General features: G+C 37.3%; 1 protein-coding gene across 1 annotated transcript; it reads right to left on the minus strand.

Moving 5' to 3' along the window:
* Window positions 1-11,492: 11,492 nt before the first annotated feature.
* LOC113250099 (KH domain-containing protein 3-like) lies at window positions 11,493-52,400 on the minus strand. The gene is made up of 2 exons (XM_048218425.1): window positions 52,357-52,400; window positions 11,493-11,922 (listed from the first exon to the last, which is right to left on the minus strand). Exons 1-2 carry the CDS (start codon window positions 52,398-52,400, stop codon window positions 11,493-11,495), a joined length of 474 nt encoding a protein of 157 aa, XP_048074382.1.
* Window positions 52,401-72,089: the final 19,689 nt, after the last annotated feature.

Consider the following 72,089-nt stretch of genomic DNA (forward strand, 5'->3'; position numbering starts at 1 on the left):
GAGTAAAATGAAGCCTTGAAATAGGTATTGAAGTCAGCTAGTCTCAAACTTTCTTGGGCCCATACTATATGTCAGGAACCTGTCCTCAAGGATCTCAGAATCTTACTCTTCAATACTGACTCCAAATAACCCATTGCTAAGTGTGATGATACAGGTATGCAGTAAGGCAAATGTTGTTTTATGGAGTTTGCAAATTTCTCCTAAAAGAAGCTACCTTTCCCCAAAGAGGCAACTTTGTCTTTAATGATAGGCATTGATTGGCTGCACAGAGGAGCAAGAAGAAAATTTTAGGCAGAGATAATTATATGTAGGGAGGTATGGAAGCATAGAGTATTCTGACATATTGAGTGAACAGAAAATAGCTAGTATGTTTGAATTATGGTATAGCTTGGATGGTGAAGAAGGGAGAATTTTTGATGAGGACAGAAAGGTTAGAATGATAGCTTTGAAGGGTCTTAAATATGATTCAAAGTAGTTTGAAATATATTCTATAATTACTTAGGAGTGCTTAAAATGGTAAAACAGAGACTGAAAAGTATTGAGGTTTTACAGGGTGATGGTAGTAACACCGTGAAGTAACTCCTGTATTATTTTAATAACCTACGTAAGAAATGATGAAGGTCTGGGGCACCTTGGGTGGCTCAGTCAGTTAAGCATCTGTCTTCTGCTTAGGTCATGATCCTAGGGTCCTGGGATTGAGCCCCTTGTCTGGCTCCCTGCTCAGCAGGGAACCTGCTTCTTCCCTCTCTTCCAGCTCTTGCTCTCTGTTGCTATCTTTGTCTCTGTATCTCTCTCTCAAATAAATAAATAAAAATCTTTTAAAAAATAAATAAATAAATTCTTAAAAAAAAAAAAAAAGAAAGAAAAAGAAATGATGGAATTCTGACCTAAAGCCATGGAGGGTAATGAAGAAGAGGTTCAGATTAACTTGTCAGGTAGAATTGTGAACTTTGGTAACAGAGGTTGTACAAAGGATGACACAAGACAAAAGCACAATCTCTAACCAAATACTGTCTGAAAAATAAGCAACACCAACCCAAAGGCAACTCCTAAGGATTCAAGTTTTAAAAAGTTACACAAATTCATGTTAGACTAGAAGAGAATATCAGCACCCAAGCCTGTGTACCTCCCTGGAAACACAGCAGAGTTAGCATCCAGGTATTAGTCCCTGACTGAAGGTGAGACACAAATGAAAATCTTTGCACTGCGGTAGCAGCTTCTAAGCCACACACGTCTCCTAGTAAAGGATAAAATTCTACCTGGCCTAGGAGACTTAAGCAAAACCATTGAGTGATAAGTGGCTTATGATGTCCCAATGGTAGCCAAATGGCAAGATTAGAAACAAGGAAAAAAAATATCTCAGCAGGGACATCAGAGGCAACACACTGCAGGGGCAATAAACTTCTGAGTTCATTCAGCCAAGGAACTAGACAAATCAAATAACTACAACCAAACAACTACGACCAACCAATCAAATAATTACAAGAGCATCAACATTGGAGAGAAGAGAGATCAGTTACCAGAGTCACTGCAATACATTATAAAAAGTGTCCAGTTTTAATCAAAACTAATGTGACATTGGAAGAAACACAGTTATGTCCCATACATGAAATAAAAGGTCAATAGAAATTGCTTTTGTGGAGACTCAGATGTTGCACTTAGCAGACGAAACCTTTGAAGTAGCTATTATAATTATTTTCTGAGAACTAAAGGAAAGCATGCCTAGAGAAGTAGAGGACAGTATGAAAATATCAAGTAGAGGGTATCAAAAAAGATAGAAATTATTTTTTAAAAATGGAGATTCTGTTGTTGCAAAGTACAATAACTCAAATGTAGAACCCACCGGAGGAACTCACCAGTCAATGTGAGCCATCAGAAGAAAGAACCAGTGAATTTGAAGATATATCTGTAGCAGTGATGCAATCTCAAGAACAAATAGTACAATAGAAAATGAGGAAAAATTACAAAGCATTAGGAGAACGAGTGACACCATTAAATACACCAATATATATGTCATAGGATGTAAATTTTGACTTCTAGATTGGACCATTAATCTCATCAAGATATTATAAATTCAAATAGGGAGTTCAGGAAGAATAACAGGTTTGGGAAGTTAGGTAACTAATTTAGTTTTTACATATTGGACTTGAGATGTCTTCAAGATACCCAGGGAATGGTTCAGTAGGAAGTTGAAAATAAAAATTTGCAGCTCAGAAATGAGCAGAAAGGAGAAAATGATATTACTGAGAGTAAGTTTAAACAGTAACTACCACCTTGAAGACCGAATGAGCAAGAGGAAGAGGCATTACCCAGAACCCATAAATGCTGCTGGGACAGTATCACCATTTCTGATGTTGGAACCTCTATCCTATTACTGAATAAGAAGATAAGAGCCCATGCACTTGATGAAGCTTTAGGAGCCTTGAACCCTTCAACATTGCTGATGCTGCTGAGCCCCCCAAAATAATTCTGGAATCCACAGTTGCCCAATACTGCTGCTGCCTGATCCCAAAGCAGAGGAATACAAAGGCTTTCCTCTCTTCCTGCCATCCAGTATCACATTAGTGTCTTCCACTGATAGAACCTGATAGGCATATGACTGCAAGGGAGTTCAGGAAATGTAATTTTCAGAACTGTAGCTATCTCCTCTAGAGAGAGGACTATAGGAGAGCTAATATGGGGCTGAGAGTCAAAAGAGAAATATTCAGAATCATCTTCCCATTTGGTTGCTCAGCATCCATGCACATCACTCCACCTTTATTTAAATTTCCAATCAATGACAGTTGCTTCAGCATAAAGACTCATCTGTCCTGCCTACAAATTAAGATATTGTCCTTTTTTTTCTCCAAAAGGAAAGCTAAACATTCTCATAGATTACTATATTCATCTCAGGTTAGTGTTGGGATTTCCTCTAGTTTAGTTATAATCCCACAGGAATATTCTGTAACTTAGAGACTAAGTGGTAAAGTTAATCACCAACATCTCCTTGGTGAGGAAAAATAAAAGAAAGTGAATTTGAAAATTCTTAATAAATATCATAAATACACAATTTTACCATAGTACACAATTCAGGAGGAAAATATTCTTAGTTAATATAATCATCATTTTCCTACCAATGAGTCACGAGACCCAGTTATCCACTGTTGTCTTCTTTTACTGCAAGTCCAGTGCAAACACGATGGCTCATGATCGTTTTGTAATGGAGGGGTTTGCATACGGCACTGAATCTATCACTTGCCATGGCTACAAGCAACATCATCTCACTTCCACCTAAAGGGTGAAGAAAGAACATCTGGATCATGGAGCCTTCATAGGAGATAGCCTTATATTCACTAATTAGGTCACAGATCATTTTAGGAGTAGCAAAGGAGGTCAGGGTCATATCAATAAAGGAGAGGTTGACCAGTAAGAAGTACATGGGAGAGTGTAAGTGAGGGTCCAGTTTTACTCCAAAGGTAATAATGAGTTTACCTAATACAGTGACTATGTAGATAATTGAAAAAAAATAAGAAAAAGCAAATCTGTAACTCATGAAACTCTGTGACTCCCAGGAAAATAAACTCAGACTCCATGGAGTGATTTTATTTCTCCATTTGTTTGAATATTGGCATATGTTACCTAAAACAAAACAAAACAAATTAGAATAAAGTCTGTGAATTAAAGTTGAGAGATGCAATACATATTCACTTGACTTTCCTCCTAAAATCCACTGAAATGTGCAAAAAGAATCAACAGTGTTGAACAATATTGAATTAAAATTTTTTGAATGAAAAATGGACACTATTTCTTAGCAAAGGTTATGAGGGATTTCTGTCAAAAACTGAGACATTTGAACAAGATTGATGCTGACAATACCTAAGTCATATCTGCACTAACCTTGAGAAAAGTGGTACATGAGTTGGTGAAAGAATTTAGAAATTCCTTGCCCCTTTTTTTAGAGAATAAAAAAGATTTTTATAGATCTATCAGTCCATGGGAAAAGAAGAGGTTTCATCTTGAAATCTATTTCTACACTGCAAAATAGTGAGGGGCATAGCAGTGGAGGAGAGGCCAAATGGTTTTCTAACTAAAAAGCAGGACCAAGAAAAATGAAATTAAGTAGATGAAATATAGAACATGCAGAATGTAGGAGTCAGCTGGAAGTCAGCTGAGCAGCAATAATAAACACTGTATTTTAGACAGTTGAATCTATTGTTGGCCAAATTAAGGTCGCTTCTCACCTTTTTCCATAAGGTGGAAAAAAGACTCAGCTGTTTGGGTCTTTTCCCATGGGCTCTGACTTTACCTCCAGGCCTATGAATTTAGTAGATGGGAAGGTACAGTGCGCAGGGATGGCACAAATGGAAGCTTGTTGCTAGCTTACTACTGCCTTGTTTAAGTTACTTGCTTTGTCGAGTGGTTAAATATCCTAATGGATTTGGTATAACATCCAGATTATTTATAAGAGAGTATGATTGTAGAGTTCTTTTTTTTAGATGGTTATTTATCTTCTTTAAATTTTTTTTTATTTTAGTGTTTTTTTTTTATTATATTATGTTAGTCACCATACAGTACATCCCTGGTTTCTGATGTAAAGTTCGATGATTCATTAGTTGCATGTAACACCCAGTGCACCATGCAATACGTGCCCTCCTTACTACCCATCATCAGTCTATCCCAACCCCCACCCCCCTCCCCTCTGAAGCCCTCAGTTTGTTTCTCTGAGTCCATAGTCTCCCATGCTTCACTCCCCCTTCTGATTACCCCCCTTTCTTTATCCCTTTCTTCCCTTACCCATCTTCCTAGTTCTTATGTTCCATAGATGAGAGAAATCATATGATAATTGTCTTTCTCTGCTTGACTTATTTCACTTAGCATTATCTCCTCCAGTGCCGTCCATGTTGCAGCAAATGTTGAGAACTCATTCTTTCTGTTACCTGAGTAATATGCCATTGTATATATGGACCACAGCTTCTTAATCCAGTCGTCTGTTGAAGGGCATCTTTGTTCCTTCCGCGATTTAGCTATTGTGGATAATGCTGCTATGAACATTGGGGTGCATATGGCCCTTCTCTTCACTACGTCTGTATCTTTGGGGTAAACACCCAGTAGTGCAATGGCTGGGTCAAAGGGTAGCTAAATTTTTAACTTTTTAAGGGACCTCCACACTGTTTTCCAGAGTGGCTGTACCAACTTGCATTCCCACCAACAATGTAGGAGGGATCCCCTTTCTCCACATCCTCTCCAGCAATTGCTGTTTCTTACCTTGTCAATTTTTGCCATTCTAACTGGCGTAAGGTGGTATCTCAGTGTGGTTTTGATTTTAATTTCCCTGATGGCTAAGGATTTTGAACATTTTTTCGTGTGTCTGTTAGCCGTTTGTATGTCCTCATTAGAAAAGTGTCTGTTCATATCTTCTGCCCATTTTATGATTTATTTGTTTCTCACGTATTGAGTTTGAGAAGTTCTTTGTAGATCTTGGATACCAGTCTTTTATCTGTAGCATCATTTGCAAATATATTCTCCCATTCCGTGGGCTGCCTCTTAGTTCTTTTGACTGTTTCCTTGGCTGTGCAGAAGCTTTTTATCTTGATGAAGTCCCACAAGTTCATTTTATCTTTTGTTTCTCTTGCCTTTGGAGATGTGTCATGAAAAAGGTTGCTTTGGCCAATGTCGTAGAGGTTGCTACCTATGTTTTCCTCCAGGATTTTGATGGATTCCTGTCTCACATCGAGGTCTTTCATCCATTTGGAGTTTATCTTTGTGTATGGTGCGAGAGAGTGGTCAAGGTTCATTCTTTTGCATGTAGCTGTCCAATTTTCCCAGCACCATTTATTGACATTTATTGAATATGTCATCTGCAAAAGCAATTTATCTTTTTTTTCTGATTTGATCCCTTTTATTTATTTTTTTGACTGATTGCTCTGGATAGGACTTTCAGTACTATGTTGAATAGAAATGGTAAGCATGGACACCCTGACCTTGCTTCTGACTTTAGCAGAAAAGCTTTTGACCTTTTACCATTGAGTATGATGTTTGCTGTGGGCTTGTCATATATGGCTTTTATTATGTTGAGGTATGTTTCTTCTCCACTCACATTTTATGAGTTTTTTTTTTTTTAATCATGAAAGGGTGTTGTATTTTGCCAAATGCTTTTTCTACATCTATTGAGATTATCATATGGTTTTTATCCCTCGTTTTTTAAATATAGTGTCTCACATATATTGATTTACATATGTTGAACTTTTCTTGTATTCTAGGGGTGATTCCCACTTGATCATGACATATGATCCTTTTAATTTGTTGTTGAATTTGCTTCCTAATATTTTGTTGAAAATGTTTGCATGTATATTCATCAGGAATATTGGCAGTAGTTTTCTTTTCATGTAGTGTCTTTTTTTTTTTTTTTAAGATTTTACTTATTTTAGAGGGTGAGGAAGAGAGGAGAGGGAGGGACACAGGGGAAAGGAGAAGGACAAACAGACTCCACACTGAACGCAGAGCTCAACACATAGCTCTATCCCAAGACCCTGAGATCATGCCTGAGCCAAAACCAAGAGTTGGACACTCATCAGACTGAGCCACCCAGGTGCTCCTTGTGGTGTGTTTTTTGGCTTTGGTAATGCTGGCCTCGTATCCCCCCTAGTAACAATACTTTGGCAGCCAACCATGGACAAAAGTGCCTTTGTGGGAGCTTTGGGATCTAGTTAAGAGATTGTGAAAATCCCAGTGTAACCCATGATCAATGAGGGCCATTTTGAGTAGGCAGACCCATGCCCAGGTGGCAGACTCACTGATCTAGTGTCTGGGTACAGATTCAGAAACAACTGCAGTCTCCCTGTGGACTTGGCTAAACCATATTTGGTCTTGGTCTCCCCACCAACACCATCTATCCACCAGGACCACTAGGAGTCACACTCACCTGTGCCACAGGTAGCAGTCCTGCGAACCTCAGAACTTGAAGTGGCCTGTGACCCAATTCTGGTCCCTTTTAGCCACTAGTTGTGTATGCCAAGGGACCGGGTGGTAGACACATCTGTCCGTGTTCCTGAGGCAGGCCCTCTGAGCTTGGTCCAACTGTAGATCCTGATACGGCCCTTTAATTCAGTCACAGGCTGGGAACACTCCTGCTGCCAAGCATCAAAAAGTAAAAGTACTTAGGAATAAATTGAATCAAGGAGGTGAAAGATCTGTACACTGAAAACTGTAGGACATTGATGAAAGAACTTGAAGACACAAATAAATGGAAAGATATCTTGTTCCTGGATTAGGAGAATTAATATTATTACAATGTCCATACTACCAAAAGTCATCTATAAATCTAATGCAATTCCTGTCAAAATTCCAATGGCATTTTTCACAGAAGTAGATAAAACAAACTTGAACTTTGTATGAAACCACAAAAGACCCAAATAGCCAAAACTATGGAATACCGTTCAGCCATAAGAAAGAAGGAAATTCTATTTGTGACAACAGGAATGAAACTGGAGGACATTATGCTAAGTGAAATAAGCCAAACACAGAAAGAGAAATATTGTGTGATTTCACTTACATGTGGAATCTAAAAAAGTTGAATTCATCAAACCAGACAGTAACATGGTGACTGCCAGGGGCTGGTGGCCAAGGATGGGGGTGGTGGTGGAATGGGGAGATGTTGGTAAGATGATAAGTTCTGGGGCTATAATATGTAGCATGGTGACTATAATTAATAGTATTGTATTGCATACTTGAAATATGCCAAGAGAATAGATCCTAAGTGTTCTCACCACACAAAAAGTGTAATTGTGAAAGGCGATAAATGTGTTAATCAACTTGAGGTGGTACTCATTTCCTCACAATGTATACATATATTAAGGCATCATTAACTTGTATAACTTCAAAAAACTCACTGTACAACTTAAATACATATAATTATTGTCGATCATACCTCAATAAAGCAGGAAGAAGAATGAAGGAGAAATATATACTTTCTCATAAAAACAAAACCGAGGGAATTCACTGCCAGGTAGACTTGCACTATGAATAATGTTTAATGTTTTCAGGCAGAAGTAGTGTGATACCAGACCGACACATGGACCATCCACCAAAGAAATGAAAAGCATTGGGAATGGAATAAAAGAAATATGTATGGTAGCAAAAGTAGAATTTATGGCAAAAAAAAAAAAATCACCCAAAGGATGAGAGTGAGGAATTGGGGATATACTGGTGTAAATCTCTTTTACAACACATCAGGTAGTGATATTATTTGAAGTTAGACTTCGATTAAATGTTTTTAATCCTAGAACAACAATTTAAAATATTTTAAAAAGATATAAATAATAGGGAAATGATGAAGTTAAATGGATTCATAAAAACTAACACAAAAGGGGGCAGAAAAAGAACTGATTAGATAGAATAAATAGAATACAATTAGCAAAATGGTAATTTTAATTTAACCATATCAGAAATTAGATTCAATATAAATTATCTAAAGAAACCAAGAGACTGGGATGATAAATTAGAAATAAAAGGAAGACCCAACAATATGCTGTCTACTTAAAAAAAAAAAGACTAAAAGTAAAATAAAATCTAAAAAATAATTTAAAAAGTAAAATACATACTATTCAAACATTAAACAAAAGAAAGTTGGAGAAGCTACATTATATTAGACAAAATAGACTTCAGAATGAGGAACATTACCGGAGAGAAGGACATCTCATGATTCAAAAGGGGTCGTTTCTTTTCTTTCTTTCTTTCTTTTTTTTTTTTTTTTTTTCAAAAGGGGTCATTTCTTGCGGAAGATATAACAGTTCCAAAGGTGGGAGGTACCCAACAGAGCTTCAAAATACATAAGCAAAATCTGATCAAGGTGAAATTAATTCAAAGAGTGAATTTTACTGTATATAAAGTAAAAAGAAATACATTTAAAATAGAATATATTAAAGATGATTCCACTTATATAAGTTTTAAAACAGGTAAATCTATTTTTTAGTGGATGAATAAAAAGTATAAAGCAAAGAAGTTTACAAGTGAAGTTAGGGGGAGAATTAGGGGTGATAAAAACAAAGGGACTTCCAGAGTTCTTGCGATGCCCTGCTTGTCTTTGGTAGTGGCTATTGGATGTTTGCTTTATATTTATTATACTTTTCATATATGTTTTGTGCATTTTATGCTGCATATTGTATTTTATAGGAAAGTTGTAAAATAATTTTTAAAATAAAACCATGGGGAACCCAACTGAATCAATTCTTTTCCAAGTATCATGCTATGTAAAATTTTGCTTCTCTGATTTATATTGTCTCATTATACAACTAGAACACTATAATTTATTTAGCTTCCTTTCTTGCTTTGGATTCTGGGATGCTCAAAGATGTTTATTCTGAAATTGAAGTTTTATTTACTGATCTGTTGTTTCTCACAATATTATGTTTCTTATGTATGATGAGTGTGCTGGTGTATCATATATTTTATTAAGCTTTTTTGTACTTTATTTGGGTGTGTATTTATACCTACTATATCTTCTGACAGACGTCTGACAGCATTCTTTTTTTAAGACATCCATTTTTTTAGAGCAGTTTCAGGTTTACAACAAAATTGAGAGGAAGGCACAGAGATTTTCCCATATATCCCCTGCGTGAGTGCGCAGACACACACACACACACACTCCTCCATTGCCTCCCCCATTACTGACCACTCACCAGAATGGTACATTGTTACCAAAGATGAGTGGATATTGACATCATCATAAGCACCCAAAGTCCACAGTTTACCTTAAAGTTCACTCTTGGAGTACATTCCATGGTTTTGGACAAATATATAATGACCCAGCCATCCTTATAATAGCATACAGGGTATTCTCACTGCCCTAAAAATCCTGTGTCCTCTGTTAATCTTTCCTCCACCTCCACCCCTGGCAAGCGTTACTTTTTTGTTCCTGGGTCTTCTTAATACAGTTGGAAAAAGTAGACTCTCCAGGGCTGCCAATCACAGTGCCTTAGTAACAAACAAGGAAGCAGCACAGCTGCCTGCGGGCCTCCCTAGCACCAAGAGCACGTGCACGACTGTTGCAAGCTAACTGGCTGCAGGTGGGAGCGCGCGCGCTCCCCAAAGGCTTCTGGGCAGGAGCCAATAAGGCGCATGCTCAGGCACAGACTTCCCCGCCCCCTCCTGGCTCTGGAGTCCGCTTTGGCATGGGGAATGGCCTCCGGTCCTGCAGCACTGAGCCGGTCTCCTGAGCCCCAAGTAAATCTCCAGGGAGAGACTCAGTCAGCCCAAGGTAAGGAGGCATGGCCAGCCACATCAACTCACTGTTTGAATTTTTAATCTTGCTGTTTGAACACTTTTAAGGTTTCCTTCTTGTCCCTGACATTCTCCCGCCGAAAGTATCAGACCTAAGCGGTAAAGTTTGAATCTTGGGAAACACGGTGGAAATGCTTCTGTGTGGGTCGTTTTTTACCTCTTACCCTGTATAAATCTTTTTATTGTCTCCATAGTTTTGCTCTTTCCAGAATGTCATAGTTGGAATCATATAGTTTGTAGCCTTTCCAGACTGGTTTATTCCACTTAGTAATAGCATTTAAGGTTCCTCCATGTTTTTTCATTGTTTGATAGCTCATTTCTTTCTCTTTTTTAAGGTTTTTATTTAAATTTCAGTTAACATATAGTGTAATATTAGTTTCAGGTGTAGAATTTAGTGATTCAACACTTAATTCAACACCTGGTGCTCATCACGTGTCCCCCTTAATCCCCATCACCTATTTTTTTTTTTAAGGGAAATTCGATTCTTTATTAGAACTCTTTAGATCAGTGTTTGCAAACATTTACCTGGGGAAGGGGACCGAGAACTACCCACACCATTTTTTTTTTTAAAGATTTTATTTATTTATTCGACAGGACAGAGACAGCCAGCGAGAGAGGGAACACAAGCAGGGGGAGTGGGAGAGGAAGAAGCAGGCTCATAGCGGAGGAGCCTGACTTGGGGCTTGATCCCATAACGCCGGGATCACGCCCTGAGCTGAAGACAGAGGCTTAACCGCTGTGCCAACCAGGCACCCCTACACACCATTCTTTCCCCAGCTTCTTCCTGAAGAAGCGGGACTTAGATGAATAGAGCAGCAGCAAGGTCTTCCACTTTATCTTTGCCTGGCTCCTGCTCCCGGGCCTGAAGTGCTTTTATGACCTGGTAACCAGGTCCTGCGTAGCGTTGGGGGACCTCTGGGTCGCCGCCTCCGGGCTGCTGCGGGGTAGCTCCGGGTGGCCGCCTGGCGGGCAGCGCGTGGGGGGGGGGGAGCTCCGGGTAGCCTCCTGGCGGGCAGCGCGGGGTGGGAGGGGATAGCTCCGGGTGGCCGCCTCGCAGGCAGCGCCGGATGGGGGGAAGGGAGAGCTCCGGGTGGCCGCCTCGCCTCGTGGGCTGAGGGGGTTGGGGAGCTCCCGGTAGCCTCCTGGCAGGCTGCTGGGGGCGGGGGGGGGGGGAAGTCCGGGTAGCCTCCTGGCGGGCAGTGCGGGGTGGGAGGGGGTAGCTCCGGGTGGCTGCCTCAAGGGCAGCCTTCAGGGGACCGCCGGGTAGCAGCCTCGGGGGCAGCCTCGGGGGACCGCTGGGTGGATGCGTCCTGGGCAGGGACCTCGTCTGAGCTTTGTGCCCGGAGTTGGCGGTGATAGTCAGCTAAATTCATGATCATCTTGGCTACATCTTTCTGGTAATAAGGCCGACCAAATATCAAGATATAAGCTTCGCCCTTGGGGTCCCACTGATTAACATGAAGTAGGATCTGTGACATACACTCCACGTGCGGGATGTGCTCTCCTCCGGCATAAGATCGCTTCCACCAGCCAGCCTCGAGGTGAACTGCCTTCGGACTCTTCAGATACTCCGAGTGGAACCAGTAGAGCCGCTTGCTGAGGTTACCGAGCATCGTGAATAGCGTCCCTTCTCGCTGCTCCAGCTGCAGGAGCATCGGAAACCGCCTTTAAGAGAAGCGAACTGGTATGTGCGGAGACACACGTGCTTTCCCATGGTTTTAATGGGACCAGCATTCCTGAGGGGTTGGAATGACTTTTTCATGGAAAGCCTATATATAGGACCTGGAAGCCTCCCAGTTCAGTAATATGATTTTGTTAGATCAGTGTTCACGTTGATATTATTATGACCTTGTAAATAGTATCTGTAGCTGCAGAGTTTGCTACAATTTCTTGCATAGTTTTGTTTTTCTTGATGTCATTAATTGCTCTTTTGCTCAAATGCTTCTTTTTCTTTTAAAATGCTTATTTTTCTACCTCCTCCTTTATCTCCACACTCCCCAGCTGTGTAAATTTCTTCTCTGGACCTTCACGCACAGCAGGAACTTTATCATTTCATCTTGAGAGTACTGCTCCTTCAGTCTTAACTGCTCCAGTCTGGGTTAGCTGCTTTCAGGCCCACAGTCCTGTGGGTTACTCTACCCTTTCCTGGTGTTAGATCCTGGGCTCTCTGGATCCCGTGACTTCCTTTCTTTTGTGTGCATGCACATTTGGTTTTGTTGTTGTTGTTTGTGAAGCAGATTTTACAGTAGTAGCAAGAGCACCCTGGCAACAATTCCTGAGTTGCTCTGTGATCATCTCCAAGAGGACCCTCGTGGTTTTTACTATAGTTCTCTTTCCCACTTTATTTCTGCTTAGCTTCCAGGAAGCTGAGGATGAGGTAGCTGAATTCCAGGAGGGAAGCAGAAAATGAGAGACAGAGTTGTGGGCACAATTAGTTTAGGCTGAATGAAGAAATAGAGACTTGCAGGCTGGTAAGGAGACTGAAGCTTGAAGTGGAAGCTTTGAAGCTAGTGGTAGCAGTGGGTGCCGATGCCTAATGTGCTAGGTTTATCAAAATGAGAAATATACTTTTTCAGGTGGAACTGAAGAGCGGTCATCAACAGCAACAACAACAACAGAATAAGCGTCAAGTGAATTTTTGAAATAAAATGTTTTATTTCATGAAACCAAGGGAAAGTGGTTTAGAGTTTAGAAGTTCACTTAGAAACTTCATAGCTGTCAGTTTTCTAGCTATAATATTCCTATAATTTTCAAAGGCTGATTGTTTTGACAGAGTGCTTCCTTCTACAGGACTTTATTTTTTTATTTTTATTTTTATTTTTTTAATGTTTTTTTTTATTACATTATGTTAGTCACCATACAGTACATCCCTAGTTTCTGATGCGAGGTTCGATGTTTCATTAGTTGAGTATAACACCCAGTGCACCATGCAATATGTGCCCTCCTTACTACCCATCACCAGTCTATCCCATTCCCCCAACCCCCTCCCCTCTGAAGCCCTCAGTTTGTTTCTCTGAGTCCATAGTCTCCCATGCTTCACTCCCCCTTCTGATTACCCCCCTTTCTTTATCCCTTTCTTCCCCTACCCATCTTCCTAGTTCTTAATGTTCCATAGATAAGAGAAATCATATAATTGTCTTTCTCTGCTTGACTTATTTCACTTAGCATTATCTCCTCCAGTGCCGTCTATGTTGCAGCAAATGTTGAGAACTCGTTCTTTCTGATAGCTGAGTAATATTCCATTGTATATATGGACCACAGCTTCTTAATCAAGTCATCTGTTGAAGGGCATCTTTGTTCCTTCCGCGATTTAGCTATTGTGGATAATGCTGCTATGAACATTGGGGTGCATATGGCCCTTCTCTTCACTACGTCTGTATCTTTGGGGTAAATACCCAGTAGTGCAATGGCTGGGTCATAGGGTAGCTCAATTTTTAACTTTTTAAGGGACCTCCACACTGTTTTCCAGAGTGGCTGTACCAACTTGCATTCCCACCAACAATGTAGGAGGGATCCCCTTTCTCCACATCCTCTCCAGCAATTGCTGTTTCCTGCCTTGTTGATTTTTGCCATTCTAACTGGTGAAGGTGGTATCTTAGTGTGGTTTTGATTTGAATTTCCTTGATGGCTAATGATTTTGAACATTTTTTCATGTGTCTGTTAGCCATTTGTATGTCGTCATTAGAAAAGTGTCTGTTCATATCTTCTGCCCATTTTATGATTTATTTGTTTCTCACGTATTGAGTTTGAGAAGTTCTTTGTAGATCTTTGATACCAGTCTTTTTTTTTTAATGATTTTTTATTATATTATGTTAGTCACCATACAGTACATCCCTGGTTTCCGATATAAAGTTCGATGATTCATTAGTTGCGTATAACACCCAGTGCACCATGCAATACGTGCCCTCCTTACTACCCATCACCGGTCTATCCCATTCCCCCACCCCCCTCCCCTCTGAGGCCCTCAGTTTGTTTCTTATAGTACATAGTCTCTCATGTTTCATTCCTCCTTCTGCTTACACTCCCTTTCTTTATCCCTTTCTTCCCCTACCGATCATCCTATCGCTTATTTTCCATAGATGAGAGAAATCATATGATATTTGTCTTTCTCTGCTTGACTTATTTCATTTAGCATTATCTCCTCCAGTGCTGTCCATGTTGCAGCAAATGTTGAGAACTCGTTCTTTCTGATAGCTGCGTAATATTCTATTGTATATATGGACCACAGCTTCTTAATCCAGTCGTCTGTTGAAGGGCATCTCGGCTCCTTCCATGATTTAGCTATTGTGGACAATGCTGCTATGAACATTAGGGTGCATATGGCCCTTCTCTTCACTACGTCTGTATCTTTGGGGTAAAGACCTAGTAGTGCAATGGCTGGGTCATAGGGTAGCTCAATTTTTTAATCATGACATTTGCTTACCATCATATTGTTTCACTCATTACTTAGTAACACTAAATATAATTTTAAATTTAATGTGTTACAGGTTGAATTGTGTCCTCTCCAAAAGATATGTTCTGGTCCTCACCCCTGATGTCTCAGAATATAGCCTTATTTGGAGATGGGGTCTTTACAGAGGCAATCAAGTTAAAATGAGATCGTTAGGGCTGTCCCTAATCCAGTACGATGATGTCCTTTTAAAAAGGGAAAATTCAGACCTAGAGACAAACATGTGTAGGAAAAAGAAAAAATTAAGACCTAGGGAGAAAACAACTGTCTATAAGCCAAAAAGAAAGGCCTGGATCAATTATTTCCCTCATGACATTCAGAAGGAACCAAACCTGCCAACATCTTTATCTTGACTTCTAGCCTCCAGAAATATGAGACAATTTCTGTTGGCTAACCCACTCAGTTTGCAGTAATCTGTTACAACAGCCTTAGGAAAGTAATACAAGTATATTCGTTTCAATTTTATATGAAAACTTTCCATTCTAAAATCCAATATTTTATATTATCTTAATTTTTAATTCTTTAAAATATCAGTTCATAATAATTAGTGGTTTAGTACTGTATAAACATTGTTTAAACATATTTATAGACATGAAATTTTTCCTTGCCTTTCTTCCATGATATTTGCCTTTACCTGTTATAATTCTTCCTCTCTGCCCATTTATTTCCTAAATCTTTTACTGACTTCTTTACTAAACAATTCATGTGAGAATTCCTGTCTTGTCCATCTCCTCTTTCCCTTAGGCCATCTTGTATATATATCAACTACGTCCATATAGCTGTGTAGGTATATAGTCAAGTTATTAGTAGGTCACCTAGGCAACCCCAAATACTGACTCATTTAATGGTGTGACAGAGCAGCAGGGCCAAAGATTTCATCGAAATGTGAATGTACCCCGAGTGACTCAGTACCAGAAGCATATGAAGATTGGAGGAGAAATAAATTTTGAAATGTACATAACTGAAAATTCTTCTAATGTTCAATGAATAACATGCAATTAGAGAATTTGGTTCTCAAGTAATAGAAGTTCTTTCTTTTTGGGTATATGCAAAGATAAGCACACTATTTTTTAGTGGCAATTACACAAAATAGAATTTATCAGAATTCCTGTGTTTGTAGGGTACAAACCTGTGAAGTCAGTGAGTATGAAAGTAACAACTCGTGTGAAGGAAACTTGAGATTTTTCCCAAATTTGAAAACAATCCTTAAAGTTATATGATATTCCATTAACAAGTTATAATGCTAAAAATATTTTTTTAAACAACCAATGTTTTAAAAAATCAACCATGCTAGTGGAAAAGTAGAATTTTCTTTTTACTATTTGTATAGAAAATTATACTGAGGCACCAAGGTGGCTTAGTTGGTTAAGTGTCTGATTTTTTATCTCAGCTCAGATCTTGATCTCAGGGTCATGAGTTCAAGGCTCGTGTTGTGCTCTAGCTAGGCTGGAGTCTAGAAGGGAGGGAAGGAAGGAAAGAAGGAAGAAAGGGGAAGGGGCAAGGGAAAGGGAAAGGAAGGAAAAAGGGAAGGAAGGAAGGAAGGAAGGAAGGAAGGAAATTATATCACCAAAGCACTGGAATTTGAAGAGGAGGTCAAAGAGTACCCAGCCAAAAATATCAGAAAAGAAGTGTTACAGAAGTACGTCAGAAATAAATAGCATAAAAATACGTTATTTCTCTGGACTTTGTGATGTTTAAGGTATTAGTTTTTTAAAATTTGTAATTTATTATTTTTCTCATTCTAAGTAAATATCCCTGTCTGTATGTAATTCTGCATTTATGTTTTTTTTTTTATTTTGCGAACTATATAATATCATCCTTTAAAAACCAAACTAAATGTATCCCAACTTAACTTTTCAAGCCAGATTTCAAATATGCCTTTTTCAACATCACCTGACATGAGGAGGGTAGAGTAGAAAAGGTCAGAGTTAAAAAAATATAGTACTTTTACCATGGTTAAAATATCTTATTTTGTGAATTTCACACACACACAAAATCTGATTGTGTGAATCCATTGCTAGCAGCTCTCCCAGAGCTGTAGAAGGGGCTTGGACAATTGAAACTCCCCAATAAATCTTCTTGTGCCCCCCACTGAGTATCAGCCCATCCTTTCTCCATAATTCCATGGCCATAGGTTCAGTCATTCATTGAATAAGTTTCGGCAGGGCATTTAGTACATATGAGGCTCTGTTCTAGATGTGGGTGTAGAAACAGCGAATAACAATCCATGTTCCCACAGAGCTTTTTTGTCAGGTGGGGAGGGGGGAACAACCAATTAGCAAGTAAATACATAAGTAACCAAGACTATTTTAGATAGTCATATAAGCAATGCAGGAAATAAAATAGGAATTGATAAAGATGACTGGGGTAATGAGCAACCTGAGATAGTACTAGAAGGTGATTCTAAGAAGAAAATATTCTGAGACATAATAATAAACATAAACCATTGCTATAAATATTTTAGGAGAAATAATTTTAGAGAGAGAGAGTGAGCACACATGTGAGTGGGGAGGAGAGGCCGAGGCAGAGGGAGAGAAAAAATAAGCTGACTCTCTGCTTAGCTGGGAGCCCTATGTGGGACTGGATCCCAGGATCCTGAGATCATGACCGGAGCTGAAATCTAGAGTCGGACACTCAACAGACTGAGCCACCCAGGCACCTTAGAAATTATTTTTTTTAATAATTTGTTATTTATTTGAGAGAGAGCAAGCACGAGCAGCAGGGTGGAGAAACAGAGGAAAAGAAGCATGCTCCCCGCTGAGCAGGAAGCCTGACGTGGGGCTTGATCCCAGGACCTCAAATTCATGACCCGAGCTGAAGGCAGATACTTAACCGACTGAGCCACTCTATTATTTTAAATAGAGTAAATAATAAATGCAAAAGCTCTGGGCAGAAAACTGTTGCATGTTCAAGGAATCTAAAGAATGTAGTGTTGGCTAGAGCAGGAAAGCAGAGAACGGGAGGAAATGAGGAAGGGGTGAGAGCATGATGTTAGACTTTCAAGGCAGGACTGTTGGACTAATTGCAAAAGGCTATTCCTTCCTGAATGTTCCAAAGGCACTTCAGATTTAACATATTTAAAACCAAATTCACCACCTTTCTTCCACCAGCATGTTTATGCTTCTACCTTGCCCATCTCATTTAATGACATCATCTCCCCTCAGTTGCCCGACCTAAAAGAATCTCCTACTCTGCCCTGTAATTCTTCCCTGATTCCAAATCTAGTTTATTAACAAATCTTATTTGCTGATTCTTCCTCACAAATCTCTCTCGTCCTGCGCCCCTTTCCAGGTCACTGCTCCTGTTCCAGTTTACCCCTTCACCATCTCCCCTGCAGTTTCACCTCACTTCCCTCTTAGAGACCCACTGCTTTTCCTTTTATTTCCCTGAGTTAGTCTTTACACAGCAGCTGTCATGAGCTTTGCAAACAATGATCGGTTATGTCGCTCTGTTGTTAAAACGCCTCCTAATGGTCCATCACCGCACAAATAAGAATGTCTACACCATTAGACATGGAATCCAAGATCCTTTAGGTCTGACTATTGCCTATGACTCCAGTCTCCATCACACAGATTAATTCTCCAACAAAACCAAACTACTTTCAATTTCCTTTATGTTCCCACTGCTTCAAACCTTTATTCTTTGCACATGTTGTTTTTGACATTTGGAAAGACTATTCCCATTACGTCCCCTGCTGTGTCCCTGCAAAATTCACCCTGAAAAGCCTAGGTTTAGTGTCCATATTTTTTGGTAACACTTCTCTTGAAGCTTTCTCTCCCCACTACACACCACCACCAGGACTTGACCTCTCATTACCTCTGTTTGTGCTGCTTTTTGCACATAGAATCATTTTAGAAGTCTGGTTTCCCCCTGTTGATACCTATTAGAATGATTTGATGCCTGTACTTCATGCAATGTGATGAGGAGCCTACAGAGCTTGTCCCTGAACAGTACAGCTATCGATCACAAAAATAAAACGTTAGACCTACAGGGAATTTTTATCATTAAGGTGATCCCTTCATCATACAAATGAAGGAACTGATAACCAGAAAGGTTAAGCAGCCAACAGCACCCTAACTAGTTTTTTATGGAGCCCATAGTAACTTCGTATCTCCTGCCTCCAGAGCTTTAGCCTCGGGCTTTGTGTGCCATTGGGGATTTCTCCCCTCCTCTGCCTTATTTACGTTCACGGATGTTATCTTCAATGGAAAGCTGATGGGTAGCTATGGATGCATTTACTTTATATTAAGCACTCTACCAACATTCCTGAAGGGATGAAATAAAAGGCTTGAGTTTGTAATGATCTAATTGATACTGTCAATGGAGTGAGACTATGCTTAGGAAGCCTATTGCTTCATTCCTTAATTCTTTTGTCAAACATTCACTAATCACCTTTAATATGCAAAATGCCATACTTTGTGTTGAGAATGAAAAGGCAAACAGAAAATGTGCTCTTTGCACACCAGAAAGTCACAGAGAAATAAAACACATGATCATAATACTAAAGCAAAGTTAGAAAAGCCATACTGAAAGTGTGAATAAATCAAGAAGTGCATGATTCTGGAAATCTTTTAGGAAAGAGTCACCAAGTTTTTTAGAGAAGATTATATTTGAGCTATACATTCCTTCATTTATTCATTCATTATTATTCATTTATTTACTATTAACAAGCACTTAGCTTGTTAATAACAATTTTTTTAAGAAGACGAAACTAAAGGATGAATCATGAAATAACTGCTCAATCAGTGTTATTTTTAGGGACAGCTTGACTTAATCTCATTGACAGTGCTGCTTTATTCATCACACCATGAAACTAGATTCAAGTCAGTGATATTCATATGCCTATAAAATTCAGAATTATTTCAACTTTTATTTTATTTTTGTTTTTATTTTTTTTTAAGATTTTATTTATTTATTTGAAAGAGATAGAGACATTCAGCAAGAGAGGGAACACAAGCTGGGGGAGTGGGAGAGGAAGAAGAAGGTTCATAGCGGAGGAGCCTGATGTGGGGCTCGATCCCATAACTCTGGGATCACGCCCTGAGCCGAAGGCAGACGCTTAACTGCTGTGCCACCCAGGCGCCCCTATTTCAATTTTTAAAATCGTATGTTTTATTAGTTTAGTCTTGAGTGTTTCACCTTTAAAGTTTAATTTTAATTTTCTCTCTGTGGTCTCTGAAACTGGAGTAAGTCCAGAATTCTTTTGTGATTAACCCTCTACCGATATGAACAACATGCTCATTTCGCTTGCCACAAGAATGCTGCTACGATGAATTCTACAAAGAATAGTTTGGGAAATTGAAATAAAGTAAAAATCTTCTGCTCTTATAATGAGACTATCTCCTATTTCACAGTATAACAAATTTGACAAACGGCTATTTCATTCGGCTTTTCATATTTGTTTGCTTGGTCTGTGTCTAAAGGTAAATATGTACATGTGCAAACCTATTCTTACTGTGTCTCTTAGTCATCCAAACCCTGGATTTCTGGAAGGCTAAAAAAGAAGCAATCATTCGATGTTGCCAGTTTGATTTCCAAACATAAAAGTTTATAAGGTTTTTCAAAAACATCCCAAAGCTCTAGCTATGCATTTTAATTTATTTTGTTTACGGTAAAAATTCTCTGATAGCTTTTCAACATTTTTCAACAGTCATTTTAAAATTTTGAACAAATCTGCCTCTTGTTATTACTCTTGGAAGAGAAGATCCTATAGGACTTTTCTTCCTTTGATATGAAGAGTATTTCATAATATTATAAAATATTATCAAATCTAAAAATTAAATTTTTTATAAGTACATGTATACTTGTGTTTAACATGGAAATAGGAAAGTATAGCCATCATTAGTTATGTAAATAACTCCTGTCTATACATATAGATGTATGGATATAAAGATATCTTACAATTTTTAAAATAAGGTATCATGGACTTGCTTCGTTATTTTTATGATTGTTGAATACATGCCTCACTGTACCCTCACAAGTCAGTTATTTATATGCGCACACTGAAACTAAATGACTCACCCAAGATCACACAGCTAGATTACTTACTAAACTGGGTTGCAATAAAGCAACGTTTAGGCCATGTGATAGATTATTTTTTTGTATGTAAATTTACTCCTTAGGCATGATCTTTTGTTTTGTGATTAAATTTCCAAAGGGCATTTTTGACATTCACATTACCTTATTTCAAGTGGAAATTAATTTCCCCTTGACAAGTGTTGTGAGTTTCAAAATATCCCTGTGCACACGTTTGCTGAAAAGGTTATTTATATTACAAATGTTTGCATCAAAGATATCTAAGCTTTTATTATGCACACATATCTTTATATACATAGTACTCATTATAAGTTTATGAGATTAGTTTTCTGTAGTGACTTTTGGAAACTAGTCTACCGCTTTATGATTATGCTGTGTGTTTCGCATCCTATTTAAATGTTATTTTGGGCTTTAATTTTTAACCTTGTAAGTTTCATTACCGTGTCATAGAATTTCATCTGAATAACCACGCCCCCCCCCAAAAAATTAGAGCTCTTCAGCTCTAAATTCATGTAACTGAAAGTAGCTCTCCTCGTCTTTGTTATTATGATCAGCACATTGAAACTCGAGGCAAGGTTGTTGATGGGCAGAGATCCTGAGGGCGGGAACTGCAGGCAGCTCCGTGGCAGGAGGAAAGCATTTGAATGCAGGCACTGGCACTTCTGCAGAGCAAGTTTCTTCATTCCGCATCTGTGGAATAGACCAAAAACCCGAAGCATCTGGCAGGATATGTGGCAGCTGGAAAATCCCCTAACCACATATTTTAAAGCCCGTAAGATGCTTGTGGTTTAGCACGTATATGTCGTTATTCTAACATTCACTAAAATAAAATGCAATTACACATTACTGAATACTATTGATTTTCTCTTATATCAGGATAATTTCGGCTGTCTTAATTCCCTCAAATAATATCTTAGAACTCGTGTGCTAAATGGAAACCCAGAGAATAATTTACATTTTTCTTTTTAGTGAAGATATAAATGAATTAAAACTTTAGAAAGAATAACCCAAGGCCCTCAAGAACTGATTATCCCTCTTGCTTTAACCTGAATTCTCCTTTTATTAAGAAAGATTCACTATTCAAGGAACATTTTATCTTCATAAAATGGAGTCTTTCATTTCTGGGGACTCATGACAAATGAACAAATGAAGGGACAGATGAAGACTCATTAAGGGACTTGTTTGAATTTAAATGGGGGAAAAGATTTCAAATAGGTAAATTAAATATGCAGATATATGTGCATATATGTATATGCATATACATATACTTGCCTGTGGTTTTCTTCAGTAAGTTAATTTATAGCTTTTTTTTTTTTTTTTTTTTTTTTTTTTTTTACTTTAAGGAATAAGAAATGGGTGTGTATATGAATGGGTTTTAATCTTTGCAGCAGTTCCACGATGTCTCCATTGCTTTTCACTTAAGAAAACATATCCAGCCTTTGCCCACCTAAATCAGGATATTTCCATTAGAAGAAGAAGGAGGAGGGGAAGAAGAAGGAGGAGGAAGAGGGGGAGGAGAACCACCTCACCAGGTTCAGTGTGATGCCTTGTTTTACATTAGGTGTTATAGAAATCTGTACAAATGTGTGCAGCTGTTTCCGTTCAGTCAATGATAGTATTTATTCGGAGACCTCCTGCAATTTCATGGCCGATGACTCCTGTTGCCATAAACCATTCAGAGGGAAAGGAAAACCCAATGAGTAATCACTGTGCACTGAAAATGTTGTTGTAAAAGTAAGGTGGCAGAGACAAGGCCTCTAGAGTTGAATTCTGAAGACCCAAACCAACTCTAATCAATCTGTTAGATCTTGTTACTCAAACTTGGTAGCATTTTTATGCTGCGTGAGCCATTTAATATTATTTTAAACTGAATGCCTTTACTTTAACATGAAATACTAATTAACCATTGTTAATTCCATAAGATATTTTTTTTATCCCCTTTCCCTTCCATTGGCTATATAACAGTGATTATAGTTCTGTAAAATGCCTTGTTTTCTTCATTTTTTTATTAGAAAAACTAAATTAATAAACTTGAAACCTTTCATTAAAAGAAGTTCTTCAAAATTTAGTATCTTAATGTTCAAAATAAGTAACTAAAGGGTAGCATAAGAAAATTTTTAAAAAAGGGATATTCCTTGATATATAATGTGTGTGCATATATACACAAAAATGATAGATAGATGATAGATAGTCATAACATTATTAAAGCAACATTTTCTAGCCTGGGATATATTTTCAAAAGAAAATAGAAACATACGCACCTAATTTTATTTATATGGTAATTTTTCACTTTTTTATATTAGGGGAAAAGGTAATAGGTTTTTTTGTAGAGTTTTTTCAAAAGAAATAGTTAAGGGGCACCTGGGTGGCTCAGTTGGTTAAGCGTCTGCTTTAAGCTCAGGTCATGATCCTGGAGTCCCAGGATTGAGCCCTGCATCAGTCTCTCTGCTCATCAGGGAGTCTGCTTCACCCTCTCCCACTCCGGCTGCTCATGTTCTCTCTTTCTCTCTCTCTCTCACTCTCAAATAAATAAAATCTTTTAAAAAAATAAAAATAAAGTAAAAAAAAAAAAGTAGTTAAAACCCATGTTAAGAAATCCCCTTTCTTTTAATATGAAAGTGACTTTTTATTTTATTCTATTTTAATTCAATATAGTTAACATACGGTGTTATATTAGTTTCAGGTGTACAATATAGTGATTCAACAATTCCATACATTACTCAGTGCTCATTGTGATAAATGTACTCTTAATCCTTGTCACCTATTTCACCCATCCCCCCACCCAACTCCCTTCTGATAACCATCAGTTTGTTCCCTGTAGTTAAGAGTCTGTTTTTGGTTAGTTACTTTTTTCCTTTGTTTTGTTTCTTAAATTCCACATATGAGTGAAATCATATGGTATTTGTCTTTCTCTGTCTGACTTATTGCACTGAGCATTATACTCTCTAGATCCATTCATGTTGCAAATGGCAAGATTTCATTCTTTTCTTCATTCTTTGGCTGAGTAATATTCCATTGTATATATATCCCACTTCTTTATCTATTCATCTAGTGTTGGACACTTTACGATATTTGGCTATTGTAAATAATGCTGCAATAAACATAGGGGTACATATATCTAGCCGAATTGGTGTTTTTGTATTCCTGCATCATATGGTAGTTCTATTTTTAATTTTTTGAGTAACCTCCCATGTCTTCTGCCCATTTTTAATTGGATTATTTGTTTTTTTGGTGTTGAGTTATATCAGTTCTTTATATATCTTGGATACTAGCCCTTTGTCGATTATGTCATTTGTAAATAGCTTCTCCCAGTCATTAGGTTGTCTTTTAGTTCTGTTGGTCATTTCCTTTGCTTTTCATTTTGAAGTAGTTCCAATAGTTTATTTTTGCTTTTATTTCCCTTGCCTTAGGAGAAATATCTAGAAAATGTTGCTATGGCCAGTGTTAGAGAAATCACTGCTTGTGCTTTCTTCTAGAATTTTTATGTTTCAAGTTTCACATTTAGGTCTTTAACCCATTTTGAGTTTATTTTTGTGTACCAAGTAAAAAAGTGGTCCAGTTTCATTCTTTTGCATAGAGATTTCCCAACATCATTTGTTGAAGAGACTCTCTTTTACCCTTTGCATATTCTTGCCTCCTTTGTCAAAGATTAATTGACCATATAATTACAGGTTTATTTCTGGGCTCTCTATTCTGTTCCATTGATCTATGTGTTTATTTTTATGCTGATACCATACTGTTTTGACTACTACAATTTCGTACCATAACTTGAAATCTGGGATTGTGATACTTCCTCTTTGTTTTTCTTTTTCATGATTGCTTTGGCTATTCAGGGTCTTTTGTGGTTCCATACAAATTTTAGGTTGGTTTGTTCTACTTCTGTAAAAAATGCTGTTGGTATGTTGATAGGGTTTGCACTTAATGTGTAGATTTCTTTGGGTAGTATGGACATTTAAACAATATTTGTCCTTCCAATTCATGAGCATGGAATATCTTTCCATTTGTGTTGTCTTTGATATCTTTTATCAATGTTTTCTAGTTTTCAGAGTAGACTTTCATCACTTTGGTTAAGTTTATTCCTAGATTTTTTTTTTAAAGATTTACTTATTTATTTGCCAGAGAGAGAGCACAAACAAGGGGGAGGAGCAGAGGTAGAGGGAGAAGCAGGCTCCTCACTGAGCAAGAAGCCCAATGTGGGCCTCTATCCCAGGACCCCGGGATCATGACCTGAGCCAAAGACAGATGCTTAACTGACTGAGCCACCCAGGGGTCCCTAGTCCTAGATATTTTGTTATTTTTGGTGCAATTGTAAATGGGATTATTTTCTCAATCTCTCTTTCTGCTGCTTTATTGTGTATAGAAATGTAATGGATTTTTGTATATTGATTTTTATATCCTGTGATCTTACTGAATTCCTTTATTAGTCGAATAGATTTTTGGTAGTCTTTTGGGTTTTCTGTATGTGGTATCATAAGACATTCCTTTCTTCTGAGAGGAACTGAAATAATCATCATACTTGCGTTTTCTATAGCTAAATCATTCCTTAGTTCTATTTTCTCTCACACAAAGCATTGGGTTATTTTCCTTAGAGAAGATAGGTTTTTTGTTTTGTCTTAGTTTCATTATTAAGCAATTGAGAGAATCACTTGTATTCTCTGTATCTCAGTCATCAGATGGATCTTCTCAGAAGATGATTATTCCCCAAAGGTGGTGCATGGTTACAGAGATGTTAAGGAGTGAAGGGACCATACCTTCTATTTTTTGTAACTCCCAGAATTTCCAGTTCAGATTCCCGTATCTAAAGAGAGTGCAATTCCAAAGCATCCCAATGATATTGTGCTAACTAGCTTTTTGTGCTGCTTTAACTTCAACTAGTGCTTATTAGGTCTGTAGGAAGCTCTATTTTTAAAAAAGATCTTTTGCCATTCCAGTATGAACTTCCCCAGATGGAGTTTTTCATCCCCTCTCAAAAATAATCATACCTACTTCTCTATTGTTGTTGATAGTTCCATTTGTCTCTCCTTCTCTGCAACATCATTTCATTTATTTATCGATAACCTAATATTTCAGGTCCAGTTTGCAGTTTTGAAAACACAAAGATGAATGGGCCATATTCTCTGACGTTAAAGAATTCATGGAATAGTCAGAACCAAAACACATGGTCAAAATCCAATACTGTAAGGATGATGGCATGTGTAGATCAAGGGGTATGACGGGAACAAGGATGCAGAATACAAACTAAGATTTGAATAATCAGGAATTGCTAAGTAAAATCACCAGTTGTGTTTTAAAGAATGAAGAGTAATTATTCAAGTAAGGCAGAAGGAGGAAATAGGGCATTCTAAACTAAGGATAAAGCTTTTCTTTCTCTTTTTTTAAATGAACATGAAGTACAGAGCTTGTATCGAGTATAAAAAATTGCACATATAACTAGTGTATCAAATCCATCCTCCTTGGAATGAAAGTATACATGACCCTGATCCTCCTCTTATTATTCTTTATATTCATTTGATGAGGCTAATCATTTCTCTTTTCTCCAGCTGAAACTCGGAGTTTCCCTCATGATTTTTCCAGTCAGTTCCTTCAGTCAATTATTAAAATGCCCAGTCCCATAAAATAGTCAAGATTCCTAGTTGATTTAAAGTTAAAATTTCCCTTTCCCATCTTTTTCTTCCAGTTGAAGAAGGGGATGTGGAAGTATCTTCTCTTTTGCACATAATATAGGAAGATTGGAGTTAATTCAAAGAATATGTAGAGTCATTGAAAATACCTGATCATAACCGTAGTATAGTTATATTTCAGTTTGTAGCTGTGCTTTGTTTAGAGAATGGATTTAAAGAAATAAGACCAGAGGCAGAAGAGAACAAAGGAGATTTTCCCCCCAATTACCCATGATAGATCTAGTAGTGATGCAGAAGAAAGAAAACGGAAACTAAGAAAGTAAAATCTGTGTTCACTGGGTGATTGTTTAGATGTGAGTGGAGAAGAAAAATGTGAGATCATATGTAAATCTCAGTTTCCATATTGGATGGGATGGGTGGAATCTGTTGTTTCTGTGGAGGTATACAGAAGGTGGAGTTTTAGACAAGATGTTAAGCTCAGTTTTAAATGTGTTGACTTCAAGGTGCTTATGAGACAAAGTGAAGATGGCCTTTGGACCCTTGTATCTATTATGGAAGTCTCAAGTAGAGAATGATTATTGTTGAAAACTATAGATAGTTATAAATGTAGATATAAGTACATGGAGTATACATATACATAAGATCTATGTATCTATACTTTTTTCTAGAATTTCCATTTGGTTCTTCAATGAACATTTCAGTTTATATGCTAAGATTTATGTGTTTAATCATTATGTGTGTATTTTAATTTACATACTGAGCCTAGTTATTATAAATGCTTTTAAAATCTTGTCTGCTAATTACATATGGATCATTTCAGAAACCCCAGTGATTGCTTGTTATTGCTGAAATAGTTTGAGAAATTACTCATATGATAGAATTTATCATTTAAAGTCTATAATTTAGTGGTTTTTAGTATATTTACAGAGTTGTTCATTGATTGCCTTTTATTCTGAGTATTAGTTACATTTTAATGTTTCTTTGTATAGCTAATAATATGAGATTATATCCAACATTGTGAATGATACCTTACAGAGACACTGGATTTTGATATATTCTATATCTGTATGTATAGACATACACACACACACACACACACACACACACACACACACACATATGGCTAAAGTGTTAAATCCACAGAATGGGAAAGACAAGTAGTCAAGGGAAGAAGACACACCTGGACAATGCCAATGTGTATAATGAGTGGTCTACACAAAGAAGACAGAAAAGAAAATGAGAATAAGTAGAGGTTATGTTATCACAGAAACAAGACGTATTATTTCTAACTTAGAAATTTATTGATTTATTAAAATCTTAACTTCTCAATTCTGTCAAGATTACTTATTTCCATTTCATTACAAATATCATATACGTTTGCTAAAACTTATTGTAAGTGCATTCATCCTTCCAGAAATTAAAAGGAAATGCAGTATAAATAAATTAAAAACAAAAAACAAACTTCCTTTTAAAAAAATGTCCATGACTGCCTGATAAATCTGGATTACTCCTTTTTTTTTTTTGGTGGGGGGGGCAGTGAAGGGAGTGTTGGTAACTATGTTGTGATCAACATCTTTTCATTCTCTGCTCCCCGCTTAGCCATTTAGGATGCAGGGTTTCTGCCAGAGTTATAATGCAGGTGTTCTCTAGCACATTATCATTCCATGATTATGTATACAGACCTTGGATTTACCTCTGTTTCTGGAACTCTCATTAGGAACATAAATTTATCACTTTGACCTTTATCTGTGACGGAGTTTTGTTGAAATCCCCACCATAAATCATACTGGTGTTAACTATTTGTTTTAAAGTCTTTAGGGCCATTATTTTATAAACGGAAATTGAAAGCATCTTTATCTCAATTAAATGAGGTACACATTTTTGTATATGAGAAGAGATATTTAGAGTCACCTAACAGAAATCTTTGAGTAAGATTGGGATAAGTCAACTACTTTTCTGGTTGAGTAAGTATTGTCAGCTTTATTGTTACTACTAAGAATTTTATCAGCTTAGAACTTGAATTTTGATTTTAACCATGTTTTCAGAAGAAATTTATATCTTTTCTCCTATAATTTTTTGAATGAATTATTGTAAAATGAAGTATTTACTGAGTGAGCTATAATAATGGCAGCTACTATTTATATAGCACTTACTATAATTTTGTTCAAGTATTTAAGGAATAAAATACCAAATTTAACAATAAATACAGAAATATTGAAGTTCACTTGTATCCATATCAAGTATAGAAGATCTGGGATGGATGGATGGATAGATAGATGATAGATAGATAGGCAGATAGACATAAATGAAACAATGAGAGAACCAGTCTATTTCTCAAACTGGTAAGTAGTATTTCCAGACCACAGTGTTATAACTGACTGAAAACTGGTACTAAGGAGAAGACTAAGACCTTATTATTGTCCTCAAGGATATTTTTTCCAACTGTATTGAGCTATAATTGACATATAACATTGTATAAGGTTAAGATGTACAAGGTGATTATTTGAACACATATTTTGTGAAATGACTACTATAATAAAGTTAGTTAACACCTCCATTATCTCACATAATTACCATTTTGTTTTTGTGGTGAGAACACTTAAGATCTACTCTCTTAGCAACTTTGAAGTGTATAACACAGTATTGCTAACTGTAATCATCATTAGATGCCCAGAATTTATTAATCTTATAACTAGAAGTCTGTACTCCTTGACCAACTCTTCCCATTTCCCATCCTGTGGCAACCATCATTCTATTCTCTGATTCTGAATTTGGCTTTTTCAGATTACACATATGAGTATTTGTTTTTCCCTGTCTGATTTATTTTACTTAGCATAATGTCCTCAAAGTCCATATAGGTTGTCATACATGGCAAGATTTCTTTCCTTTTTATGTTTGCATAATATTCCAATTGATCAATTTATATGGAATATATATATATTCCACATTATATGTATATTTGCTATTTTTGCTATATATATATTTATATATTCCATATATATATGTATATTTGCTATTTTTCTATCCATTCATCTCTCATTGCTCTAGGCTGTTTCTATATCTTGGTTATTGTAAATAAGGATGCTATGAACACAGGAGTGCAAATATCTCTTTAAGATAGAGATTTCATTTCCTTTGGCTGCATGCCAGAAGTGGAATTGCTGGATCATATGGTAGTTCTATTTCTAGTTTTTTGAGGAAACTCTAAACTGTTTCCCATAGTGTTTGAACCGATTTACATTCCTGCCAACAGTGTATGGGGGGCTTCCCTTTCCTCCACATCCTCACCAACACTTGTTACCTCTTTTCTTTTTGATGACAGCCATTCTAACAGATGTGAAGTAATATCTCATTGTGGTTTTGATTTGCGTTTCCCTGATGATTAGTGATTTTTTTTTCCACGTAACTCTTGGCCATTTCCTCAATTATATGTTAACCCAATAGAAAGACAAAGCTAATGTATGAAATGAAAGACAATTTCTGTTAAACTCTGTGGAAACAACTATAAGAACAACAGAAGACTAGACTTCATTTTTACTGAAAATCTAATTGCTGAGAGCTTTCACATGCATTCTCTTATTTAATCTTCACAAGAATGCTCTGTGGCGACATTATTAAGGCCATTTTGTAGGTGAGAAACTAAGAAACCTGTGCTAATTCACAAACATGACTCAAATCCAGATTTATCTCATTCAAAAGCCTGTGATCTTTCCATTATTCCACGGAAGTAGTGGTGAAGGACGCAGACTATAGTTTCTTTGCTCTGTTTTTCACATGAAAGTAGATTCTGCATGCTAAACTCTGTTTTGTATCAGTGAAGCTCCTTTAGGTGGCATTATTTTACATTTGTAAAGGTTAAAGTAATCCAGTTTTTTTTTGGGGGGGGGAAGGAAACTTTTCTCTTTCCAAGGATGGGTGATAACACTCTCAATTTAACCCAAAAGTAGTAGACCAGGAAGGTTTTACATAACACAACTTCCCAGCTTTGCCAACCATGGATATCTTTAGAAAAGTTAAGTCAAGATTTAGACCTCAAATATATAATCCCACCATGAAGTTTCAGACTTCTAATATGAGGTTTCAGAATTTCTAATACATGTTCAAGCAAATGCAGATATCTCTATTTTTTCCTTGCAGAAAACAAAATTGTGATCGTCATAAAAACAGACTGCATTATGCACTTTTTATACCACTCATAGAATCTAATATTATGCTAAGAGAGTAAAAGTTATGGTAGTTGCTAAATAAGTCTGGAGGCAAGAGCCTCACTACTGTCTAACCAAATAAGTATTTTCCATTAAGGAACTTCAAGCCAGGCAGGAACTGTAGACAATCATGAAATGCTATTGGTGAGAAACGTAGGCCTGTCTCATATGTCTAAGCTTGGAGTTATCTTTCTCACCCAAATATATGTAGTTATTTTCCATATTTTTCTTTTCAAACTTGTTACCATCAAAACATACTGAATATATACAGAGCTTGGTAGCCTCGCCAGAAGTGCTGCAAAGGATGAAGAGTTCAAAGTTTCAAGAGGTGGTTTATACCATTGAAAGGTGTTAATAATTTTTAGAGCAAACTAGGCCTGAAGACATCTCAGATCACACTACGTGGTAACTTCAGTATCCCCTAAAAATAGTGACAGAGCCAATCTCAGTGGACATTCAAGATTTGCCTCATTTGTAGATACTATCTGGACTATGTGTTTAGAGTGAATAAGAGATTGATGTTTACAGACTTCTGTTAGATGCCTCTCCAACTAGATTATACTGCTTATTATCATCACCCTTAAGATGTTTTTAAGTCAACTTTTAGAGAAAAACTGATCCATTTGTTCAACACATATATATTTTTTAAATTTTTATTGAAATTCCAGTTAACATACAGTGTAATATTAGTTTCAGGTGTACAATTTAGTAAGTCAACACTTACATACAACACCTGGTGCTTATCCCAAGTGCATGTCTTAATCCCCATCACCTGTGTAACCCATTCCTGCACCCTCAACACATATTTTTGAGCACTATGAAATAAACCTTAATCTCAGTGCAAGAGATACCACAGAGAACAAGACACACAAAGTTCACACTCTCATAGGGTTTATGTTCTCATGTAATACCCATGTCTGCATCGTGTCTTCCCTGAAAGTATTTGTTTTTATTGACTGATATTATAAATATCTTTAACAAAATATATCAAGTGAATTATAATGAAAGAAAATTAACTTTTGTCACCTCATTGGTATATGATATTGATCAATGAATAAGTGAATTAATTATTTTCATCAAATATGACTGTTATTAACATAGTTCTGCTTTCATTTTAGGTTTGGAGTATGAGTCAAAATTTACATCCATGCTGGATTTTACTAAAACTATAACCTCATTTGTGGCAATTAGTTTCATGTAACATCCAGTTTCTACTAAAGGACATTCTGGAAGGTATTCTGACAAAGAGTGGAGCATTACTTGTTTTCATCTGACCGCTAATAATCAAATTCCAGCCAGTCTGCAAACTTTGGTCAAAAGTAAGTGTCACTTAATTGTCTAATAAATTATTTTCTATGGTGTTTCTTCCCCTCATAGTTGTTTTTTTTTCCTATGAACTTTCCCCGCTTTTCAGTTTTTCCTTCTCTTAGTAGTCAAGTTAGTGTTATAGGAAGGGTGTATTTCTTAACTGCAACCCAAAAGACTAAAAATAAGACTGACAATGGAATTCTTAATAGAAATTTTTTTAAATGGCAATTATCATTTTAAACAAAATAATTTAAAATATATAATTGTATGCCCACTGAAAATATCCTTCAAAGTAAAGGTGAAATAAAGACATGTCCACAAAATTATAGTGAAGAGAATTCACTAGTAGTAGATAGATACTAAAAGGAAGTCTTCAAGAAGAAGGAAAATACTCCTAGAAATAAATAAGAAAAGAGTAAAAGTGCTAAAAAAACTAAAGAATGGAAAAACATGTATCCAAAAGAAGTCTTATGTAGTTATGCCAATGTCAAATAGGGAATATTTTAAGGCAAGAAGTATCACTAGAAATAAAGAGAGAGCAAAAAAATAAATAAATAGAAGAAAAACATTTCATAATGAAAAAGGTCAATCTACCAAGAAGATTTAATAATTCTAAAATTGTGTGCATCCAACAGTATAAGTTCCAAATATATACAGAACAAAATGGGAAAAGTAAAAGGTGGAGTGCAAAAATCCACAATGAAGAAGATTTTAACACACATTTCTCATAACTAAGTCCAAGCAGGAAAAAAATTCAATAAGCACATAGAAGATCTGTAGAAGTTATTAAGATATTTACCTAATTGATATATATGAAGTGCTGCAGAACAAAATAGGTGAATGCACAGATTCTCTTGACATTCACATGAACATTTATCAAAGTGTATTGTAAAAAAATTTATATAGGCTGGAGTAAAAAGAAAATCTCAACAAATGTTAACTAGATAATTCAGAAAGTCCTTTGATCACAATGTAGTTAAACTGGAATTCAGTCATAAAAGATGACTAGAATATGTCCTTATATTTGAAAATAAAGCTATATATTACTAAATAATCCACAGATCAAGCGTTATACAGTAAAGCTATATATTACTAAATAATCCACAGACAATATTTTGAACTGAATTACAATTTTTTAAAAATCTAGTATTGCCTGCAGAGGCAGGCAAAATTGTTTAGACAGAAGGTATTACATTAAATGTATATATACAAAAAAAAGAAAGGCTAAAAATGATTATTCTAAAAGAGTTAGATAATATCAATTCTAAGAAAATGGAAGAAAAACATAAAGAGCAGAAATTAAAATTTAAAATCTATGGAACACTAAATAGTCAATAAAAGTATTAAACAGCCAAAAGTTGATTTCTCTATAAATTATAGACTAATAGATTTGATACACTCCTAATAAGATCTACTAAGAGGGGCATCTGTGTGGCTCGGTCAGTTAAGCGTCCTACTCTTAATCTGGGCTCAGGTCATGACCTGAAGCTTGTGAGATCAAGCTCTGTGACAGGTCTGTGCTCAGCATGGAGTCCGCTTGAGATTCTTGGTCTCCTTCTTCCTATGCCCCTCCCCCACCCTTAAAACTATAATCTGTGTGACTATACAGATAAAGGAAGAAATGTTTTCTCTAAACAAAACTTCGTTCAAGCTAAAAGACATCACAGACCAGCACAAAAAAAACAAAAAACAAAACCCAAAAACCAAAAAAAACAAAAATAGTTTAAATTATGTTCTGTTTCAAGAAAACAAAGTAAGAGATTCATCTAGCATTCAGCAGTTAGAGATTAGGAATATAATAATAAAACTATGGAAATCTGTATCAAAAACTGATTTTCAACCTTTCCAGTTTCATGGCGGTCTCATAAATAGCTACCGTATTTTCATCCTTGCAGATGCGAGAACGCTCGATGCCTATCAAAAAGGAACGATGAGGCAGAGCAGATGAATGAAGTAGGGAAGTCTTTTGAAAAAACAAATCAATACGAAAGACTTTCTTTAATAATAGAGTGTAAATCCAACCAGGAAGGCAGTTGTGCCAGAGCCGCCTTGGAATTCCCCCAGGAAAGACAAGGCAAGAAGGAGTCAACACTTTAGGCTCAGCTGGTTCGAATTACTCTGGTGCGTCTGGGGCCACAGAGGTGGTCTCTAGTTGCCTGAAACCCATTCAGGGCAGAGAAAGCACCGAGCTCCGCATCTTCAGCTCCGCACTTGCACCTGCATCAGGGAGCAGCTGTGGCTCCGCCTCCTTCCAGTGGGAGCGTGAATAGTCGGTTGCCGACGCTGTGTCACATGGCGCGTGGGCCTCGTTCCTCCCACTTCCTGTCCTGCTGTGGATGTTTCGTAGCACGTCACAGAGACAAGGGTGAGTGCAGTGTAATAAGGGATTTGGGGAGAGGGGGACCACGTTCGTGAGCTTTTGTGAACGTATATTGCTATAATAACGCTATTTTATTATTGGGTACTGCTGTGTCTCTTCCGGTGCCTCCTGTAGGCATTAAGCTTTGTTAGAGGGGCTTAGGTATAGGAAAGGGCGTCGTGTCCGCGGGGTTCGGTACTCTCTACGGTTTCCAGCACTGCTGCGGTCCTGGCATGTGTGATCCCCAGCAAGGAAGGGGACACGACCGTACGGGTGTGGGAGGGAGAGCTGGGTAAGACGTAGTTGGGGCATGGACAGTGCGCTGCTTGGTGTGTACATGAAAACGTGCTTGTGGGAAAGTTGTCGTTATCTTCAGGAATCCTCTAGCTCCGGGAAGGGCAGTCTCTTCCCGGGTCTGAAGGCTCCCAAGAGAGGTCAGAACGTCATAATATGCAGAAAATAACCAAGCACAATTCATACACATACCGAGTGTTGACAAGGGTGTGGAGGAACTGGAATTCTCATACACTTGGGAAGACAGTTTGGTAGTTCCTTTACAATGTAAACATTTACCTGCTTTGTGACCCGGTGATTCTACAGTTAGGGGTCTCTCTACCCAAGGGAAGTGAAAGTGTAACTCCATACAGATATTTGTACACTCGTATGATGTATATAGCTGGTGTATTTCGGATAGCCAGGATTTTGTAAACCATCTAAATGTATGTCAGCAGGTGAGTGAATGAACTGATGGTGGTAAAGTCATGTAATGGAATACTGTTTGTTAACACAAAGGAGCAACAAGTGAATGTGCACGTGAATGAACAACACCATGAATGAGTCTCAGAATAATTACGCTGAAAGAATCCAGTGCATGCCATATGTCTATATTTCATATAATTCTAGAATTCTTATAAATTTATGTAAAATATATGTAAAATTGTAGAAAATGCAATCTAGGATGACAGAAAAATGTTCAGTGGTTTCATGGGGATGGAGTGAGTGTTAGGGAGATGTCACTGGCAAGGGGATCATGTAACTTTTTGAGGTGATGCATTTGTTTGCTATTTTTGTTGTCAGTTTCCTGACTGCAAATTTTATTAGTTTCCTAGGGCTACTATAATAAATTACCACAAACTGGTTGGCTTAAAGTAACAGAATTTTATGATGTCAGTTCTGGAGACTAGGAGTCCAAACTCAATGTGTTCCAGGGTCATGCTTCCTCTGAGGTCTCGACGGGAGGATCCTTCCTTGCTTCTTCCAGTCTGTAATAGTCCTGGGTGTTTCTGGCTTTGGGGCAACATCCCTGCAGTCTCTGCCTCCATCTTCATATGGCCATCTTCCCTGCATCTGTGTCTTTTTCCGAAGTTCCCACTTCTTAAAGGAAGGGAAAAATGAAGGGGGGGGGGTCATCAGAGGGGAGACGAACCATGAGAGACTATGAATTCCGGGAAACAATCTGAGGGTTTCAGAGGGGAGGGGGGTGGGGAGATGGGTTAGCCTGGTGATGGGTATTAAGGAGGGCAGGTATTGCATGGAGCACCGGGTGTGATACACAATGAATCATGGAACAGTACATCAAAAACTAATGGTGTACTGTATGGTGACTAACATAAAAAAACCAAAAAACACTAGTCATATTGGAATTCCAATACGACCTCATATTAACTAATTACATCTGCAGTTACCCTATTTCCAAATAAGGTCACATCCTGAAGAAACAAATATTTCAACATCTTTTTAGAATTTGACCAATATATGTTTATTTACATACTCAGAACTTATCAAATTGTATCCTTCAACATGTGTGGTTAATTGTATGTCAATTAAACCTCAATAATCTGTTCAAAGTTGCTGAAAAGAGAGTCCTATAAGCAATACACTACAGTAGGCCAAATTCTAGATCAGAATTTTTACAAAAGAAAAAAAAAAACCAGCATAATAAGAATAGGCTGTGTATCATATGAAGGAAATTGAAAAAAACATTCAAGACACCGGAGTCATCCCATTAGAAGTTCCCTCAGGAGAGAAGAGAATGCTGTCAGGAAGATGAAGCATCATGATTTTATCCACAGGGTGTCCATTACATGGGTGAAGTGTGGCAGGCTTACTGCTTAGAAGACATTCAGTTAAAAAGGGTCATAGGCAACACCAAGTTTTGAAAGTACAAAATAATAGCTATGTTTTCAAAGTTTAAAGGGTCCTTTAAAATTACAGAAATGTGTTTCAAATACCCACCCAGAGGAAGGAAATAGGAGCATTGGTATATTTAAGTATCTTTACAAATTAACATATTTGAATGTTAATTAGAATTCAAATAAATAGATTTAATAAGAAAATGTATATTTTAAAATAAAAGAGATTTAAGCACGGTGGCCATTGAAATAATTTTCATATAAATTTCTGAATACATTTTAGAAATTGGCAGAGTGAAATTTAAAATAGCTTTTATTTGATTCAAAAATTGTATTTCTTTTAGTAGGGTACATTCGAAGACTAAAATATATTCTTGAATATGACTTAATTAGACAGTACCTGCAGTGATTTAGTACAATTTTTTTTCTTACACTGGACATAGAAAAATAAGAAAAATCAAATATAATTATGTTTTCTGGTATACAAACCTATTCAAAACTGCATCTAGATTCATTTTCTAGAAATACTTGAAATAGGGGAAAGATTTCTTCTGAAATTTGCTGAATTTTTTAAATCATTATTAGCATTTCTGCCCATTAATAATTACCAAACCGTTTTTTCTCCCTTGAAGACCTCCTCTGTTCTAATTTTATGATGTTACTCCTAAAATCTTTGTGTATCTACTAACCTAGTTCTTGGGCTGGTAGTGAATTTATTTTCTAATTACAGGTGGCCTGGTTTAGGTCAGACAGTGATGGGTCTCCATCTATATTTTGAGTCAGGAATGAAGTCTTATCATCCTGGTGTGCTAGCATGGAGTCCAGTGAGCTATCCAAAGATACACTTTTTTTCCTAAATGAATTGAAGCCAAGGGGATGAGTGTCTAGCTCTCATTTGGTTGGAGGTCTAGTGTGGAACCATGCTGAGCTGATCACTGAATGAGTCTTTGTGGAACATCCTTCCATGTGCCACTTTCACTGGGCAAAAATCCCCTGGGGGTTACATGAGAATAAATAGAAAAAAGTATTTTACCTTTATTAGTCTTATGAGACTAAATTTTAGATTCAGCATTATTTTCTTTTCCTAGTTCTTCTAAACTTTAGTGATCATGAAAGTCAATTTGTTCCACTTCTCATTCATTTACCAATGGAAAACAATCCTTGGGGGCTCTTTTAAGATTACGTTAAATGTAATTATCTGGTTTCAAGTGAGTAAGACCCTAATTACTTTTGAAAGAAGGTGCCTGAATGATATACCTTCAACCTACATCCAATTTGTTTTACTCAGACAACCATCAAGGAAAACATTCAGTTACAGAAATACAATGTGTAGTCTAATTTGGTATGGAATGAATATTTTCTGCAAGGCTAATTACAACCTCCTGGAAAAAAAGACTAATCTCTTGTCACTGACACAGTAGGTCAATAACTATATTTACATTCCCCATTGGCACCTGCTATGTTCTCCGGTAATCAACTCACCAGTAAATAGGACATACCTACCATGCATAATGTGGTTTTAAATGTACTATTACATTTTCTTTTTTTATTAAAACATTTTTAATTTAAATTCAATTAATTAACATGTAATGTATTATTTGTTTCAGGGATACAGTCTGTGATTCATTAGTCTTATATAATACCCTGTGCTCATTACAACACATACCCTCCCCAGTGTCCATCACCCATGTACTATTACCTTTTATTTATATCTATTTTTCAAAGCAAGCACATAAGCTAAACTATTTATTTTCATTCATTAATTAAATTTAGGTACAGAGAACTCATGAATTCATCTAAACAAAACATAAATTACAACTAGCGCTAAGACTAAGCAAATTTTATTGCAGCAAATACTGCTATAAAATCTGCAGTTTAGTGTGAAACTGTAATTAATGCCCATGTTTGCCAGGTAATACCTAGGGAAGTTGTTTGGTGGGGTTGTTTGTTTGTTTGTTTTTATTGACATTGGATTTCTGGTCCTTGTCTATAAGAAATTGAAATATTTTTATATTTCTTTTATTTTTGCTTGTTTATATTCTTTTTACTTTTTCTGGTTTAGTCTCACAGACTGATTTGGTCTTATAGCCAGCAATCATGTGTGAGTGTACATCTGCATGATAGCAAAGGAGTGACTTTTCCTTCGAGTATTAACCTTAATGTGCCTTATTTTAGTTTTCGTTTTCCCTTGGGCAATGTTCTGAGTGCATACTTTGACGTCTACAAATTCTCTTGCAAAACTACATGTGGCTCCTTTCAAATTGAGTCTTCCCCTCCCCAGCCTCCCAAAGATAATTTCAAAAATTTGATCAGAAGTCATAAACTGGCAGCCTGTAAGCCAAATTCATTCAGCAGATGTTTTTCTATTGCAATGACTGTTGTGAGTTGTATTGTTTTGTTTTTACCTCTGTAGTATTTTTTAATTGAATAACTTTTAAAAATCGGGAAATTTCATGTAACCTGGCTTTTGAAAATTGTGGGATTTGCCAACATGGAGTTCACTTTCTACAGGGAAGAGATCTTCTGGAGTCGAGTCCTTTTAGCCATGGCAAGTACACATCAGTTTACCATAGATTTCAACAATCATGATTTTTCTTATCTTGACTCGTTTCATTCATGTATTATTTGCTTGGTCCAAGTAGCCATTTGAGAGTGTAATATGTGATTAATATGCATTCAAAGAGCATATAGATTGGAGTACCATGCTTGTGCTTATGGCCACAGTTTGGCTTAGTTTCCACTAAATGACGTAGCTGCTTGACAGACAAAAGCAGTGCTCTGAGAAAGCGTCCTTTATATGGTCATAGTTTACTAAAATTCAAAGTGTTTTACCTATATAAAAATAGCTGTTTATTAAATATAAAGGCAGATATGGATAAAACATATATACATTTCCATTACAAGACAAAATGACGTTAAAGCAAGATGTGAGGGGCGCCTCACCCCACAGTTGGTTAAGCATCTGACTGGCTCCGGGCACAATCTCTGAGTCCTGGGATCGAGCCCCCACATCAGGCTGCATGCTCGGTGGAGAGTCTGTTTCTCCCCCTCTCCCGTTGCCCCTCCTGCTCACTCTCTCTCTGCCTCTCAAATAGTCTTTTAAAAAATAAAAGAAAGCAAGATGTGAAAATAAAAAGATATAAGTCTAATTTTAACTTGCCCACTATGAGTTAAGTTTGTTTTTTTTTTACTGGTTTATGAAGACAAATTTACTTTCAAGTACACCTTGGCTATATACAGCCCCGGGGCAAGTCTTGTCTCTCTCCCCTATGCAGTAGTTGTTCTGCTGTTAGCCAAGTGCCAGAACCCACCCACAGAGAGCACAGCAGTACCGGTTTTACCTCTGAATCTCAGAACCGAGACCAAGTCCTCACTGAATCTGTAGGGACTGAGCTGTGTCTCATTCTTCTCCTGTCGTCTGACAAAGAAGCTGTCCTTCAGGGTGGTAGCTGAGCCCACTAAGGTTGGCATGTCATACCAAGTCCGCCATCTTCTTGCTGTCTCTCTCTCCAGCTTCTCTTTGTGCCTTATCCCAGTGCTCTGCTCTCTTTACCCTGAATGCTCACATGAAATCTAAACCCTTCCAACCCTACATCTTCCATTGTTGCATTTCTAAGTAGCAAAGCATCAAAACACAGCTGTTTCTCGAGAAGTTTTTAATGATACTCTCTTGTATGCTTTAAACAGGATTAAACAGTGTTAAACAATTTTTTAAAATTCGGTGTAATTTTTTTTTTTAAAGCATTTCCTACTTCATCTTTCCCATAGCGCTAAGGGATGTAGGGACACAGCTGCAATCTTCATTTGCTCCAGCTCTACCTTTGTTGTTATTGTTGGGTTTCCCCAGATGCCTCCTCCTGTCTACAGTGGCTCTCCCTACGTACTTTTCATAATGAGTTGGGTTTTAGTATTCTCTGTAGGTGTCACCGATGTCCTAAGTGACCTTGAGAAGAACTCCATGAAAGGAGAGGATGCCTGAAGTGGAGGAGAAAGGGACGCCATTGAAGTTAATCACACGTGATGGTGATTCAACCTTCCTGTACTTAGTATTAGTTGCTAGAATGAAGCTGAGAGTAGAGAGGAAGACAAATAGTGATCCTTTCATAAAATCACAATATAGGTAAAAATACAACTTTATTTCTATCAGGACAAGGTGTACGTAGAAACATCACATAATCCCTGATACTTCGTGTAGCTGATGAAGTGAAATATGCCTGATTTCAAATCACCACTTCAGCCCATGTTTTCAATATGTGTTTTCATCTAGAACTTTTATTTCTTGAAATCGAGATGTCAGGGAGTGGCCAAGCAGGATGATTAGCTCCGATCATTTAAGGAGTAGACCTTGGGCAACCTTGTTAACATTTTGAAGATAATTTTTTTTTAAATATAGCTTTATAATATTGTGAATTGAAATAATAGAAGCACTTCATTTTAAAAATCGAACATATCTGTACTTTAATGATTTTTCTTCAGTATTGCAAATTAAAATTTTATTTGTAGAATTTAGTAAAAGTAGAGTGGGGCATAGTACTTAAGCCTACAGTCTTATTCAAATTAAAATACCCAGATCTTTTAATTGATTATATCACTTAGAAAGGGTGTGATCTAATTAGTAACGTTGCTGTGCCTGGTTTTCTGATTTGAGAGATGGAAATGATAATAGTCATATATTAATACTAACTTAATGAAAAAAGAGGCTTTGCAGATGGGAAATATTTCCATCCATTTGACTAATGCCCTGATTTAGTTAATTCTAGGTCCTTCTTGCAAATAACAAATATTTACCAGCACGTAGGTGTTCTGGTGCCTGCTATGGAATGTGTACTGCGTAGACCTCCCATCTCTCCTCATGTGACTGCCTGGTAGGTGGCAGGGTAGAGGAGCCCCTTAAGACTGGGCTGCAAAGAGGAGTTCATGGGGAATTTGGCGATGACAAAGCAGTTACTAAGAATTTCTTATCTTCCAATCCCATGTCAGTTCCCACGGTTTATTGTCTCCGGTCAATATTATTTGCTGTGGATTAGGTACACGTGGCTTTTATTATTTTGCTAGTAACGTGGACATTTTCCTTCTTTACACATTGGCAAATGTACATCATGTTCTGTTTCCTGATGGCCTCAAATGTCTCCACTAATTCCTTAATGTAAAAGTCAGCAGTGGGAACAAGGCTGACCACAGTACTATGTCAGGAGGAATCCTAAAATTCCTAAGAAAGATGACATAAAGGTATTGTAGCTTACTCAAGAAGAGCGTGGGGATTGTAGTTGTATCCCAGTTTGAACACAGAAACTTCCATTGGGTGACTAGCTGGGCTTCTTTAAACAAATCAGTCAAACTTATCTATGACTGATTTTTCTTGTTCTTAGAATAAAGCAAATCTGGACAGATTGAGAGTGATGTTGGATAGGCGAGGAAAGTTAATATATGAAAAGCACATAGCAAAACACCTGGCATACAGCACTCATCCAAGGAATGATAACAAACCTTATCATCATCAAAATCATCTTGGGGATAAAGATCAACATTACAATGACTTGCAATTTTATGCCTTTTAAGGCCTGGCTTTTCAGAGATCCTGTTACCCTGTTTCAGGTCTTTTATTTACAGTATTAAAACAAGCAGTGTTTTGGGTTTTCTCTGTATGAACCAGCTTTAAAAAGTGGTAACGAGATTGGTAGATCATAGGATGTGAAAGGGTGAGCCATCATTCTAAATGGTGTATCCACATTTCATCAAAAGAAATTGAGATGTAATGTTTTTCCTGCTTTAATCAATATAAATATCAAAGTCAATATTTACATTCTTGAAATAGAAGCAGACAAAGGACCCTAACACTTCCCTGGTAAGGTGGCCATTAAGTTCCAGTTAGCCTGAAATAGGCCCAGATTATGTTTGTTTTCCTGGTATCCTTATTATCGGTGTCCCTTTTACTCTTAAAAGTTCAGTTTGGAAAATAGTATATAACTTACATGGTTGCAACATAAAATGGTAGACTTGTTAGGCTGTGGCAAATTTATGTAGCAAACTGAGAAAAGCACCTGACTGTCCAAATGTGATTTTTGAAATTCCGCTACCTACCTGTCTGACATGAGGACCTCCATAGTTTTCCCGGATCTAGTTGAAAACCTTTGTTATTCTGAGAACCTCCAACATAGGAGGAAGAACTGTAAACCTAAAAGGTGATGTCATGATTGAGATCTAGTGGTTTTAGTGATTGACTAGGATTTAATGCTTTGATGGCAATCAGATTCCCATACGAAATAGTTTTTTTGTAAACCACAGTAAAGTGCTCCATGCATATCCCACTTAAAGAAAACATGTGAACTTGACTCAAAAAGAAATCAAGGTTATTTTATGAACTAATAATTGCTAAAATACTTCCCATTCTGATAGCCCTACTGCTGCATTTAATTGCCAAAGTACATGTTCTTGGGAACGCATGGACAGATTTTGATTTTTTTTTAATAAAAGATAATTATCCCAAAGTCACACAGAAAAGCATCTCTTTTATTTTAGACAGAGTCACAGTTTTAAAAAAAATAAGTAGTTACATTCACATTCAATGTGTATTAACTTTTTACAGACTCTTAATATGTTTGTATTTTCTTTCTATTCCTTCCAGGCAAACTCTTACCTTCACTACCTATCCACCAGTTCTCTAGCTAGTATTTTTATTTATTACTTACAGCTCACTTACTTGATCCCAAAGAAAGATCAGATTTAATTGGGAAATTGAGCAGAAGAAATGCACTGGCTTAGAAGCAAGCAGTGGATACTAGCCAACTTTAGGGAGTTAGGCGGCCTTTCGCTTACAAAAGTTGTGGCCAAGAGGCAGGTAAACTACTCCGTAGTCATCGTCTAAGGAAGTACTGCCTAATGGGGTTCTTCTGTACTTGTAATTAACCATCTTGCTGTGGATCGAAGGTAGAGTCACTTTATGTCAAAGCTACACTCTGCTATGGAATGTTAAAGTGAAGTTCCATCACACTTACAGTATTAAATCCTGCACAGGATATGTCTGGGAGTGGTAGGTGCCAATCACCCACCCACTCTACCCCACACTCCCACCCACAGGGCTGCTCTCCTGCTTTTCCCACCTGGGTTGAAAGACCTACCAGATCATACTCATGGATAAACAATGCCATATACAATTACTCCTCAAAACTTTCTATTTTTCTGAAATATTTGATTTTATTCCTTCTGTTGTTTAAAATCTTATCTCTGTATGTAATAATAAAAATAGAAGTAAAAGACAAGATTTTCCTTCATCTCCATTTATATGTCACTAACACTGGAAATTTGGTTCATTCAAAACAATTCATTGTATAAAAAGGTATTTATTTGAAGTCTCTTATTTAGGGTCTTCCATATTGCTCCATGTGGGGTAAATGTTTGAATTTTCCACTTTACTTTCCACATTATTATAGGGACATCAATGAAATTGAAATCTTGGTTAAAAGTACATCATTTAAGTAAATTATAGGGACAAATGAACTTTTGGGTAGAATTACACATTTTAAGTAAGTAAATACAATTTACAATTGGTACGGGCGGACTGTTTAGATAACTATATTGGAATTTTAAAATCTGATTATCTTATTCATGTACAAACCCAACTCCTCTCTTTTATGTTGAGAATTCTTGGTATGCTTTGACTTGCTCTGGAGATTCACATGAAGTCCTTGGACTTTAATTACTTCACTTATACTAACTCACGTATACTAACTGCAAGACTATGTTGTAGTCTCTCCTGAAAGAGTTCTCTAAACCTTACAAAACTTTCTTTCTCTGATTTAACTACACAGGTTTACCTTACCGAGAAATGTGAGTATAGTTTTCTTTTTTAAAAAGGGAAAATCTTTTCTCACAAAAGAACAAAGCCATGAATCTATAGAATATCCCTTCAAAATATTACTGTTGGATATTTCTTGTATACTTTTTGGACTAAATGTATATATCAGTATAAAAAGAGCATATAGGTTTATGTGTAGATACTCCCATTTAAGTCACTCAAAAAAATAGTTTCATGTCATGAAGGACATACGTAAGGCGTTTTCAACATATATGATTAATTACGAGACTTTGAGTCCACAGATAGAAATATCACCAGAAAACTGTAAAATCTCAGTGAAGATAAAAAACCACAAATGCTTTTACGCCATCTACTTCATGAGAAGTAGCTTCTAGTTTCAGGTAGAATAAACATAAGAAAAATATTTTGACAAATAGAATTCTAATTCTGGTCAAAGGGATGTAAACTACATCTCCTACATCTTAATTATAGTTGGATCCTTTAGGGTAACTACTAGATGACTTGGAGGCTGTCAGTTTCTACTGGAAATGAGAACAAAGTATCCTTGTTTGTGTCAAAGATCTGGTTTTATCATTTAGAACCAGAAATAGCTTTAGAAACAATTAGGCCTATTTTCCAATGCCTGTGCATTTGAATATTAACCATGCAAAAAGCAAAATGTTGACTATCTCAAACTCCAAAATTTAAATAGGAGATATTTTTTTCCAATAGGATAATTCATTCATGGGCATGATACATTTTATATAAAACATACCACTAGTTAACTTATCAAGGCAAAGCTCAACTCAAATGCTATGGTGTTGGATTGGAGAAGGCTTTTTTAAAATGACAAAAAGCTCAAAAATATATAAATAGCTGTGTTTAATTACATAAAAGTAAAACTGCATATAAAATTCTACAAACAAAAGATAAAACTGGAAAAAATTATAATTCCTTTAACAGTTAAGGAATTCATATTCTTAACATGTCCAGCATCCATGTGAATCAGATGGGAAAAGACCAATGTCCAATGAAGGATTGGGAAGATGACATGCATGTGGGGAAAAATCTCATCCTCACTTATACAAATTGAAACTCAGCTATGTAACATACCTATCCTATTCCTATAGTTAAAAAAAAAAATTACACAATGTATCAATGGGGTGTCAGGAAAGCATGCATTCTCATGCGTTGCTGGTGGAAATATAGATTAATACAATACAACAGGCAGTTTGGCAATATTTCTCAAAATTGAAATGTATAATTCATTTTGCTTAATAATTCCCCTTCTAGGAATTTATCCAGTGACATACATGCTATCTAAATGACATCTGTGCAAGATTTATTTGGAAATAACTTAAATGTCCAACTGGTCAAATCAATTATAACACATTTCTATAGCCATTAAAATAAGGAAGATCCTGTGCTGATACAGAACGAAGAGTGTGTGCGTCCCCAGGTGTGTGTGTGTGTGTGCAAGCACACTTGTCCATGGAGCTAAGTGATAAAAGTTGAAACTAATTTGTAGGACAGAATCATTGTGTTAAAAATAAAGGGCAGGGAAGCAAAAAGAAATCATGTTTCAATATCTTTGCTTGGGAGATATAATTGTTTGGCTGGGATGCTTCTGGCAGCAAGAGACAGAAGGGAGATAGACTTTAAATTCTTGTGCTGTGTATCTTGAAGTTTGTGCTGTGTGCATATGTGTGTGGGTGTGTATGTGTGTTAACTTTGATAGTATTTTGATTTTTAAAAATATTTACTCAATGTTGTCTTTAGGAATTTGAATTATTCTTACTCTTCTAAATTTATTTTGTTGTGCACTAAAGAAAATCTGATGCATGCCCATACTAACAAATCTTATAAATCAAAGGGTGTCAAAATGTTCTTTATAGGCTCATAAAGCAGGGTTTTTTCCCCTAAGACAATAACATGATGCCTAAAAAACTTAGTGAAACACAAGACATAGGGTATATGACCCTGCTCTTCAACTTATTACATATATACCTATGGGAGGTCACTTAAGTTCCATTTCCTCATTGTTAAATAGCCAAAACTTGCTCTAACATACAATACTGTAAAAGTCCAAAGACATAACATATGTAAAATTGTTTTGTAATCAAACAAGGAATACAAGTGTAAATTATAGGAAAAGTAAATTTTTTCAGAAGGAAACCAAAATAAAGCCTGTATTTAGGATACATCATCAGCAAAATCGGTACATTTTCCTATTTCCTTACTTTTGCCTCTAGGCACAGATATCCTCATCCCAGCCTGTATCAGATGAAAGTTTAACTGTACCTGCTTCTCTTTCTGTATCTATCAAGAACTGTTAATAATTTAATTGTGCCTTTGTGTTTCCTTCAAATCTCTCCAGACTGCCTCCTTTTGTATTAAAAAAAGCATAGTATTAAGGAGGCCACGTATTGCATGGAGCACTGGGCGTTATACGCAAACTATGAATCACGGAACACTACATCAAAAACCCAATGATGTATGGTGACTAACATATAATAAAAAATTAAAAAAAAGAAATTAGGTGAGAGTAAGGAGATAAGGTATGTGTTTAACTAGATACATCAGAGGTCTTTGCAAAAGTTTCCTGTTGAATTTCAGTTTTTAGCATTTAACTTCTTAATGTGTATTCTTAGAGAAGAAAACTAATGAGTGAGGAGGAGGAAGAAAAGGAACAGGAGGAAATGGGTGTTTATTAGCTCCCCTGAATCCCAGATTAGGGGTATTAATGTACAAGGGGTATCAATGTATAAAATTCAAAAATAAATAAATCATAGTAGGTTAATTTCTATACCCAAGTGAAATACATATCTACATGTTAATGATTGTGAGGTTAAATCCCTTAATAAGACACTTTATGGCTCTTTTCTGTAACTATGTCAGATTTCCAGGGGAGCTGTTTCAGGACAGGTTGGCCTTAAAGAATAAAGGAAGATGTGTGAGTACCTTAGTGGGCTGAAGAGGAACTCAACTCTTATGTAAAAGTAGTTAAGTCTGGAAATTGAAGCAACTGTAGGCATTTCATTTTTCTTAGATACAGAATGTTCTAGATGAATGTCAAATTTCTGAACGAAAATGACCTTGCCTGATGAAAGATTGAAACAATATCACCATTTAAATGCAACATGATTTTTTAATGTCTTTCATGAAAATCTCATTTTACTGGAAATGGCACTAGAGCTGTGAGAAAGCTACATGCGGTGTTTAAAATAAAATATCTAAGTGATCTTGCAATGTATTAGGACAAGTTTTAACATAAATTACAATATTAAAAAACCTTTAGAATGTATTATCAGGCCTTCACTACCCCACTACAACTTCTGCTATTTTCAAGCAATTTCTCAGAATAATAAAACTTTTTGAGAAGAAGCAAGTTCATCATTGAAATAACTACAATAGAGCTTTCTTTGGGTAGACAGAACAAATAATAGACCTGAGAACCAATTAAATATGATTGTTCAGGCACATTAATATTGGGGAATACTTACAAGTTTTCAATTTTCCCTTTCCGTGATTGGTAGCATTTATCTATTGAGTGGAGTTTTGCTTTGGGCAGAATGATTCCTGGGGAGGAGACTGATAATAGTCAAACGCAGGAGGACTTATAGGGCATTGGGATCCATCCAAACCGGCTTCCCAGAATGGAAAAGCAGGAACACTGAGATAAATACTCCCCCCCCCTTCAGGTACTGTTATGACATAAGTTGGGTCCTAATTACGGCCACTGATTTCATTCAGTGTTATAGTGGAAACCTAACTACTTTTACAGTACCACATCAGAAAGTTTAGAGAGCAGATGTATTTAATGCAACTTCATTTTAGCAATGGGGCGATAAAATTATTGTTTCTCTTGAAGGGAACTGGAAATTAGGAGAAGGGAGATTTAGTTATTATTTTTTTCATTGATAACATATGACGCTATATCAGAAATAGAGCCCGAACTGGAGGAAATCACTTGGTTGCTGTAATAGTAGCTGATCACTGCACTTTCGATTATCAGTTTCTGAATCACAGCTTGCTTACCAAGACCATTGTGTCTTACTTTGTTACTGTTGTCTTACTTGGTGTCTCCAGTCAGTGTCTAATCAATCTCTGATAATCCATTTTCTAGGTGATCCTTAGAACCACCAGCCATCTCAGCTTTATGAGTATTTCCCTTGTAAACATGGTTTGAAAGGAAAGAGTTGGCTTGGTGTTCAACAGAAACAAAAGTGTTATGTTTATTTTTGTCATAGAGCAAGTTCTTGCTATTCATGAAAGGTATGTCTTGAATTCATAAATACCGTTATTTTAGAGAGAGATGCTGAGTCAGTGGAATACTAGTATGACTGAACAACATAATGAGTCCCTCCCACAGACCAGCCTTGCAGTTCGCATATCCGTAGGGTACTTACATACATTACCTCAAGAAACCCCTATAACAATCCTATATTGTAAATATTATTATCAATGTACTTTGTATCATAGACCTCGGTGTTGACTGTGAGAAGTACAAAAAGCATTTTAAATCCTAAAATCAAAATATATATAATAGATTCAGTAATCCTTTTTTATTAACTCTAAAAACGTTGTTCATCTTCTGAGTCATGAACTGCTTGAGAATCTGATGAACTAACATCATCAGATGATCTAGCATCCAGTGCCCATTACCTATAAATTATAAAGATCGATAAATATTCCCAAAGCTTTAAGATTGATATTTACATAACATTTCATGGTTTCTAAGGTGACCCTAAGTCTTTGTTCTTCCACTAAATATTGGTGACATAAATGGCAGCAAATCACCCATAGTTTGCATCTGGATTTTTGACATTATCACTCCCTATCTGTTTCTGCCCCATTTTTTTCTAAATGCACTATCCTCCTACAGACAGCCATGCAGAGCACTCAGTGTCTGCCTATTTGAAGATGTAACACACTTTTCTCTGGTGTACAGGCTGGCAAATGGAATCTTGCACCACAGAGTATGTGCATATTTAATTTCCCTAATTAATTTTCCTTCCAAACATGTTGTATACCAATTTTCATTTTCATCCCCAGTTTAGGAATGCCCATTTCTTTATACTCTCACTTACACTTAAAATTATCCAACAATAAATAATATTTAGTTGATTTTTTTAAAAAATCCCATTGCTGTTTTATGGTACAATCCTGATTATTAATGGGACTGCACATGTTTTCATAAGGATTTTTTCTTAATTTTGTGTCCCATTGTATAGGTTTTTCTGTGAATTTGCTATTTGTATCTTTATCCATTTAACCTTATTCACTGTTTTGTCATTTCCTTATTAATTTGCTTGTCTTTAATTTCCTTTATGGTATCTTTTGTCATGCAGAAGATTGTAAAGAATGTTGAAAAGGCAGTTAACTTGTAGCATGAGCATACAAGTTAAGCATAATTCTTGATAGAAATACAACATGAGAGGGGCGCCTGGGTGGCACAGCGGTTAAGCGTCTGCCTTCGGCTCAGGGCGTGATCCCGGCGTTCTGGGATCCAGCCCCACATCAGGCTCCTCCACTGGGAACCTGCTTCTTCCTCTCCCACTCCCCCTGCTTGTGTTCCCTCTCTCGCTGGCTGTCTCTATCCTGTCGAATAAATAAATAAAATCTTAAAAAAAAAAAAAAAAGAAATACAACATGAGAAATCCAAAAGCCTGTCAAAACATTTCTTTATCCTCAATATTGGTGATAGTCAAAGGTTTCAGAAGATAACTCCTAAAAGAATACATACATATATTCCTCCTTCTAAGTTGTAATCTTTACAACTATCTTAGGTATAACATCAATCCTATGTGAATGAGGATAAAAAATAAATGTGGCTTGAAGAATGTTGAGTAATCTCTCATTTTAAAAATCTTACCTTCTGTCTTTCATCAAGTCTCTGATTCTAACATGTTTCACTAAATTGTCATTATTACATTATTTTCAATTTAAATCCTGGTTGAATGGATTTTGATTGAAACACCAATTTCAAGGATCAGTGTTAAGGGGGATTTAAGTCTGGGGATGAGTATAATAGGGGGACAGAATGTACATGAGAGCCTGTGGTCACAGTTGGTAACCATAAGAAAGTCCAAGGCAATGCAGAGAGTGACTTTGGTGTGTCTATGATGGTGTCTAAGGCATAAGCAAGGATATTGTCAACAGTGGGAAGTTTGGATTAGAGGGTGGCGATGAACTTCATGTAAATTGACAAGTAGGCCGGATGAGAAGTGATGAGAGCTTGAACTCATATCGAAAGGGTAGATCGAGGGAGGAGACAATAGTTTTAGTACACACTTAATAGAGGAATCCTCCTTCTACTTCCCCAGTGAGCCTGGCAGGGAAATGGGTCTTGGATAAGATAAAAAGTCTGAACAGGTCAGGTGGAGGAAGTTTCCTCCAGGGTTCTTTGTAACTGGGATAGGGTAACTTTTAGAGATATGTTCCTGGCTCAGCAGTAGACTCCTTTCTTAGTCTCACTTTGTGTGTTGGGGTGTGTGTGTGTAGGGGAGGCAGCATGATTTGAAAGTGTCTGATTGAAGAAGGGGAAGAAACAATGCTTTAGAATCCAGAAGTACTAACTCGGGTGTTGAGAGATAATGGCCAATGATCAAGCAGTTAGGCAGATGTTTCCCTACCTTCTTATTTGTTTAGACTGAGGGTCACGCTCACTGCTCATTGACTAAATCCTTCTCACGGAAATTTTTTGTTTGGTCTGCACAAGACTTAACTATTTTGAGTTAACATATAAGAAATTGTACATGAGGATTCCTGGCTTCTGTGTAAGAACTGGAAGCTCTGGAAACCTGGTCCTCGTTCCCATGTGGCGGCAGGCAGTGGAGCTGAAGAGTCGTTTCTTGATGGAATTTTAGTGCTCACTTCTTCATTCTCACCACACAGCTTGCTTCTTACACATGGCCTCTTCCACTGAGATTTGTGGTGTTCTTTCTCTCCTCTCCTCTCCTCTTTCTCTTCTCTCCCTTTCCACTCTCTCCTGTCCTCTCTTTCCCCTCCCCTCCCCTCCCCTTCTCATTTCTTCTCATCTCATCTGCCTGACTTCAGTAAGCAGTTTGGAGACTTTAGGATAAGATAAGGCTCAGTGTTACTCTTTGGGACATAGAGGAGTGTGTGTGTGTGTGTGTGTGTGTGTGTGTGTGTGTGTGTGTGTGTAAATATATATGCATGTACATCTGATTCAACCGTTACCAATAAATAAAAGATAAAGGTCTGTAACTTACCCTTATACTCAAAGAGAAGCCAGTTTTAAGTGCCTTTCATGCCTTAGATGCTTCTGTGAAATTAGCAGTGTCAAACCCATCGCCTCACGGCTAATATTATTTGGAGGTACGCGAAGGACCAGAGATAACCACAAAATGACCCACTAGGAGCCTGCACCACAACTGCCACCAGAGGGTCTTTCTAGACTGATAATGCAGACCTAGTGTTACATCCTAAAGACGAGGGATTTGTGTCAGGGAAGGTCTAACCTCGCTAGTAAGGAGGAGATTGTGCTAATGGTGGCTGGAGATTCTAAGGCAGAAGTTAGAAATAAGCACTCTCAAAGGCAGGGGACTTGAGGATAGGAATTTTCAGGATTTACTGAAAGACTCTCTGGAAGGTGTTAACTTTTCACGTGTGTTACCCTTGAACTTTGGCAAAAGTTCTGTACTGTGTACAGTTCTGTGTGTTTTAATTTAATAAATTAGTTTTGGTGTTTTTATCTGCTTATTGTACAGGCATGGCAGGATTGTTGGCACACATATTTTGGTTAAGCCCCCTCAAGGATGTTTTCGTCCTTGTTTGTATTCAATGTTTTCTCGCCTTTTCTTAAACAGTGTGGTAATGGAGAACAAAAACATCTTTTGTTGGTACTATGCCACTCCCAGAAAATGGACATTTTTGTAAGACAGCCTACTGTAAAAGGACATGCTTCTTATAGTGTGTGTGACAGTGATCCAGTGGCTCAGGCTATTCAAGCCCCTTCCTGGTTACTCTCAGAGCTACCTTATCTATGGCACAGAGATTGGAAAATGCTGCATCTGTGTATAATTTTCTTTTCCTAACATGACCCTTTCAAAAATTGTTATATCCTTGATAGTCTGCAAGGTTGTGTTGTGAGAGACAAAATACCCAGCTAGGAAAAGACACGTGTTCCACTCTGACAGCCATATCTGTTTTTGTGTTACATTGATTTACCTTCCTGGTGGAGAGTCCATTCTCATCCGATTCTCTGAGTACATTCTGTTACCCGTATTGATAGAACTACATAACTGGACAACGTGGAAGCGAAGGAGAAAAGTGTTCTGGAACCACCCTGAGGTTCCAGGCTGTGAAGATGTGCACATTCGATGTGCCACTCCAGCTTTTCTCCTGAGTGGAGCAGATTTCAGGATTCACCCAGTTGTTTAGGCCACGAGCCAGGCAAGATCATGGCATCGCACAAGGGGAGCACTGATCTTAGTTACACATTGGACACGTTGCTACACTTTCTCCACATAGAATATTTTGGGACTGCTCTGGGCAAAGTTTAAGACATGAAAGTTGTTATTATAGTTGTTCTTCTTGTTGTTGTTATTATTTATTTATTTATTTTATTCCTCTACCCATTTCTGTGTTTATTTATGTCCTCGTATCACCTTTTTCATTCTCCCCTGACTTCTATGTTTCATGTTTCCTGTTGGCTACTAAAATTTACCAGGCCTCTCTTCTCTGAAAAATATCCCAGTGCTCCAAATTCATTTCTGCTTTCCACCAAAAATTACCTCTTTTCTTTTTTTTTTTTTTTTTTTTTTTGATCAATCACAGCAAAGAGGGAGACTTTCTGGAAGTTGGAATGGCTACCGTACCTTGCTTAAGCTTCCTGGAAATACTTGAGCTTAACCACATAAGTGAATGTCATTTTGGGTGAAATCTCAGGCAGAGTGACAGAGCAAGGGGTGTTAGCCACTGGGGCGAGATATTTGCCAGCCTCGGGGAAGCCTTCCCACACTCTTTACTGGACCCCAGCTGAAGATCTGTTTCTGGCTCGGCCGGCTCCTACTTCCATCAGTGTCTTGACCTAGCAGTGAAGAGAGAAAACCAATACTGCTGCTACACGTTACAAACTGAGCGAACTAATATGTTTTCAAGGGCACATTTTCCAATTTCCAAATTATGCTGGCACTTCATTTATCACTCTTAGTTCTCACTGAGTTTTTAGCATTCTGCTTTCAATTGGCATCTTGACAAGAGAGTAGGAATTAAAGCACAACACTGTAAACATTGTCTCTGACAGCAACTCAGGAAAACATTTGGTAGCAGGAGGGTAAAAAATCTGTATCTTCTGATTATTTGCACATTTAGACTATACACGTTATTCAAGTTTTCACTTTGGATAATTAACTGAGAATTATTTATATTTGATCCTTTTAATATTAAATATAATCTTTTGTGGCCTAAATGTCTCAAGATGTGTATGAAGTGTTAAAGCAATGATATAATAAGTTGAAATGATTTGTGTATTCAAAAAAGCTAGAATTACTAGTGAAAATTACAGTGTAATTACAAAAATGTGTTATCAATGTGTGAGGCCAAATTTTATCAACAGACCTAGAAAATAGTTCTAATAACAGTGTAAATGAATTGTAGTGAAAACATTGACCTTGTCTGAAAAATAGGGAGCATGTGTGAAGCATATGTGTATGAGAAATGTGTAAGAAATATTAAGGAAGTTATTTTGACTACAAAACTTGGAAATATCTAACATTATGGATTCCTATATTTTGTAGCATTTTCAGAGGAATAGATGTAGTATTCATGTAAAATTGGTTCTTTCCGTAATCTTAAAAGTCTGACAGTTAGTAAATACTACTTTTCCTATTAAGTTTGAATGAATTTTGTTACCCCTACCTTTCTGACTCCTTCAGAAATGTCACTCCCTACAGTGAATCATTACCAAACCCCTTGCACATGTTTTCCAAAACCACTTTCGAAACTACCATCTCCTTTTTATACGTTTACACAAGAGATACATAGTAGGGTATGTTTTGTCATTTTACAGATAAGGACATTGATGCCCAAAGAGGTTATGTGTCTTGCCTGAAACCCGGAAATTGGTATCTGAACCTCATTTTCTCTTTTCTAATTGACTAAAATGTCTGTGTTCTATTGCTTTCTAGAATAACAGTCTCATCATATACATATAGTGTTAGAGAGATGAGATGATAAGTTTACATATATCTGTGTATGTATATAAACGTGTATGTGTGTGTATCTACATATACGGCCTTCGTCGTGATGCTGAGACATACCACTGAAGGAGAGCGGTATCACGTTTCGGTTTCAGAAGATCATAAATCCATAATATGATTCAAATGATGGTATTTTTATGAGTAGGCACTAGTTAAAATAGTTTAGATTTGTATGTAATCACGTCTCTCTCCTTTTGCATTTTTCATGCATGTCTCTCAGATCTATATTTCCCTCAGACAATTCACTTTTCAGATAACATGTCTGTTTCCACAGTACACACTTTACATTTTCTTAGCCTCCGTTTACCTCTCTTTTCATGTTATCATTTCTTCAAATCAGTAAGATCAAATATCTAAGCCTTTGTTTTCATGTATCTTTCAGCACAAAAATGTAAATGTGTTCACAGGTATGGAATACTATGGGACTTTTCAGATAGTGTTTAGTCACATTTGGATGATTAAAGATAAATGTTTTAATAGATAAAACAATCTGGGAACTTGAGATGATGTGTAGAGAATCTGTGCTTAAGAGATAAATACAGGGGCACCTGGGTGGCTCAGTTGTTGAGCGCCTGCCTTCAGCTCAGGGCATGATCCCGGGGTCCTGGGATCAAGCCCCACATCAGGCTCCTCCTCTGGGAGTCTGCTTCTTCCTCTTCTACTCCCCCTGCTTGTGTTCCCTCTCTTGCTGGCTGTCTCTCTCTCTGTCAAATAAATAAAAATAAAAAACCTTTAAAAATAATAAATACAATATTGTTACAAATAATACAAGGAGATCTATAAATAAATGGCCCCTCAGACTAACAGAATATTTTAAAAGTAACATCTGTAAAGTCTATTACAAAACAATAGTCCTAACAGAATAAGTTGAGAAGTAAGTTTATTTTATGTTGTTTTTTTTTTCTTTCTTTTCCATCACTACCACAGGGTAAGACAGTATCATTTCTTATCTGAACTGGTCTAATTCCATTATTCCCTCTAAAACATTCATTATACTTGAGCCAGGATGATCTTTCCAAACTGAAATGTGATTATATCACTCTCCTTCAGTGATCTATCTCAACATCAAGATGAAGGCCAAACTCCATTTTAAGTCTGATTTAATATGACTTTAAACCTATGTTGTAATATATTCCTACTGTCCATGTAGACGTGTCTTCTCCTGACTGGCACACACTCTCTATTCTAGGACCTCATGCCTAATTAGGTCCTATTTGAATATCGCTTGTTAACAACTTTCCTGAATGGGTGTAAGGTGTGCCAGTGGTATCCTGAATAAATCCCTATATTGATAGTTTATCTCACAAATTAGAATTACTTAGGTATTTTTGTTCCCACTTGGCTCTAGGCTCCTTGTTATTACACAGTGAAATTTGTTCATCAGTATATCTTATGATCTAAGAAATATAGGTTTAATAAACATGCCATTGATTAATGTTTATAGTTACATTTTATCTCACAATATTACGAACTGTGAATATCTTGGCAAATACAGTTGCTATTCAGCATTGTAAATATTGCATGTAGTGAGTGAACATGGTCACTTCTGTCTAGTTAAATTTGTATGTATTTATACATATTAAGTTGTAGACGCATACGGACTCTTGACTTTAAATCTATGCTATAGACTTTACATTTTTAGAGTTATTTTAGTTTTGATTATGACATAGAAGATACTAAAAACCAAAGGATATATTACATGAATTAATGAAACGATACAGTGTAATAATATGAGGCAACATATTTTAAAATAGGCATTTATGACTTAATAATAGCATTCCCGATCAGCTTTCTGTCAGAGTTAAAGTGGAACTGGCATAATAATAGGCCTACTTTATAGAAAAGCATTGATAAAGAATTTTCATGGTTGATGATAAATTTGAGCTGGCTTCCTACAAAACAAATTATTCAGCTATACAGTGACTTTCCCAAAGAGCACATTTGCATGATCTTCAAGTTCACTGCTGGAGAGACTCTAAATAATAATCAGGCCATAAAGCCAGAGAAAGGCATTTTTTTTTTTTCACTGTGCTGGAAATAATTTTTATTTTTTATTTTTTATTTATTTATTTTTTTTAATGATTTTTTATTATATTATGTTAGTCACCATACAGTACATCCCCGGTTTCCGATGTAAGGCTCGATGATTCATTAGTTGTGTATAACACCCAGTGCACCACGCGATACGTGCCCTCCTTACTACCCATCACCGGTCTATCCCATTCCCCCACCCTCCTCCCCTCTGATGTCCTCAGTTTGTTTCTCATAGTCCATAGTCTCTCATGTTTCATTCCCCCTTCTGATTACCCCCCCTTTCTTTATCCCTTTCTTCCCCTACCGATCATCCTAGTTCTTATGTTCCATAGATGAGAGAAATCATATGATAGTTGTCTTTCTCTGCTTGACTTATTTCACTTAGCATTATCTCCTCCAGTGCTGTCCATGTTGTAGCAAATGTTGAGAACTCGTTCTTTCTGATAGCTGAGTAATATTCCATCGTATATATGGACCACAACTTCTTAATCCAGTCATCTGTTGAAGGGCATCTCGGCTCCTTCCACAATTTAGCTATTGTGGACAATGCTGCTATGAACATTGGGGTGCATATGGCCCTTCTCTTCACTACGTCTGTATCTTTGGGGTAAATACCCAGTAGTGCAATGGCTGGGTCATAGGGTAGCTCAATTTTTAACTTTTTAAGGGACCTCCACACTGTTTTCCAGAGTGGCTGTACCAACTTGCATTCCCACCAACAATGTAGGAGGGATCCCCTAGAGAAAGGCATTTTAGATTGCCATATAATTTGCACTGAGAACTTCTGAGAATTCCAATGGAGGCTAAACATTAGTAATCCTTCTTGGATAATAATGGAAATAATTAGGAAGGCTTCAAACAGTCTGTCTCTGTAAAAGTTTAGTGTCCTAAATGTGAGAGAGCAAGAACATTGAAAGTCGTTTAATGGCTTTTTGAACAGATCTAATCAGGCAAGTTTTACCCTCTGACACAAATTGGGTCTTGGCTGATGAAAATTGAAGCTACTGTTGCAAGGAACATTCAGATTCTTGCATACTTTTTATCTGCTTGAACAAACCGTAGAGGAAAGTAATGATATACCTGTCTTAAATCACTTGGCCTTTCAAATTTGATATGCATTTAGAAGCAAACTGGAAATCTTTTCAAAGTGAGCAAAAAGAAAATATTTCAAATGTCCCTACATATTACTTTTATAAGTCTTTCGTAAGCCACTTACATAGTCAAGGCAAAATCTTAATTTTACTAGAAAAATTAAGATAATTAAATAGTCAGAAGTGAACCTAAAATCTGTTTCTGCGATCTACTTTTATATCTTCCATTGAATTATTGTGTATCTTTGGGATACTTTCAACTAAACATGTTTACAGAATTTCCATGTTATTCTACTCCAAGATAGTATTTATCATCATTCAGAAGAACAAAGTCAACTTGAGTTAATGTAGGCAAGTCACCTATTCCAAAATTTGCTTATTTTTTTTCATACTATTGACAACTTTAGAAGTGTGCTCTTGGTTTGTGAAAAAGACAGAAATAATATCAATATTAACTCATACTTGACATAACTCATACCCAATCCAGAAATCTTACAGAGAGCATGAAATAACCTGGAAAGGGACCATTTCTGAGCATTGTGGTTGTTCTGGAACTTAAGTAGTATTTTGAAAAGTGTTGCTAACATTAATTAATGCTTCATTTTACACATTTAGGAGTTCAGATCTATGAGAAGGACAAATTTTAAAGTCTTAAGAGAGCTACCCATTTAAACTAATCTATGCTAGAGATTTGACTACTATACTTCAAGCTGTCTAATAAATTTGGATGATATGTTGTATGTTCAAATTTATTACGAACATTAAAAAGTTGTGGACACCACTCACACAAACTAACTCAAAATGTATCAAAGACTTAAATGTAAGATCTGAAACCATAAAACTGCTAGAAGAAAACAGGAAAAAAGCTCCTGGACATGGATTTTGGCAATGATTTTTTTTTGGATATGGTAGCAAAAGCATAAGCAACAAAATAAAAAATAAGGAAGTGGGACTACATCAAATTAAAAAGCTTCCACACTGGGGTGCCTGGGTGGCTCAGTTGGTTAAGCGGCCAGCTCTTAGTTTCAGCTTGGGTCATGATCTCAGGGTCTTGGGATCTGCTCCATGCTCAGTGGGGAGTCTGCTTGAGGACTCTCTCTCCCTCCACCCCCTCCCACACTCGGGGTCATGCTCTCTCTTTCTCTAAAATAAGTATTTAAAAATAAATAAATAGAAATGAAAAGTTTCCAGGAGGAGTTAAGATGGTGGAGGAGTAGGGGACCCCTTTTTCAGCCGGTACCCTGAGTCGAGCTGGATAGGTACCAGACCAGCCTAAATAACCACGGAATCAGCCTGAGACGCAGGATGATGCATCTGGATCTCTACAAATGAACATCTCCAGCGCTGAGTATTGAGGTACGAAGAGGGGAGCCGTGAAACCGCGCACAGATATCGGAAGATAAACGGAAGGGGGAGGGAGCCGTCGCATTCGGGCGCCGGGAAGCGGCAGCCACCTGCATGGGGGAGCGGGGGACTTATGGAAGGCACCCGCGAGAGAGCGGACTGAGACCGGTGAGCCGGGAGCGCGCGCCACCGGGCATCTCGCGGAACACTGGAATCCCGGTGTGCTCACGGGATCCAGACTGAGACCGGGAGCTCCCGGAGCGCGCGCGGGGCGGCTGGCGGCTGGCGGGCCGCCTGCATGGGGGAGCGGGCGGACTCACAGTCGGCACCCGCGAAACAGCAGACTGAGACCCTGAACCAGGTGCGCGCGCCACCAGGCTTCTCACGAAACTCCGGAATCGAGGTGTGCTCACCGGGCATAGACTGAGACCGGGAGACCCGGGAGCGCGCGGGGTGGCCGGTGGCTGGCGGCATAGAAACACAAAGGACAGAGACGCGCCGGCCCTGGAAGTGAGGGCAGGGACGCCGGGTTGGTGCGCACATCCCGGGACGCTGCAGGGTTGAGGAGCACCAACAGTAATAGAGTTAAAGTGGCCAGAACATCAGTGGAGAACGGGCCGCAATCCCTCTGTTCTGTGACAATACAGCCTCTGCTGCTCTGACCCTCAGAAGAGGCATAGCCGTCCGCCAGGGAAAGCCGCCAGAGAACAAAAGCCTGGAAATACAGGCTCATAGAGTGCCCATCCCCATCCTCCCTCGCAGGGGACACGGAGACTCTAACCAAACAGGGTTGCCTGAGTATCACCGCGGCAGGCCCCTCCCCCAGAACACAGAAGGCAGGCTGAAAAATCAAGAAGCCCACAACCCGAGGTGCCTGGGTGGCGCAATCATTGAGCTCCTGTCTCTGGCTTAGGGCGTGATCCCGGCGTTCCGGAAAGGAGTCCCTCATCAGGCTCCTCCACTGGGAGCCTGCTTCTTCCTTTCTCACTCCCCTGCTTCTGTTCCGTTCTTGCTGACTGTCTGTCTCCCTCTCTCAGATAAGTAAATAAATAAAATCTTTAAAGAAGAAGCCCACATCTCTAAGATCCCTATAAAACAAGGGGCACGGCCTGGGACCCAGTCAATAATTTTGCACTCTGGACAAGCCCGCAACCTCTCCTCATTAGAATGACAAGAAAGAGAAGCCCCCCCCCCAGCAAAGAAAAGACAGTGAGTCTGTGGCCTCTGCCACAGAGGTAACGGATATGGATGTAACCAAATTATCAGAAATGGAATTCAGAGTAACAATGGTCAAGATAATGAGTAGACTTGAAAAAAGTATTAAGGAAAATGTTAATGAGAATATAGAATCCCTAAGGGCGGAAATGAGAGCGAATTTGACAAATTAAAAATTCTATGAGCCAAATGCAGGCAAAACTAGAGGCTCTAACGGCCAGGGTCACCGAAGCAGAGGAAAGGGTTAGTGAATTGGAGGATGGGTTAATAGAGGAAAAAATAAAAATAGAAGATGGTCTTAAAAAATTCCACACCCACGAATGTTGGCTATGGGAGATTACTGACTCAACGAAACGATCCAATGTTAGAATCATCGGCATCCCCGAGGGGGTGGAGAAAAACAGAGGTCTAGAAGAGATATTTGAACAAATTGTAGCTGAAAACTTCCCTAATTTAGCAAGGGAAACAAAAATTCGTGTCCAAGAGGCAGAGAGGACCCCTCCCAAGCTCAACCATGACAGACCTACGCCACGTCACGTCATAGTGCAATTCGCAAATATGAGATCCAAGGATACAGTATTGAAAGCGGACAGGGCAAAGAAATTTCTCACATACCAAGGCAAAGGCATCAGAATTACGTCAGACCTGTCTACACAGACCTGGAATGAGAGAAAGGGTTGGGGGAGCATTTTTAAAGCTCTTTCAGAGAAAAACATGCAGCCAAGGATCCTTTATCCAGCAAGGCTGTCATTCAGAATTGATGGAGAAATAAAGACATTTCAGAATTGACAGTCACTAGCCAATTTCGTAACCACGAAACCAGCCCTACAGGAGGTATTACGGGGGGTTCTATAAAAGTAAAAAGGCCCCAAGAGTGATACAAAACAGAAAGTCACAGCCAATACAAACACTTTACTAACAACATGGCAGAATTAAAAGCATATCTCTCAGTACTCAGTCTTAACATTAATGGTTTAAATTCTTGCTTCACCCGCCACAGGGTTGCAGATTGGATAAAAAGAAATGACCCATCCATTTGCTGTCTACAAGAGACTCATTTCGTACCCAAAGATGCATTCAGACTGAGAGTAAGGGGATGGAGTACCATCTTTCACGCAAACGGACCTCAAAAGAAAGCTGGGGTAGCAATTCTCATATCAGATAAACTGGATTTTAAACTACAGACTATAGTTAGAGACGCAGAAGGGCACTATATTATTCTTAAGGGAAGTATTCAACAAGTGGATATGACAATTATAAATATATATGCCCCCAACAGGGGAGCAGCAAGATACACAAGCCAACTCTTAACCAGAATAAAGAGACATATAAATAAAAATACATTAATAGTAGGGGACCTCAACACTCCACTCTCAGAAATAGACAGAACACCCTGGCAAAAACTAAGCAAAGAATCAAAGGCTTTGAATGCCATACCTGACGAGTTGGACTTCATAGATATATATAGAACACTACACCCCAGAACCAAAGAATACTCATTCTATTCTAATGCCCATGGAACATTTTCAAGAATAGACCATGTTCTAGACACAAAACAGGTCTCAGCCAATAACAAAAGATTGAAATTATCCCCTGCATATTCTCAGACCACAACGCTCTGAAATTGGAACTCAACCACAAGGAAAAATTTGGAAGAAACTCAAACACTTGGAGACTAAGAACCATCCTGCTCAGGAATGACTCGATAAACCAGGAAATCAAAAATCAAAGTAAACAATTTATGGAGACCAATGAGAATGAAAATACAACAGTCCAAAACCTATGGGATACTGCAAAGGCGGTCCTAAGGGGGAAATACATAGCCATCCAAGCCTCACTCAAAAGAATAGAAAAATCTAAAATGCAGTTTTTATATTCTCACCTCAAGAAGCTGGAACAGCAACAGAGGGACAGGCCTAATCCATGCACGAGGAAGCAGTTGACCAAAATTAAAGCTGAAATCAATCAAGCAGAAACCAGAAGTACAATCGAGCAGATCAACAGGACTAGAAGCTGGTTCTTTGAGAGAATCAATAAAATTGACAGACCACTGGCAAGACTTATCCAAAAGAAAAGATAAAGGACCCAGAGTATTAAAATTATGAATGAAAAAGGAGAGGTCACGACGAACACCATTGAAATTGGAAGGATTATGAGAAATTTTTATCAACAGCTATATGCCAATAAACTAAGCAATCTGGAAGAGATGGAATCCTTCCTGGAAACCTATAAACTACCAAGATTGAAACAGGAAGAAATTGATTTCTTATAAAGGCCAATTAATTATGAAGAAATTGAGTCAGTGATAAACAACCTTCCAAATAACAAAACTCCAGGCCCGGACGGTTTTCCTGGGGAATTCTACCAAACATTCAAAGAAGAAATAATACCTATTCTCCTAAAGCTCTTTCAAAAAATAGAAACAGAAGGAAAGCTACCAAACTCATTCTATGAGGCCAATATTACCTTGATCCCCAAACCAGGCAAAGACCCCCTCAAAAAGGAGAATTACAGACCGATTTCCCTAATGAATATGGACGCCAAAATCCTCAACAAGATACTTGCTAATAGAATCCAACAGTTCATTAAAAGGATTATCCACCACGATCAAGTGGGATTCATACCTGGGATGCAAGCGTGGTTCAATATTCGCAAATCAATCAGCGTGATACATCATATCAACAAGAAAAGACTCAAGAACCATATGATCCTCTCAATCGATGCCGAAAAAGCATTTGACAAAATACAGCATCCTTTCCTGATTAAAACCCTTCAGAGTGTAGGAATAGAAGGTACATTTCTCAATCTCATAAAAGCCATCTATGAAAAGCCTACAGCAAATATCATTCTCAATGGGGAAAAGCTGGAAGCCTTTCCCTTAAGATCAGGAACACGACAAGGATGCCCACTCTCGCCACTATTATTCAACATAGTACTAGAAGTCCTTGCAACAGCAATCAGACAACAAAAAGGGATCAAAGGTATTCAAATCAGCAAAGAAGAAGTCAAAATGTCTCTCTTCACAGATGACATGATGCTCTATATGGAAAACCCGAAAGAAGCCACTCCCAAACTATTAGAATTTATAGTGCATTTCAGTAACGTGGCGGGATACAAAATTAATGCTCAGAAATCAGTTGCATTTCTGTACACGAATAACGAGAACGAAGAAAGAGAAATTAGGGAATCCATCCGATTTACAATAGCACCAAAAACCATACGTTACCTTGGAATTAACTTAATCAGAGACGTAAAGGACCTTTATTCTAGAAACTATAAATCACTCTTAAAAGACATTGAGGAAGACATAAAAAGATGGAAAGATATTCCATGCTCATGGATCAGAAGAATTAACATAGTTAAAATGTCCATGCTACCCAGAGCAATCTACACTTTCAATGCTATCCCGATCAAAATACCGAGGAAATTTTTCAAAGAACTGGAACAAATAGTCCTTAAATTTGTATGGAACCGGAAAAGGCCCCGAATCACCAAGGAACTGTTGAAAAGGAAAAACAAAGCTGGGGGCATCACAATGCCGGATTTTGAGCTGTACTACAAAGCTGTGATCACAAAGACAGCATGGTACTGGCACAAAAACAGACACATAGACCAATGGAACAGAATAGAGAGCCCAGAAATGGACCCTCGGCTCTTTGGGCAACTAATATTTGATAAAGCAGGAAAAAACATCCGGTGGGAAAAAGACAGTCTCTTCAATAAATGGTGCTGGGAAAATTGGACAGCTACATGCAAAAGAATGAAACTTGACCACTCTCTCACACCATACACAAAAATAAACTCCAAATGGATGAAAGACCTCGATGTGAGATAGGAATCCATCAAAATTCTAGAGGAGAACATAGGCAGCAACCTCTACGACATCGGCCAAAGCAACCTTTTTCATGATACATCCCCAAAGGCAAGAGAAACAAAAGATAAAATGAATTTATGGGACTTCATCAAGATTAAAAGTTTCTGCACAGCCAAGGAAACAGTCAGAAAAACTAAGAGGCAGCCCACGGAATGGGAGAAGATATTTGCAAATGACACTACAGATAAAGGACTGGTATCCAAGATCTACAAAGAACTTCTCAAACTCTATACACGAGAAACAAATAAACAAATCAAAAAATGGGCAGAAGATATGAACAGACACTTTTCCAATGAAGACATACAAATGGCTAACAGACACATGAAAAAATGTTCAAAATCATTAGCCATCAAGGAAATTCAAATCAAAACCACACTGAGATACCACCTTACGCCAGTTAGAATGGCAAAAATAGACAAGGCAAGAAACAACAATTGTTGGAGAGGATGTGGAGAAAGGGGATCCCTCCTACATTGTTGGTGGGAATGCAAGTTGGTACAGCCACTCTGGAAAACAGTGTGGAGGTCCCTTAAGTTAAAAATTGAGCTACCCTATGACCCAGCCATTGCACTACTGGGTGTTTACCCCAAAGATACAGACGTAGTGAAGAGAAGGGCCATATGCACCCCAATGTTCATAGCAGCAATTTCCACAATAGCTAAATCGTGGAAGGAGCCGAGATGCCCTGCAACAGATGACTGGATCAAGAAGTTGTGGTCCACATATACAATGGAATATTACTCAGCTATCAGAAAGAACGAGTTCTCAACATTTGCTACAACATGGACGGCACTGGAGGAGATAATGCTAAGTGAAATAAGTCAAGCAGAGAAAGACAACTATCATATGATTTCTCTCATCTATGGAACATAAGAACTAGAATGCTCAGTAGGGGAAGAAAGGGATAAAGAAACGGGGGGTAATCAGAAGGGGGAATGAAACATGAGAGACTATGGACTATGAGAAATAAACTGAGGGCTACAGAGGGGAGGTGGGTGGGGGAATGGGATAGGCCGGTGATGGATAGAAAGGAGGGCACATATTGCATGGTGCACTGGGTGTTATACACAACTAATGAATCATCGAGCCTTACATCAGAAACCGGGGATGTACTGTATGGTGACTAACATAATATAATAAAAAATCATTATTAATAAAAAATGAAAAGTTTCCATACAGCAAAAGAAATGATCAACAAAATGAAAAGGCAGTCTGCCGAATGGGGGGAAATATTTACAAATTACATCCAAAGTACATAAAGAACTCATACAATTCAATAATAACAAAAATCCTCCAATTAAAAAAGGGCCAAAGACCTACATAGACTTTTTTTCCAAAGAAAACATTCAGATGGCCATAGACACATGCAAAGGTGCTCAACATCCCTCCTCATGAGGGAAATGCAAATCAAATCCACAGTGAACTATCTGCTCCTCATACTTGTTAGAATGGTCATCATCAGAAAGATGAGTAAGGCTGGTGAAGATGTGGAAAGAAGGCAACCTCTGTGCACTGTTGGTGGGAATGTAAACTGGTGCAGGCGCTGGAACACAGTATGGAGGTCCTCAGAAAATCAAAACTAGAACTACCATGTGATCCAGAAATCCCAGTTGTCGGTATACATCTGAAGGAAATGACATCACTGTAGAAGCGATATCTGCTTCATGTTCATTGCAGCATGGTTTGTAACAGCCAAGACATGGAAATAATGGAAGCGTCCATCAGAGGTGAATGGATGAGGAAAATCTGGAAAATGTACACACACACACACACACACGGAATATTCAGCCATAAAGAAGAAAATCCTGCCATTTGTGGCAACATAAGTGAATATTGAGAGCATTATGCCAAGTGAAATAAGTCAGAGAAAGACAAATACTATATGATGTCATTTACTTGTGGAATCTAAAACAACAGCAAAACAAAAAAACCAAAAACAAAACAGAGAAAGATCAGATTTGCAGTTACCAGAGGTGGGGATGGGGGGGGGGGGCGGGCGGAATGAGGAGAATTGGAGGAAGTTAATGAAAAGAAACAAACTTCCAGCTATAAGAGAAATAAATACTAGGAATGTAACATATACAACATGATGACTATAGCTAATACTGCTGTATGGTATATTTGAAAGCTACTAAAAGACTAGATTCTAAAAGACCCCATCACAAGGATAAAAACATTTTTTCTTTGTGTATCTATGTGAGCTGATGTTAACTAAGCTTTATGTGCTAATCATTTTGTAATATATGTGGGTCAAGTCATTATGTAATTTATATGGTTCTGTATGCCAATTATCTTGATAAAACTAAAAAAAATCAAAGTTGTGGAAATGGCTTTCTATGTGCTCTAAAAACTAAGATATTTTTGTAGAATCACCTCAGTAATTTTCAGCAAGACACTTACTGGGAATATTCAGGTTGAGAGTTATCTTTATGCTTTTCTGATAAATAATAGTTTGTCTTTGAGCACATCTTTCTTTTCTTCCTTCTCCTGAAAATTATAGGCAGAAAGATGAATCATTGATTTTTAATAGACTCTGTGTGCATGTACATGTGTGTAAATTTTAGTAACATCTGGTTTTAGTTTCTAGGAAAAAGCTAATACTGGTGAAATCAGTAAGTGATACAGTGGTGTTCCTATCTGACATGGGATGTCAATGGAAAGCTTATTGGATTAAGCAACTCTTCATGGAAATACACACATCATTGTAAATCTACTTAGGGAAAAGATAGTGAAAGTAGAAATTCTTATCATATTTCCCATATAAACAGTTCTCAATTTACACTTGCCATGTTGCTAATGGGTCTTGGGAAATCTTAAAATTGAAATGAAATATTTACTTCATTTTTCCATTTGTTGTTATTTTAACAAATTCCAAGTTTTACGTGGTGCTTTATCTTCCTCTTAAATGTGACTTCTTCATGGCCTCTCTGTTAAATTTCATTGTTTGAGATTGCCTTTTAGCCCAATTTTAAGAGTTGTTGTTATTTTGTAAGCTATCCTTTGCCTTTCTGATGCTACTAAGTATCTTCAGAATATCAGAAAAATGTTGTCCTTCTTTAGCTTTTGAGTTATACTCACTTGAACAAAAAGCCATACAAAAGAATTTCAGAAGCATAGAAATACACCTTAAATTATTATGCTGTTTTCAAGTTATAATAAACTTCCTTAACAGATTTAAAATTTCACCATGGGGATGACTCTTTTGAGCAAGTAAGAGGTTTTATAGCCAGAATGCTATTATTCAAGTATTATCGATAATATATATAGGAACATCTTTATAAACTCTCAACCAAGATAGCCTAGTCCAACTGTGGGCAATTCTAAGAACTAGAAATCTTTTTGATATTTTGAACCTACTCTTAAATTTTTCATTTTCTTTCAGAACTCTGTCATTCTTTTCACTCTTCTTTCTGTATTCTAGTGTGTTTGATTTTGACTACTGTCCAATTTCCTTATTCCTCTGTCACTGTCTTGAAACTTTGTTCAGTACACACTGACATCATTTTTCACTCATCAGTATTCTTCCTTCTGAAATTTGTCCTTCTCCCACCAATATCCAAACAGAACTCTCTAGAACCAAACCTAAACTTAACATCTTATATAAAAATTAACTCAAAATGGATCATAGATCTAAATGAGACATTAAAAAAAACCTATAAAACTTCTAGAAGAAAACATAGGAAAAATTTTTCCTTTGCTTAGGTTAGACAAAGAGCTCTTAGACATGACACCAAAGGTACAATCCATAAAAGAAATAAAATAATATAGACCATCAAACTTAAAAGCTTTTGCTCTGTTGTGTGATCCCTATTAAGAGGATCAAGGTGTATTTAGAGTATCAAGTTTGTCATTGACACATATTATCAAATCACATATCTGAGAAACCATTTTTATCCAGAATATATAAAGAATTCTCTAATCTCAGCAATTAAAAAAAAATCAGAAGATAGGCAAATCATTTTAACAGATATTTCTCCCAAAGGGGTATAGAGATGGCAAATACACACGAGAGAAAAGATGTTCACCATCATTAGTCATTAGGGAAATGCAAACTAAAGCTACAGTGAGATACCATTGCATACCTATTAAAATGGCAAAAAAATTAAAAAATACAGTATCAAGTGTTGACAAGGATAGAGGGCAACTGGATTTCTCAAACATTGTTGATGAAAACGTAAAATGTCGTAGCCGTTCTGGAAAGCAGCTCAGCTGTTTCTTAAAGTTAACAGCCATGATACAGCCCAGCCCTCCTGGGTTTTTATCCTAGCGAACTAAAGTATGTTCACAGTCACTTTATAGTAGCCAAAAGCTGGAAAGCACCCAAAATTCAACTGGTGAATAAAGTGTGATACAACAAATACAAAGAAACAAACTAATGGTACAAAAAATGATTTAGAAGAATGTCAAGGAATTTATGCTGAGTGAAAAAGCCAACCTGAAAAAATTGGATATGATATGATTCTGTTTCTATACCATTCTTGAAATGGCAAAATTATAGTGATTGATAAGTAGTCAGTTGCTGCCGGAGGTTAGGGTTGGGGAGGAGGACAGAACTGTTAATGGGTAACATAAGGGAGTGTCTTTGTGCTGATGGAGCCGTTCTGTACCCTAATGGTAATATGTACTCTGTGGTGATGCTTCAACAAATTTACACTTGGTATAAAATTTCAAAGAACTATACACATAAAAGAGAGCAAAAGAAGAGTGCATTTAAAATCTATATAAAGTCTATTTGCAAGTTAAGGGTATTGTGCCAATGTTGGGGCACCCGGGTGGCTCAGTTGGTTAAGTGTCTCGCTCTTGATTTAGGCTGAGGTCGTGATCTCAGCGTCATAAGATCAAGCCCCGCATTGGGCTCCACTCTGGGGGTGGAGCCTGCTTGAGATTCTCTCTCTCCCCCTCTCTCTCTCTGCCCCTCCCCCAACTCGTGCGTGTGCACTCTCTCTGAAAAGAAAAATTAAAAAAAAAAAAAAAAAGAGTATTGTACCAATGTGAGATTCCTGCTTTTGACCATGTACTGTGGTTATGGAAGATACGATCATTGGGTGAAGCTGCTTTAAAATATAGCAGAATGATCATTACTATTTTGAAACTTCAGGAAGGCAACATATTTCAAAATAAAAAGTTGCAGTTAAAAGAAAGAAGGGGGGGCACCTGGGTGGCACAGCGGTTAAGCGTCTGCCTTCGGCTCAGGGCGTGATCCAGGCATTATGGGATCGAGCCCCACATCAGGCTCCTCCGCTATGAGCCTGCTTCTTCCTCTCCCACTCCCTGCTGTGTTCCCTCTCTCGCTGACTGTCTCTATCTCTGTCAAATAAATAAATAAAATCTTTAAAAAAAAAAAAGAAAGAAGAGGGAATTGGGTATTTAGGGACAATTAGAATCTGTCACACTCAATAAAAAGATTTAAGGTCTTGAACAGGATTACACTTTTTAAATTTCATTATTTTCCTAACACTATCATAGCTTAAGCAAAACCGCATTTAATAACATGAATCTAGAAGAGAACCAGGTGATTTAAAATTAAATTGCCAGCTAAACATCTTAGGATGTTAAACCATAGTTATATTCTTAAATTTCATTCTTAAAATTATTAATGTCAATTAAAACCAATATATTAAATTACTTTTAGTTTATGACAAAAGTAACACTTCTTAAGAAAAATCAGTTAAAAACTTCAGTATGTTTTTATTAATTACTTGAATAATAAAGTTTCAGGGAGATCACTTAGGTTCTAATTTATCATATTAGTCCTTATCAACAAAGATTTTCAAAGAAAGAAAAAATCTATTTATATTTAATTATATTTAACTTCAATTAAATTCCTCCATATAACCTTCTGTGAAGTTAAATCTTTTTTTTTTTTTTCCAGACAATTGGATGAATTTGGGCATTAAATCCTGACCTTTGGTCCTTAAATATACTTCACATGCTTCAAGTATGATTGATTGCTTGTTGAGTCCAATTATTTCTCCAGTGCCTGTGGGATTCTTAAAAACCCCTAACATTTGCAGGAAATGACCTTTATCCTACCCCATCATGCAGCAGCTGTCAGAGATGTTTCTGCTGCCCATTTTCTGTCATACAGAGATGGGGTTTCTTCAGTAAAACCTCTGTTGTTGGGCCAGTAAAACTGCAGAGCTTCATTTTCTAAGACTCTTTTGACATTGAGGAAGATACCAGGTGACAATAACAAAGATAAATGTTAGTGATTACCACATGAGACTTATATATGGTCCGTGTCCTGCAGCAATGGAGATAATTGGAAGCTATGTAAATACTACAAATCCTAAACTTTTGTCATGTTAAGAATAAATATTTGGGTTGAAACCAGGAAAAAATTTAGTTATCAATTACTTGGCATTAGGCTGAAAATTCCCCTTGCTCATAAACTCTTATGAATGCAATTAAGTGCCCCAGGAAGCTGGCACCTTGTCTGGGGGCTTGGTTGGAATTAAGTTGATAATCAGAATCATCAGAGGAGTCCTAAGAGAAAAGGGATTGACTGAACTGTTGTGGTTGTTTTTCCCTAGAATGTGAAATCTGCTTTTAGATCAAACTATTCAGTTTCAACTCAAGGTAGGAAATAATAGCCTAGGTGATTATGTGCTGTGCCATTTTTTAAAATATTGATTCTTTCTTTAATACCACTGGTTTTTCTCAAGCACTTGGTGTTTCCTGGCCAGTTGGTCACATTTACTACCAGGTGATTAAAATCTACAGTATATGCAACTGGTAGAGGTTTCCTTGGCTACTGTAGAGGTTGGCTTCCTCACAGGACTTTCCCAGAATGAGGACCATGGTAGCCGCTCTCTGTAAATGAGCAGGGGTAATCATAGTGGTCTCACCTATAAGGTCACTGGGTGAAGAGCAGACAGTCAGGGTATTGGGAGTCCATGTAGTTCCCAATTTAAATAATGAATTTCCCTCTAAGGTTAAAAGGCTTTAGTGTATTTCCTCTTTAAAGAAAGTTGCTCTTCACATTTTTCTTTTTTCCTCCTCCTTGGTGAAAAAGCAGAGGGGGGAGCAGAGGAAACTGCAAAGAATAAAATAGGACAATAAGAATGTACAAAGGTTAAAAGAAGAAAAAGTCAAATTATAACAATCTTAGTGTTGTCTCTGTTCAGCTCTTATGCTTTGCATGATTTTATTTATGTTTGCATTGTTGGTCTGCATTTGGATTCACTCTTAGTTTTGGCTTATAGCTTTTCTGTTACACTCACAGGGTCTTGTGGTTGGCAAACCACCCACACTTAATGTACTCCCATACACACATGGTGCACATGTGAATCTGCACATGTATTCAGAGGAAGAGAGAGAAAGGGGAGACAAGTGATGAAAACAAAAGCAAAAACAAAAAGCAGTGAAACAGAAAAAAAGCATTTAGCTAAGTAGAAGTAAAGAAGAAAAATGAAGCCTATATGGAAGAAAGAGATAGAGATTATTCTATGGAGGATTTGTGGCTCTGATTCATCTTCCAAAGATTGAAGAAAAGGATTTGAACTCAGATTTCTGCCACTGAAGCCTATACTCTAATAGCTGTCGTATTCTAGCATTACATTTAAAATTTTTATTTATTTAGTAATTTTTACGCATGAAGTCCTGTTAAGTTCTATAAGAAGGAAAAATGTAATGAAGACCCATCCCTGCCTTCCAAAAACTTAACTTGCTATTCCCCGAAGACCGAACTAAATAGAAAAATTTTAAGGATATTTAATTACCATTTACCAACATATATTGAGTGCCTTTTGTGCATTACACACTGTGCAAGGCAATAGAAATACAAATAATAATAGATGATAAATAGGTAGCAGAATATAATCTTTGTCCTCAAATAATGTACAATATGGCTGGAGAATAGATTAGATTATACAATGAGGAATGAGAACTCAGAAGAGTGAACCTAACCCAGTTGGGGTGGGACCTGGGGAGAATGGGGTATGGCTTTCTTTTAGAAGAGTTGATCCCAGCAAGGTTCGTAGGATGATAACAGCATTGCAGAGAGAAAGGGTGGAAATTACAAAAATGTAGAGAAAATACAGTACAGCAGAGGCACTGAAAGGTGTTTAATGTTGCTCAGGGTAGTTCCAAAAATGATTTGAGAAAAGCATGTTGGAAATGAAGTCAAGGGCCAATCTTAGA

The sequence above is a fragment of the Ursus arctos genome, unplaced genomic scaffold, assembly GCF_023065955.2.
Source record: "Ursus arctos isolate Adak ecotype North America unplaced genomic scaffold, UrsArc2.0 scaffold_17, whole genome shotgun sequence".
Taxonomy (NCBI): Eukaryota; Metazoa; Chordata; class Mammalia; order Carnivora; family Ursidae; genus Ursus; species Ursus arctos.

Bases quoted from the DNA above. Each gene is read 5' to 3' on its own strand.
- LOC113250099 (XM_048218425.1), bottom strand. From the start codon at position 52,400: ATGTACTCAGAGAATCGGATGAGAATGGACTCTCCACCAGGAAG. The intron at 11,923-52,356 runs GTAAATCAATGT...CTTCTCTTAAAG, and splicing joins ATGGACTCTCCACCAGGAAG to GCGGTTTCCGATGCTCCTGC.